Raw genomic sequence first — 72089 nt, 5'->3', positions numbered from 1 at the left:
TATAATAAACGTAGTCTTTATAAATGAATAATAATCAAAGTATGAAACAAGAGTATAGGTTCAAGAATAAGAAAACTAGCATCTAACGTTACAACTTAAACAAAGAATCACAAGTTAAAACTAGATATTCTTCGCCTTGGTTGAATTGTGCTAAAACGGTCTTCTTACGCCTTCTCCTTGTGCTCTGGTATATCTCTCTATAAAATACGAGCTTATTTATGTATATATAGCAGCCCCATACAGAGTAGAAGTCTTCTGGATCAAAATCAGAATAGAAACAGAATTTCTTTTCTCGACCTGGCGTGGGCGCGCGCTTCAACAGCGCGGGCGCGCTGGGCTTCTGGACTTTGGGCCCGGGCGCACGCTATCACAGCGCGGGCGCACTGACCTCTTGGATAAACTTCTGACTTCTTCTTTTTTCCTTGCTGATTTGAGTTGGTTTTTCACGAGCTTTTATTCCAACACCATCCTAACACCAAATTAGCACTAAAATAATGCTAATTCACCTGATTATCTGGAGAATGCCTGAAAATGTTAAAACACTAGAAAATACATTAAAACACCAACAACTTGAGTACAAATACACCAATTCAAAGCTTTACGAAGCGTAATAAAGTGTCATAAATGCCACTCAACATGTAGTTGTAAAACGGGGACAAGAACAGACTCTAGGGGTATCCTCTCAACAGGGTGTCTCTATTGAAAAGAGCACTCTCCATAGTGCACCCTGTAATGAGTTTGCACAAACACTTGAAGCAATTCAAATGTATGCAAGGAGAAATAAGGATGACACACACAAGGAGAGCACATCACTTGAAGCTCCCTATTCTACTCAGGGGGAGCTGTCAACACTCCAATCTGAGATTCAAAACTTGATTTCTAAAATTTCTTCATCTCATAGTCAAACACTTGAATCTAATCCTCAAGTGTTGTCAACTTCAAGTGACTTGGTTCAAGAAACCTTGCTCACCATCCAGACACCAAATCTAGATGGGGAGAGGCTACTAGCTGAGGTAGACCTTAATGACACCATCACAAATATGGAGGATTCATTAGTTTTTACTAAAGACCCGATGGTAGTTACAGATGCACCTTTATGTGCAAATCAGCCTTCACAGGCTGTAAGGTTTGAGGGTAGTACTCCTGAGGGGGAGCTATCTAAATCCTCTCCAATTCAATTGGAGGTTCCTGTTACAGGAACAACTCCCCTCATAACTCTAGCTGAAATTGTACTCACAATTGAAGCTAGGAGTACAATTGCCAATGATCCTGCTATAGGGGAGGCAAGTTTAGCACATTCAAGTGCAAGCTCACTGCAAAATGAGCAAGGGTTTGAGGCTAGAGTACATGATAGTAACCTAGTTAACTCCCCTCCAATACAAATGGAGGTTCCCACCATAAGTGAGGAATAACAAACTGTCAAAACCATAGAGCAATCTGTGAGTCAAACTGTGACCTTAGTCACGGGTGGTTCTAACCCTTCAGATCAACCTTCTACTTCTCAATCACAACAACCACACATCATCACCCAATGGCTACAGGCAACTGAAACTCAATCTACAACGGTAGATGATCTCCTTGTTGAGCAAATTTCTGGACTAGCCAACATCTCACAACATCTTCTTACCTCGAATATGAGCAACCAAGACTATCAAGTCATTCTGCTAACATACAATGAGGAAGTTGAAAAGCAGAAGCAGAAAATAGTTAATGAAGCTGAGCAAGATGGAAATGTAGATGCTTGGTTGTCTAAGGACTTCTCTTTGGAAATGGATCAGGTCTTGGCTAGGTTTAGAGATGAATATGTCATCATTCTGGGGAGCAATGCCAAGGTCCTGACTCCAGGAGATGTCTATGATGCAATCAATGAAGTATACAAAGCTCAGCTTAAAGCTTTTCACCTATTTGGTAAAGCTCTAGAACTAAAGTTGATTGGTCATGAAGACAAGATCAGGAAGCTGGTGAGAGAGAAGATGGATGAGATTATTCCTTCTCAAGTCAAGATCACTTCAAAATTTCAACATTTTGCTGACCAAATGGCAATATTTGATCTGAATTCTGTGGAAAAGGATGTCAAGAATCTCAGACAGTCTTTCATAGCTTTGCATGAGGTGGTTCAACAACAAATTACAAGTTCAAATGATACAAAGCTCAAATTGAACCAGCTTCATCAAAGTAGATATGAGCCTTCTGCACTACTCATGGAAGGAATAAAGGAAGCTGTGGAAGCAACTATTAGATCATCAGTATCTTCAAGCTCTCAACAACCTATCTACATCTATAAAACTACAAATTCAAGCTCTTCAAGGACAAATCTCAACTTTGCAGTCCTCCAATGACTCACTCACAGCTCAAGTGTAAGCTCTCACTACTCTAATACAGAGTCGACAGGCAGACATACCAACCTTTGTGGACTCCCACAAGCATTTACAAATACAAACTCTGTTGCTTTGGGAGCCATAATGGGAAAACTTAATATTCCATTGTCTGCACTTCCTGAGTCTGTGAGGCCAGAAATACCAACTCCCCTACTCATGCCTGTTCCCAAGACTAAGGGGAAGATAGAAGATAGGATTCAACAATCCAGGGATGCTGGTAAATCTAAGGTTCTTAGCAAATTGATATCAACTACTCAGATTGGTCAAAGCTCTTCAAAAGCTCAAATCTCCAAAGATGTTGGAAAGGAAAGACTTTTAAAAGCTGCAGAAAAACCCTGTCAAGATCAAGAATTCAATGAACTTCTAGCAGGCTTGAGGGTGTCTCTCCACAACAGCTACATCACATACAAGAGAGCTTTGGCCAACAACATCAACTTTGTTAGAGTGGTGATTGTCAAAGTTGATAACTTTCTGGAAAAGAGGATTGTAGCTAATGTCAATGATAGTGGACTAGAAAGATGTCTACAGGTGTCTCTCTCCAACATTCAGAAATTGAGAGCATCTGAGCTGGATGTAGTGATTGACAAGGTACATGTAGTCATCACAGAGGACACCCAATTGCTTCATGAACTCAAAAAGGCTCAAATAGATGCTTTTCCTGAAGCTTATCTATATCCAAGTAAGGGGGTGACCTATATCTGTTCTCAGTCCAAGAAATGCAAGATCTTCAATGTTCCTAAGAACTGTGTAAGAGGAAACATGAGGCTAATTATGATTCTTCAATCTGATTTAAAATGCAAAAAGCACATGAAAATTGAAGATGAAGAAATGATCATAATTCTTGAAAGGTACCTTGTAAATGTTGATACCATGTTTCCAAACTCACAATATAATTTAAAAGATGACAAGGATGATGATGATCAGAAGCAAAATGATCAACCACCTTCTGGCTCAAATCCAAGTCAATCCTCTAGAGCAACTGACAGCAAAGAAGAGAAGAAAGGAGATGACAAGAGGAAGGAAGTTGAGAGGAAGAAAGGGGATGAAAGAAGAAAGAAGAAGAAGAAAGATGGCTCAGAACCACAACAACAAACCCTAAAAATCCAAATCAATCAAGCTCAACCCTCTAAGATAACTAACTCAAATACCAAATCATCTCAAATCTCAAAGCCTAAATTCTTGTACAGACAAATTGCTAACACCCTTCTGAAAATACCAATCACCTCAAACCAAACATCTCTAAAGAAAAATCTCAAACCTACCTTCTGGTAAGCCACCAATCAAACTTCATTACAAATCTGTTGGGAGAAAACCAAAGAAAATGCAAGTTACTGAGAGGGCTATCTGGAACTGTTTTAATCAAAGTGATTTTCTACCTCTAAACTGGTGCATCTCAGATGAAGACTACTTTCAACAATTAGCTGAAGAAATGGTTAGAGTTTGGGATATATCATTAAAGAAGTAAGAATCTAATATCAGGATGGAACTTTCACATTTCTTGGAAAAAGCTTAATGGACATATTTTCACACACAGAGATCAAAAGAGTGATAAGCTTACTGAAGCATAAGGATTCTGTAACCAAGGCATGGAGATTTGTTTTGGTTGAATGGTTGGTAGAAAGGGAAGAAAGAAGAGCAAGAAACAAGGCTGAAAGTGAGGAGATGAAAAGAAAGTATGTTGAGGAGATAGACATGTATATACAAAAATATGAAGATCTCAAGGCAAAGGGGATGAGCAGAGTTACCAAGGATGGACAACTTCTAAACATCAAGGCTGGCAGATTCTCAAGAATTGGGGTGGGTTTCTTGGACAGTTATCCATTAGCTGATAAACTCAAACTTGTAGAAGCTCTAAGAGGGACACCTATCATAGAGGAACTGGAGATTCTTGTAAAGTTAAAGGACCTCATTAGAAAAGAAACAGGAGATGAGAAATTTGACTAATGAATGTATCTGTCAAACTCAAGAAATTCTTTATGTATAAATGTTGTACTTCTGTCAATTTGTATGTAAAGTTTAATTGTTCATTGTAGCTTGGGGTTAGTCTTGTTACCAGACATGAATTTGTGATAAGTAATCTTCTCACAAATTGGGGGAGATTATTGTACAAAGAAATGCCTGTACTATAACAAGACTAAGTCAAATTGACAGCCCTAAGTAAGTTGTATGATAATCTAAGTTTGCACTTTGTATTGTATCACTTAAGTCTGTAAAAATTTGAATAGATTAGACTGAAGTATTTTTATGTAAACAGTCTCAAGCCTAAGAATAAACTCTGGAAGAAGATCATGATGATCATGCCTCGGAGACATTGTGAAGAAGCTTGAAGTTGAATAAATCTGTTTTGAGAAAAATATTCTAAGTCAAGAAAACTACAAGTCCAGATTAAGTCTTATAGAGAAGTCATTCGAGAACTCCAGAATGACTTATCGAGAAGTCAAGAAACAGCTTATAAAGAAGTCTCAGAGATATCGACAAGTCAAAATGAAGATATAAGGGTTGAAGATATCGACAAGTCATTTATGCATTAGATAACTCAGAGATATCGATAAGCCAAAATGAAGATATGAGGATTAGAGATATCGACAATTTAATTCTACATGCAAAGACTCGGAGACCTCGACAAGCCAATTTCATATTCGAGAACTCAGAGATCTCGATAAGTCAAGTTCACATTCAAGAACTCAGAGATTTCGATAAGTCAACACACTTGTAGAGAATTAAGAGATCTCGATAAGTCATTATAATTATCGAGATATCAGTTCTCTATAGTTTAAACTGGAGATCTCGATGTAAAACTTAAGTATAAAATACAGACCAGTTAAAGATCCAAGATTATCAATCAAAAAACAAATCAATTACTGATTTGAAAAGTCTACAAAAAGCAGCTTGAAGAGTACAAGATCAAATGCCAAGATTAACTGACAAAGTAAAGTCACAGACATGCACGATTTGCAAAGATATACTAAGCAAGAAATAGAAAGTTTTAGTTAACTTAAAGTAGGGTTTATTACATGCTATTGCATGCTGTGTAAAACCAGTGTTTACTGTTCTATAAAGTAAACACTGGATACTTTGTTTTAGTCGTAACAAATAGATCTAAAATTCTTGTAACTCTCTCAAGAAAGAAGCTGATTTCTATATTAAAAAGAACCCAAAAATTTGTAGCAAGACATACTTGATTTTAATATAAAATTAAGTGAGTTTTGAAGATAGTGTGTTCATGTGCATGTTTTATATTTCTATCAAAACACTTTATCTCTACAAGTTAGATTACTTTGTTCACCACATCCATAACAATTTAAAAAGTTTAAAAATAATCTAAAACACATTCAGCCCCCCCCTCTATGTTGTATTCATTACCTAACACTATCTCTCTTCTCGAAAGAATTATTCCACAGTCTGAAATCATTCGAAAAATTCTCAGGGCTATGCCAAAGAAATTTGCTTCTAAGATCACCATATTGTAGACTCTTATTTCTACTGTGGATACTCTTACACTCTTCAGTGAATTGGAGGAATTCGAGAATCAATTATGCATGTATGATGAAGAAGATGACGTTTCTCAGAAAAAGACTCTAGCTCTTAATGCAGATGCAGATAAATCAACGGCAGATTCTGATGAGGAAATTGCTCTTCTGACCAAGAAATTTCACAAATTTCTCGCTAAACGGAATGCATCAAAACATCCTATGAAATCTCAATTTCCCAAGAAGCATTTCAAGTCTAATTATAGCAAAGAAAACAAGACCAACTCAAGTAAGGATGCATGCTTCAAATGCGGGAAAAAGGGACAGTTTAAGAAGGATTGCTTCAAGCTCAAATCTAAGAAGAAGCATTGATGACCTGGAGTGATGATGAATCTAACATGGAATTTGACTCAGATGATGAAGTTGCTCAACTGTGTCGTTCCGGACTTGAAGACAACTCCAGTGACAACAACAAGGTACATAATGTTCAATATAGTAAACATTTCAATATATCTCAAACTGTACTAACATTACAGGCTCAGAATAGAAAATTAAAAGAAAAGAGTGCTTATTTGAAACAAGCATTGAGTGAGGTTCTCAGTGAAATGGATGATCTTATAAAAGGCGAAACTTTAGCTGCTGAAAACAGATCATTAGCCGAGAAGGTTTCTAAGCTCACATAGGATTGAGAACGAGTATCTCAAAAATAAGATTAAAGTGAAAGACGTCTGTCTTGAGGCTTTGAAGAAAGAGTTAGTCTCAGTTGAACAAGAAACTATCAAAAGAGATAGTGCTTCTGACCCTTTGATTCCCGAACTAAAACAGAAAGTCGCTCAGCTAGAAAATGATCTAGCCCGGTGTTTTCATGGTCAAGGAACTCTGAATGCTCTACTTGCAAAACAAAAATCCTCTCTTGATAAGGAAGGTTTATGATGCGAATCAATCAAGAAAAGGGCTTTTCAAAGTGATTACAAGAGGACTCCAATGAAGTACAAGATGCCGTATAAAAAATATCGAGATTGTGGCAAACCTGGTCACACTACTTCAGAATCACGATTATGTGGTATCAAGGGCCACTATTCTAACACATCTACTAGACATAAATTTGTTCATACTCCTGTGAATATTGTTCAAATTTGGATTAAGAAATCCGATAGACATTTATATAAGATTCTTGATACTAACAAATAAGGACCCAAATTTATGTGGGTATCTAAGAGATAAAGAATCTTTTGCATGTGTGCTTGAAAGTTCATGTTCCTCGCAACAAAATGTATCATTTTTGTGTAATGCGTAGTGAACTTGGTATGCGCTCTTTGTCTAATTAATTCTTTTGTCCCTTTTATGATGTCGAGGGGGAGAAATAATTGTTTTTGATTCTGATTATTTCATTTGGTTTTATACTCATTGCTAAATCTGTTGCATAAAAGATATAATCTGCATATGTTATTATTTTGTCACTAACATCTTGAACAGGGCTTAAAGTATTTTTGATAGGGGAGCTTTTGTGCTCTTTGTCATCATCATAAAAGGGGGAGATTTTTGATTTACAGGTTTTTTATGATGACTTATTTCAAGATGTCCAGGTGAATGCAGATTAGTTAGATAGTTGCCTTAAGTGATAGGGATTGTTTATATTTCTATTTGACTGGGTAAACAAGTTTATCTCAAAAATAAACTCTATCTTGATATATTCAAAACTTATCTTTTCTAAAGGTTATCTTTTTTTTAACCAATTAACGGGTTATTTTACAAAGACTTATTCAAATATTTTCAAACAAACAGACTATCCAATCTTATCTCTTATTTGTTTTGAAAATCAAACCTGTTAGACTTGTGTGTATAAATACACATCTTGTTTTTTCAGATTGAAACTAATGCTTATTTCACGTTCTATCTTTATTCTTTGAAAAACCCTTCTTATTTCATTCTCTTGAATATTCATGTTTTCAGATTAGAACTAATGCTCTCATGTTCTAATTTCTATCATTATATTCTGAAAACCATTCTTATTTTTATATCTTGAATATCCAGTCAAACAAGAAGATAATTTGAGTTGTAAATCTTTATTGTTATTCATTGTGTGTATTTATCAACTTGTATCGTGTTGTAGTAAGGATTTGATTCCAAAGGACTAGCCAAAGGCCGCTAGTAGGCTAGGTCGTAGCAGTAGTGCTAGGTATCAAGTGTGCTAGAGGAAAAGGTTCTTGCGGTGGCTATCTGTTTGTAATCAAGAAAGATTGTAAGTTTTTTATTGAAATTGATATAATACATTCTCTATACTATCTGGTACGATGACTTGGATGTAGGCTATAGATTAGGAGTATGGGTCGAACCAAGTGAAAACTCATGGTGTTCTACATTATTTTTCATTTCTAATTATTATTGCTTTATATTCTAGTAATTTACTGCAGAATTAATTAAGTCTGTTTCATGATATGTCTCATTCGTTAATGAATCTGTCACATTTACAAAAGAGATTGTCTCATTCGTCTTAACAGTTTAATTATCAAATATATAGATTTCACCGTAAATTTCATCGCCCTCGTGCAATTTCAAAGCCCAAAAATATTTAAAACATTCATTTCTATTTAAACTCGTACTCTAACATTTGTCATTATCATTAAGCAGAAAAAAACTCACTGAGCTCCATTAATTTCCGTCCAGGGCTTCGGTATTCGGTAACTCTGGAACATAATATCAACTTAATAAAATAAAATTTATAATTGGTTACCAATAAAATTAAAAACTTATGCAAATTTTCGGATATTTAAAGGATTAATTTATAGGATATTTTTGAAAAATACTCAAATTCAAACAGATTTTTGCAAAAATACTACCATTTTAAAAAAAATCAACAATACGTTTATTTTAATATTTATTTAAAAAATATATGTGTTTCAATTTTTTTTGCAAATGTATGATTTTTTGTAACTCGATGCAACTAGAATCACTCTCGACCGGTTTCCGCAACTCTATACAATAAAAAATAACCTCGAATGTAATAAAAAAACTCAATACAACTAGTTTTTAATCTAATTAATTTTGGCTGCATGGTAATTATATATATATTTTTATAAAATAATAAAATCAGGAAAAGAAACTTTTGACAAATTATATTTTGATAATTTCTCTAATTTATATATGCCCGCCATACATTAGAGAAGCATTTTATTTAAAAAATTCCGGGCTAAAAAATGAGGAACTCATGCCCCATTTCAGCAGCTAACTATACACATTCTTATAATTAATATGAAGTCAATTTTCACACATAAAGTGTGACTTGTGCCGGGGTAAAAAACCAAAATATCCACCATTTGGGGAGATTTGCCCAAAATACCCACCGGCGAAAAAATAATCCAAAATACCCACTGAATACGTATTACCATCATGTGTATTCTATTTTTTTAAAAAAATAGAGTACACATCTGGCACATGCGTATTCGGTGGGTATTTTGGGTGGTTTTCGCGCCGGTGGGTATTTTGGGCACTTGAAGCTGAAAAGTGGTTTATTTTGGGTATTCTTTCATATATATCCACAGTTTTGATTAAACAGTATGAAAATTTATAGTTTAAGGTATTTGAGAAAACTAATATATAAGTGAATCAAATTTATTTACCAGATTTTTGCAAATTATTCCCGGATTTTGCCCACTACTCCATAAATTTATAAGTAAGTGTTTAACATTCTTTCAAGCTAAAACAGTGCAAAGTGTATCCTAATTTTTGTACAAGAATATTATAGCATAATATTATTGTCATAGATGATCTTAACTCACTGCAATTAGCTCACCCGAAATTAAGGAAATTTATAACCCATCATATCATATATATATATGTACGTTACAATCTAATTTTGCAAAGTATATATTTAAAAACCCAAACAAAATCCATAAATTTAAAGTATAGCACAAGTTTTATTGTTTATTTGAGTTGATTAGAGATGATGTGACTAACTTTTGTTTAATTAATTTATTATTATTGATTTAATTATTCTCTTATTATGTGCTTGCTTTAGATTTATCTAACACATATTATCTTTCTCATGTATATTAGACATGTAATATAATTTACTGGTTTAGACTTCACAATTTTTATATAATTTTCATATATCTCTATACATATATGTGTTTTAAATTTTTAACCTAAATGTATTGGATATAAATTCAAAACTTTTGGGATGAGTCTTGTAACATAACATTCAAGATTTCAAATTCATTAAAAATAATATTTTCTAAGAAAGTTTAGTTACATATTTTATATAGCCCCCCCAAAAAAAATTCTGCACTTGGCCCAGAAAAGTACAGGACCGGCTGTCTTGAGGCTAAAACCATGCTTTCTATTGAACATTCATTGATTATTGCAAAATTTATATTTCATTTTCACCACTTTTTTAGCTTTTGCAAATCGACGCGTATGTGATTGGAAAAATGATAAATTAGCAAGATGTACACAACTATAGAAAACATTATCTTGCGAAATTTTTTTGTAATCAATTTTGTGGTAAGCATTTCAGATCTATGCACCGCGTATACAGAAGCTGCCATACAAGACTGGTAATGAATTCATTGGCATTCCAAGTTTTGGATTCAACTCTCGTTCCAAAAATTACATTTGATCATTTAATGTATAATTCTAATAATGAATATAATATTTTTTATCTATTATGAATAATTGTTTTTGGGTAAGACCATTGTTGTAAAATTCGGTTTACTAATCGGTTTAGGTACCGATTAGGGATTAATCGGCAAATCGAGGATTAATCGGAGGGATTAATCGGAACAAAAATCGGATATATTTAAATATTTTAATAATATTTAATATATTTACCTTATTTATAATGAAATATATAATTCAGAAATAATTTATAAATATTAATAGGATTTAAAAAAATAGATCGGCCGGATATTTTTTAAGAATTAATCGGGGATTAATCGAGGATTTTTTTAAAAATCGGAAATTTTTAGAACAACGGTTAAGACACGAAAATCTAAAGTTAAACGTGTATGACCTCTCTTTGTAACAAATCAGGAGATCCTGATTCGTGAGAGGTTACAGATAGTCAGATAGAAGCCCACTATACAAGTCCAGAGGATTGATAGATAAATTTTCCTGTGTGATGGGCTAGACAAATAAATTTGAAAGCCCAAAGAGGCTAATATGAACCATATAGCCAAGAGAAAGGGCCACCGGTTTATCTCTCCAACGAATCAAGGTTGATAAAGTTTGTGTTTGTATTTGTCAATGAAATTAAGGTTGAATAAATATTACTACTTTATTCTGTAGTTATAAATAATCGGATCCGGTGAAATTATAGATATTAAATTATTAAATAAATTTTGTATAATTTTGTAGAAATAGAACCGAACGAGTTTGAAAATTTAGTTACATTAGATAATGATAATTAAAATTCGGTGTTTTTATTATTTGGTATTCTTGTATTTTGTGTGTTTCATACAAACCCCAGTAAAATTTTGATGTATAATTAGAAATTTTTAATGGTCAGCGGAAGCATTACATATTCAGAAATCTCATGAAATAGGGAGAGAACATATTTCCTACGTGAAAAATGCTAGGCAGGCCAAATGTATTATGAAATGGTCTCAAAATACTTACGTATCACATGGTTTTTTTTTTTTGCCAAAAAAAGGAGAAACTTTTATTACTTCAAATCATTACACAAAATGGAAAGTAATTCCGGGTGGACATTTTCCTTATCTGACTTACGATCAGCTAAAGAAAAGCTATAACTCGCTAGATAATGAGCTACGCTATTCGCAGATCGTTTAACAAATCTTAACATCACGTTTTTTGTCTGTAAATCCGATAAAAGCTGCCTGCAATCGTCTACTAGTCTACCCACATAAGAGAATGTGGCATATGAGCTTCGAATCCACTGAACTAGCACCAGACAATCCGTCTCAACTATCACGTATTGCTTCTGCTTCTGCTTTACCCAACTTAAAGCTTCGCGTATCCCCATTGCTTCAGCTACTTCTGGACTGACCGTGCCTTGATAACATCTTGACATTGCCTCGACCAACTCTCCATTATGGTCCCGAACGACTTGAGCATGACTGTATCTGTTTATGTTACTAAAGAGTGCATCGTCAGTATTGATCTTAACCCTGTTACACGTTGGAGCTTGCCAGGTCACTCGACCGTCTTCAGGAAAGATATATCCCATAGAGTTATCAAAAGTTTTATCCTGGACGAATTGCCATTGGTTAAGTACGGACAATGCTGACTGAACTAACTCTGAAGCTGCTAAACATTTTTGAGACCAAACCAGGTCATTACGGTTTTTCCACAACATCCAACAAAGCATTACCGAGGCTGTGATTGATTTAGGATTGCTCTGATCAAATAGTAACTGGAGCCAGTCCCCAAATGAATGAAAGTCATCTGTTATCGCGGGAAGAGCTGCTATGGACCTGCAGTTAGCTGCGAAAAGACAAACTACTAAAACATGCAGGATAGACTCCATATCTTCGTTACAAACCGGGCACATACCATCAACACGAACTTGCTTGATACGTAATAGGTCCTTGGTGGGTAAACAATTATTTACTGAACGCCAAAGGAAATTCTTTACTTTTGGTGGAATTTTGAGGTTCCATAACTTCCTCCAAAAACCCGAGTTGTCATCTGAAGTTCGCCTCCTTTCAGAGTGAAGGGTGATGTAGGCACTTTTTACTGAATATCTCCCCAATTTATCATGTCTCCAGAACCAGTTATCTTCACTATCATCTCCCAGGGGAATAGACAGAATGAGATTTGCATCTCTGTCGTCGAAAATATCATGAATGAGATCCGTGTCCCATTGCTTAGTGCCAGTGATCATAAGAGTGAAGACTGTTTGACTAACCAAAAATTCAGAATTAGTGTGTACTTATGGGTCACGAGCATCTGGTAACCAGGGGGTATCCTTTACGAAGATTGAGTGACCATCTCCAACACGGCATGAAACTCCTTGTTTAACCAAATTTTGAGCTGCTAACACACTTCTCCAAATGTAGCTGGGATTATTCCCAATCTTTGTTGTTAAGATGGATTCTGAGGGATAATACCTGGCCTTGAAAACTCTTGACATAAGTTTTTCAGGATGAACCAATAATCTCCAAACTTGCTTTCCCAGCAGTGCAACATTGAAATCTCGAACACTCCGAAAACCCATCCCACCTTCATTCTTTCTTGTACTCATTCGTTCCCATGACATCCAATGGATAAGTTTTGCTTTTAACGGGTTCGTGTTCCACCAAAACTTGTACATAGAACGTTCTACCTCCTTACAAATGTCAAGAGGGAGGAGAAAAACACTCATAGTGTAATTAGGGAGACTTTGAGCAGTAGACTTGATCAGGATCTCTTTGCCTCCACGAGATAATTTCTTCTTGTCCCAACCTTGCAGCTTCTGTTGCATCTTCTCCTTTATATAGCCAAAAGCTGCAGTTTTTTTCCTGTGAAGAAAACTTGGGAGTCCCAAGTACAAGCTATTCGCATCCGCTTCCATAAAACCTAGATGCTGGCACAAGCTTTCTTTGAGGGCGTTGCTAACATTTCTACTGAATATAACTGAGGATTTATCAACATTGATTTGTTGTCCCGAGGCGTGTTCAAACAGCCGGAGCATTTCCTGAACATGACTTGCACAATCAACATCTGCCTTACAAAAAATGTAACAGTCATCCGCAAAAAACATGTGCGAGATGGGTGGGACTGAGCGAGCAACTTTAATACCCTGCAGCAAGCCTCTCCTCTCATAATTATGAATAAGAGATGCAAGGCCTTCGATACAAATCAGGAATAAATATGAAGAGAGGGGGTCACCTTGCCTGATACCACGAGAAGGTGTAATGGAACCAAAAGTTTTACCAGCATGAGCAACTTGATATGTTATCGAAGAGATGCAAGCCATATACATGTTCACCAATTTATGATTGAAGCCCAATTTTGTTAGAACTGCTGCCAAAAAGCCCCATTCAACACGATCGTAAGCTTTGCTCATATTAATCTTAAGCGCCATCCATCCCTGTTTTCCTGTTGTCTTTCTTTTCATAAAATGCATTAGCTCATGTGCAATCATGACATTATCAGAGATTAGCCTACCCGGAATGAAAGCACTTTGAGTGTCAGAGATAATTGCATCAATGATTTCTTTAAGGCGATTTGCTAATACCTTAAAGATGACTTTGTAGATTACATTGCAAAGAGAGATTGTACGAAGCTCCGTCATAGACTGTGGATTTCTCTTCTTAGGGATTAAGGCAATATTAGTCGCTATAAGATTCTTGTCAATAGTACCAGTGTCAAAAAACTGCTTGACTACTTTAACCACGTCTACACTGAGGATGTTCCAGAATTTTTGATAAAATCCTGGGGTCATACCATCTGGCCCTGGACTTTTGTCTGGGTGCATGTGGAATAAGGCTTGTTTAACCTCAATCTCTTCTATAGGACGCAATAACATGTCGTTCTGAGCAGCAGTGATTTTACTATCGATGCATTGAATCACTTATGTCCATTCCGTGCTAGAAGCTTGAAACAAATTTGAGAAATACCCAGTTATGACTTCCTCCAAACCATTATTCCATTGAACTTCATTACCATCGTTGTTTTTCAAACTTCGAATGTGATTGAGAGCTCTCATGTTCTTCGTAGAGGCATAAAAAAATTTGCTGTTTCGATCACCTTCCCTGAGCCACAACTGTTTTGACCTCTGACGCCAAAAAACTTCTTGTTGTGCATAGATCTCTGAAAGCTGTTTCTGTTCCTTCTTAAGAGTTGCCAATGAAAGATCATCTCGCCTTCCTTTTAAAAATTTAATTGCTCGCTTACATTGGTGGATTCTGTTCTTGAAGCTTCCTGTTATATCTTTGCCCCAACTCGAGAGAATTTTTGAGCATTCCTCAAGCTTTTCGTAGAAAGATCTGCTCATGCCACTACTCCAAACTTCCTCCACTATTTTCTGGCACATGGGCTCCCTCAACCAGGCATTTTCAAACCTGAAACGCTTTACCTGAAGTCAACTTTGGCATTATGTAGTTGAAGAAGAATATGACAATGATCCGAAGTTGATATTTCTAGGTTGATCAACTTGGCTTCTGGAAACTTATGCATGAAATCGATAGATACCAATGCACGGTCAAGTCTTACTTCAACATGATCTGCTGTTCCCGATGCCCTTTCCCAAGTAAAGGGGTAACTAATCAAATCCATGTCTGTCAAATTACAGTCTTCAACAACGTCTCTAAAGCCCTGGATCAAATGTTGTGGGTACGGTCTACCCCCTTGCTTATCAGCCTGGGACAATACATTGTTCATATCGCCTATTAGACACCAAGGCAATGTATTATAACTTGATAACATACGGATTAGGCTCCAAGTCTCATCTCTCTTTCTTCTATCCGGCTCTCCGTAGAGTCCTGTAACTCTGAACTCAACATCATCTTTATTCCTGACTTTCACATCTATGTGATTTTTGTTATACGTTTGCAAAGTTACCTCATTCCGATTCCTCCAAATTAAAGCAATTCCTCCGTTGTGCCCCTGAGATTCTACAACTATACTTCCTTCAAAATCGACTGATTGAATGAACTTCTCTACTGTTACTTGCTTGCATAATATTTCACTTATAAAGACAAGATCGGGTTTCTTTTGGAGAACAATCTCCTTTAGGAATTGGAAAGCCCACGGGGTCCCAAGCCCATGGCAATTCCATCCCAGAATACTCATAATGATAGGCGAGCACTCCCATGAGTACCCGCCATAAATCCGTTTTTTGAACTATTGTTATTATCAGTTGTTTTCTCATTTATTACAGAGAGAATATCATCCTCAGATTCCATGATAATGTCTTTATTTCGGTCCAAATCATTGCCAACATCCAGCTCATTATCCGTCCTTCTTTTCTTCGTTTCAATAACAGAAATATCCCTTTTTTTTAGTTGCTCCCTAATTACTTGAGAGTCTGTTACGATTTTGTTTCCAATCTCATTCCCCGCTCTTGAGATAACATTTTGAAGACTTGATATCCCACCAATCTCTCCCTGTCTACCTGTCTCCGCAATTATAGGAGATTTTTGTGGATCGTGATTGGCTTCGTCTTTCCCACTAGTAACTCCATGCAAATCCATCCCAGAGCTCGAACCTCCAACATCCATGCCATTTCGAAGCCATTTGGCACCTATGGGCTTGACTTAATTCCGAAATGGGGCTCTCATTCAAGGACCGTAAGGCTTGACAATGTCGTTCTCCGGCATTTCAAACAGCTTGCTACAGAATTTTTCAAAGTGGCCAATAATGCCGCAAATGAAGCAGAATGTTGGGATGTTTTCATATTTGAAATTTACCCAAAACCACTCATCCCCTGCCATTTTAAGTTTCATTCGACGTTTCAGCGGCACACGAAGATCAATGGATACTCGTATTCTCATGTAGTCCCGCCATACTCCATTAAAATTATTGGAACAAACTTCAACGAACTTGCCAACATAGTTCCCAATACCACTTAAAATTTTCTCTGACATGAAGCCTAATTTCAAATCATGAACTTGTACCCATAATTCCATCCTATTTAGAGCAACGTTTCTTGGGTTCTCGCCTTCCTTTAGACGAGCCATAACCAAAGCACATCTGTTGAAAGACCACGGACAACCCTCCATTACCCTCTTAACGTCTATCTCGTGATAGAACTGAAACAAATATAGATTCAAATCCAACTCCTTCATATAAACACCCCTTCCAGGTTTCCATAAGGCAGCCATGGTATGTTGCATTGCCATGAAATCCACCTTCCCTTCTGATATGAATCTGCCGACCACACACAGTTTTGGATCAAAACCTTGAACATGCAAACCAATCACATCTCCTGTTGGTTCCTCTATCTGAAGCCCCCCTTCTTCCTCATCCTCCAAAGAAATAACGTTCATACTTTGTACCAGATCCATGATAATGATTGATGAAAAAAACGAAAGAAGAAGACTAAAATGACAAAAGACTAAGACGAATCAGACCATGTCAGATGACAAGACTTATATGACATGGAATTTTGAGAAACGAACAAAACGGTGATTTGAGCTTCTTAATTGGGAAATTTCAGGTGAAAGAAATAACTACGGTTATGTATCACATGGTTAATTGCTAGGTTTTTAATAATAAATAGGATCTTATATATATATATAGTCCTACTCAGCTACAAACCAAATTAAAATTAAAAACTAAAAACCCCAGCCCAACCCAAACTTGGCCCAAAAATAAGACCATCCAGACCAGCCCAAAATAAAAGTAGTTACCCATTATTCAAAATTATATTTGGCGCATATACACACACGATACATACAAAACAGTTACAGACTTAAAAGTCATTTATTATCAATTCAACCGCTACAAACAGTATAAAATCAAACAAAAAATTCATATTCATCACTTTATACAGAGATTAGCAGTACGAATTTGAAGGAAGCTGTTCAAATATCAAACAAATCGCTCGAAATTTGTAGATCTGAAGCTTATTCTTCAAAAAATCAGTAAAAACTAATCAACGGTAAACATCAATCGATTATCACTTGCATTAGTAGATTATTAGTTGATATATGTTGTATTGGTTGATATAAAGTTGTATTCATAGATGCATGTTTTTTTTGTGATTTCCGTAGGTTTTAATTAATTTTTGTCATGAAAATATTGATTGATGATGTTTTGTGTTGTTGAAAAGATGTTAATCAGTATTTAATCACTGATCTAACTACAAATAGAGTACGTTTTACTGATTAATACTCTTCCTAATTTGTGTTTCTAAAATTTTATGCACTTGCTGATTAATACTCTTCCTAATTGATGTTGTGTTTTGTTGAAATAGATATTAATCAGTATTTAATCACTGATCTAACTAATAATAGAGTATGTTTTGAAACTCTGTGTTTCTAATTTGTGTCTAAAATCAGTATTTATGTGAACAGAAAGTGTTCTGTATTTTACAGTTTAGGTTTATAATGTTTCTTAGATTAATCTGTTTGCATGTTTGAGTTTTATTGATTTTACCTATTTTTAAGATATAGTTTGAAAATATCAGATGTTTCTATGTGCAAAATTTATCGACAGTAAACATCAATCGATTATCACATTTATTAGTTGATTATTACTCAATATGTGTTTTTTTTATTGTTGTGGTTTTTTAATTAATTTTTGTCATTAAACTATAAAGTGATGTTGTTATTGTATAGTTGAAACAGATGTTAATTAGTATTTAATCACTGATCTAAGACTAATTTAACTGCTAATAGAGTACGTATTCAAAATTTGTGATTCAAATTTTTATGCTCTTACTGATTTGATTATGTGAACAAAAAGTGTTGTGTATTTTACTGATTTGGTTCATATTGTTTCTTAGATTAATGTGTTTGAATGTTTGTATTATACTGATTATACTGATTTTCAAGATATACTTTGAAACGGTGAATGCATTACTTGTTGAGATATTTATTAGAAATTAGGGTTGTTTAAGGAATGGAATAGACTCAGATTGATAATTTGAGCTTGGATTGACTGAATTTTGCTTGGACGCCCGGATTAAAAGTTGAGTTGAGCTTTTTAGTTAGAATAGAATTCGAGTTTATACTAATTCTTTTGTGAGTTTGTGTATGGATGCCTGGGAGATATCTATGAACAATGAACAGAATTAGTTGGATAGTGTTATTTGAACTTTACTTTACATTCAATTAATTTCGGTTTTTATGACTAAATGTTTTAGTGGAATGCGTTTATAGTGCATTTTTATATTTTTCTAAGAGCTGTATTAGATGTTTCTATTAAAAAACTATGTGTCTTAGATCTGAAGCTTGTTTATTTAAAAAATCAATAAAATGAAATATGATTCCAGTTACCAATGTTTTGAGATATGTTTAATTCCTGTATGATAATATGTAACGACATTTTTTGCAGGAAAAAGATGGAAGCACGCAGAAGTCCACACATTCAAAAATTAAGATCGCCATTAAAAGGAAAAGTTGTTGAGTTGGTTGCTTATACAGACTCTGAAAGCACAGATGAAGATATAAAGAAAGAAGTACCCAAAGGTATATAGAATTTTAAATTAATAACTTGAATCTAGTGTTTTTTTAATAAAAGGATTTAATCATTAATTTAATATGTGCAGAGAATCAACATAACAATAAAAGGAGAGACAAGGATTCTTCTATGGAAGAAAATATTACAATGCCACCAGTTAAATGGAAGAAAGCAAGAGCTAAAAGACCTCAACTAAGTCTTTTCGTGAGGTATTTTTCTGTAAACGCGTGAAAATAATCAATTTTTTAGTGATTTTCTGAGTTCTTTTTAAATACTAGTTATATGAAAACTGCAGCTTGTATATTACTTAGGGTCTCGTAAACTGATTTTGACTTGAATGATGTAAACTTCAAGGCCAACCCTATTTAGAACTAGAAACAGGGGAATGATTTTTGGGTAACTCGCATGATTTTAACATAATTTTTTCGCACCATCTTCTGAACTCATTCAAAAGAAACTCAAATTCTACCCGTGTGTGTGTGGTATAGAAATATATGCCATATTTGTGATTTAACACAATTCTAGTCTTCAAAGTTAAGATGGTGGTGATCAGAAAAGCTAATTAGAACTTTCAATAATGAATTCAAAAACAGAATGGAAGTATACTTCCTACAAACACATATAGGCCAAGAATATCCTACCTTTTTTTCAATGGTTGTGAGTGTAGTACAGGGGATTTAACTTGTGAGTAGTGATGACAGATTATTAGCTGAGCATGAAAGATTGTATATGTCTCGAATTAGACAGATACAAAATTTTTGTATGATTTGGTGAACTTGTTTAGCCTAGTTTGTATATAGAGAACACATGTACCTACATTCCAGACTTGCCTCATCTGAATGAAGAATGTTATATATTCTTCCTAACACTCATTCATAAGATTCCAGCAAGGTTCATATATATAGCTAAAGTCTAATTGACCATTTTATGCATGCCTTGTTCCCAAACAATATTTTAAACCAAAAAAATGTTTTGTGCCATTAATATAACAGGTTGAAGACAAATCTGTGGATAAAAATAGAGATGAAGATACTACTGAACAAACAACAGGTGATGAAGAAGGAGCACAGGAGAAGATAAAAAAAATAAAATTATGTCGAAAGGTATTTATAATAATAAATAATTACTAATTAGTGTTAACTATACAATCAGTATATTTACTGATTCATTTTTATTTTTGGTTGGTTCATATATTGTACTAATCAATAACTGAATAACTGACAATCTTTTTATATATATGTATATTTTCCTGTTTTTCAGAGATTAATGATGAATAAAGATCAAGAACCAAAAAAAAAGAGAAAAACCTACAAAAGAAAATCAAATATGGATGATCAGGTATTAAATTGTATTATATGTATTTTAGTTGTCGTAGATCAGTATTTAATAACAAAAAATCACAAAAAGAACACTGTATAATTATCATATTTATAGTTAAGAGACTAGACATTACTTTTTAGCTAGCAATATTAATGTTGTGATTATTGAATTCTATTAGGAAAATGACAATCAGAAAAAAGCTGTAATTAGAAACTCTCCAAGACTTTTTAGCGAAGTAGTGTTTCATCTGTCCGATGATCAGAAAAAAATGGGTGGAAAAGTCTGGATTTGGTGCATTGCTTGATTTTGATTTGGAGATGATACCATCAAAATTAAGTTCAAAAGTAGTTCAAGCATTTGACCATAAGAGTGTGATGATAGAAATTGAGAAAGGAAATATTGAGATAACTGAAGAGGATATATTCTATGTACTTGGACTACCTCATGGAGGTAAAAAAGTTGAACCAGTAACAAATGAAGAAACTTCCAGAAGAATGAAAGAATGGCTATCTCAGTTTCCAAATGAGCAAATAACAGCAGCTCGAGTTGTTGAGAAGATTAGAGAAGAAAGGAATGTGACAGAGATGTTTAAAATCAATTTTTTAGTTGTTCTATCAAACGTTCTCATAGGAACAACTACTCATTCGTACGTTGATAAACAATTAGTAAAATTTGATGGCTTGGATAGTTGTGTTTCATACAACTGGGCTGCTTTTCTGATTCAATATCTAGTACTGGCAAAAGACAGTTGGAATAATACATCTTCAACATTTTCAGAGGCTCACAAATATTTCTTACTGTAAGATAATTCTTTTGTTCCGTTAAAATAATTACTTACTGATAAATATTACTATTAATCTTCACTAATAAAATTTATTTTATTTATGATTAATAGTTGTTCTATGTTGACCGAGTGAAGCACAGGGTTGTTCAGCTAGTTGAGAGAAAATTTCCCACTTTTAAAGGATGGACAGAGGAAAAACTGAAAGAAAGGCAAGCAATGGAGGTTTATAATGGAGAGTTTGGGAAAGGAAGAATTCTATCTACGCTAAAGTAGTACTTTTCACAATCACAATCACAAAAAAGTCCAACTCCGGAGAGGGTAAAACATAATTTATAAGTTCATTTGTTGCATATCGTACAATATTAATATATATAGTGCAGTTAGTCGTTATATTTACAATGTATTCTGTTTATCTATATAGAAGAAATTATTGAATGGCAATATGAGTGAAGGAGAGACAGATGATAAAGAGTTGAATGATGATGGGAAATCGGCACAACAGAAAGTAACAAATGATATCGACAATAATGACAGATCATGGCCAAATGAAGAGAATATTACTGAAATGTCAAAAAAGGTAACATAGTTCATGGATAATTTAAAGATTTTTCTCACAGTTTTGTAAAATAAATTTTTAGACTTACTTATTTTGTTTACAGAAGACTTGGGATCAATATACTTCTCTTGATGATGATAATTTCCCTAATCAAGAACATGTTGATGACGGATGGAATGATTGGCCACAAGCTAAGTTAAAATCAGAAGTATGATATTAAAAACAATTAACTAGTGTGAAATATGCAAAAATTTAAAGTAAGAAAACATCAAAAACTATATCTCTATCTGATTAAATTATTACATATCAATGAACTAATTGTATTTTATATTTTTATGCAACAGAATTGCAATACTGATGAAATGGGTGAACACAGAAAAGATGGTCAGGAGTGCATTGAGTCTATATCGATTGTAAATGAAGAAGATGACAAATCAGAAGACAATATTAGTGACATGGCAGAGCAGGTAATATTGTAGATTATTCACATACACTTCTTGATTAGTAATTTAACTTGACTATCTGTAATTTGTGCTCTAGAACCCTGGTCTGTAATCTGGTGCTTTTCTGCTTCAGTTGTGTTCTTGAACGCCACGTCTTTTGCCATGAATTCTTTTTCAACGACAGCTACACACGTATAAATCAGAATAGATTAATAACCTTACTATAGATTAATACACGATAGAATATTGAAATTGTAATCAAGTGTTTCAAGATGACTTTATCTTCATTAACTGTGTATGATTTATAATACTAAATCATGTTCATTCAACCAATATTTTAACTAAGTTAAAAACCGTGTAAAATTCAACCAATAAGCTAACTACAAGTAGTAGCTGGTCACAGAAGTACATTTCACTAATCATTAAACTGTAATTTATTAATTTATTGATTATGTTAGTAATGTTTATTGATATTTGTAACATATATAAGAAAACTTATTGAATGTCCATTTTTAATACAATGTTCATTGTCAGGATTATGTGGATTTGTTGCGTGACAGAGCAACAAATATTATTAATTGAAAAATTCAATTTGAGAAGGATATTTTGAGTGCTATGGAAAAATATCCAGATAATATGGAACTCAGAGTTGTTAAAGATGTGTTCAATGAAATTTTTGATAAAACAAATGTTGAAGTTGCTAGAAAAAGTGGATCTGCAAGTGTAAATGTGGAGGATAAATAGGAAGAAGCAAAAAATGGTGAAGAACCTTGCAATCCAAATGTAGAAGTTGCTACAAAGAATGTAACTACAAGTTTTAGTGATGAAAGAACACAAGGGGTAGAAGTAACAACTGATAAAGAGGTGTGCACTCCAAACATCGAGTTTTCTGAGAGTGATGGTGTAGTTAATTTGGATCGAGATCCTCTAAGTCGAATGGATATTATAGATATATTATATTTGGAACAGGGGATCATACCAAACATCGAGTTATCTGAGAGTGAGAAGAAAGATCTTACATTCGTTCCATCATTTGCACTTGGAGTGGATTATGTTAGGTCACACTTTCACTGTAGAGGGGGTGAATACAGTGTTTATTACAATCAAATCAAAATTCAAGAACTTATGTAACAAAAAACAAACTTTATTGAAACAATAAACTCTGTTACAATCTGGAACTGTTATCTCTCAGTGATGAACAAAATATCACGAGAGCTGCTAGGGTTACAGTAAATAATATTCTCGATAATGATAACACTTATAGTGTAAACCCTATGTCTGTGTTTATATATTACACAGTTACAAGATAATCGCTAATTGATATGGAATATAATTCTGCTTCCTAATATATATCAATCAGATATCTTTTCTTCCAAGTATTCCATTCTTTATGGAATTCCTTCTTCATGCATATCTCTTCTTATGTTTATCTTGATCTTCTTAACTTTAATCAGCTACTATCCTTATCTGATCGTCCTTCAGCACTTAAGTTCTGATATCTATCTCCTGATGCTTATCTCCTGATAACATAAGTACTGATATCCCTTAAGTCCTGACGTCCAGTATAAGTACTGATCAGTTAAGTACTGATTTGTCCTGTTCAAATAAGATCTGAAATCTAAACATAAAACATATTAGCCATGACATTATCAAATATATCTAACAATCTCCCCCAACTTGTAAATTAGCAAAATATACAAGTTTAACAGATATTTGATGATGTCAAAAACATTAAGTACAAATGCATGAGAATTAGACAAGATAACTACAACTTACAGTCCTTAAAGCTTTTACCAATTCAACTTCTGATAACAACTTTAGTCTGTATACACATCAGAATTTAAGCAGTTGTAGATCTTCGACTTGGCTTCATCATTTTCTGATCTCTCTGATGTCAGGAGTTGTTCTGAGATAATTCTTCAACAAACATTTCTCAGCATATCTGAGTTCATCAATCATTCTCCGTTTGACATCTTTAAGCTCTGCAGTATCTTCACCAGTTTGAAATATTGCGGCTCTGAGATCATTAATCTTTGCTTTTCTCAACTCCTAATCTAGTCTTATGACATAGGCTTTGTCAGACTCTAGATTGAATTCAAGCCCCTTAATACCAAGATATGTTCTGATCTGTGCAGTATTAGGCTTCATATCAATAATATCACCATTGTGATTTCTGTACTTTGGAACATATATGCTGTCAGACTTAACAGAATAAAGTCTTTTCTGTCTCTGAATCTGTTCTTTCAAATAGTTTACAGCAGTCCCTGTCAATCTGTCATCCACTTGAAGTAAGGATAATACATGCTCCAATTCTTCAAAATACTTCAATGGAATGGCATTTTGTCTTATATGATAAACCCTACCATCTGTCATGAAATACAACAAGATGTGTTCCTTCAAGTAGGTATGGTAAACCATTTGTACAGATTCCAATTGATTCAATCTTTCAGGAGTTGCTCCAATTCCTGGTTCACTCAAGGAAGTTGGATCATTGGTAGTGTTGTGTACTCTTCTTTCATCAGCACTTCCCAATCCAGTTTTATCTCTTGCTTCCTTTCCAGTAACTACTCTAGCTTCAAAATGACTTGCAGTAGTCTTCAAAGGTTGAGTTTGTTTTGCTTTAGTGAATCCTGGTAGGAGTGTTTTTGATCTTCCTTCTGATATCAAGTTAACTTGAGCTGTGTCAGAGGTTACTTGCTTCTTTTGAATATCAGAACTTTTAATTTCTTGACTCTGAACAACTTGAGCTGTGTCAGAGGTTGTTTTAAGAACTTTTCTTGAAGTCAGAGCAAGATTATCTTCTTTATCAGTAATTTCTTCATCAACAGGAGGTACATAAACTTTAACAGGTTCACCAACCTTTTCTTTACCCTGGGATCTTGGATCTATCTTTGGTTGTGATTTAGCAAATGTTGCTTCAGTTTGTGCCTTTTCTTTAATCACAATACCTTTCAGTTTTGGAAGTGACTTTTTACCAGAAGCTTCAGATTTAGATGTGGCTTTCTTTGATTTAAGTCTAGCTTCTTCTTCCTTTAAACTTTCCAAGTCCATTCCTGGATTTTCTTGAAGAAATAACTGTCTTGACATTTCTTCATCAAGATCTAGAAGTTCATCAGAATTTATTCTTTTACCAGTATCAGAACTTATTCTCTTCCCAGTATCAGAACTTATCCTGTGACTTGCAATTTCAGCATTTCTTGATGAGAATCTTTTACCTTGACTATGACCTCCACCCATTCCAGAGTTTCCTTGGTCATCTTTTTCATCATCCTTTCCTTGCAGTGTCTTGTCATCCTTGCATTTGGACTTAATCACTTTCTCCCCCTTTTTGGCATCAGCAGGAAGTAGAAGAGAGATAAGCAATTCCACTGAAGATTGGATTTCAGTCAGTTGTGATTGCTGAGAAGATTGATTTTGCAGAATTTTATCAATCTGTGCTTGTTGACGATCTTGAGTCTTCTCAATATAAGCAATCCTGTCCATAGATGATTGAAAGAACTTTTTCTTATCAAGTTTCCAAACTTGTTCTTGTTTGATAAAGTTCTCCTGAATCTTGTGTATTTCTGCATGAGTAGTTGAATGAAGACCTTGTAGATGTTTAGTACTCAATGCAGTGACACGAAGCTGAGTTTTGAAATCATCAGAATTTAACATTTCATCAGCTTTAGTCAAGTGCTCAGTAAGATGTAACGCAGATGGAATACATGAGACTGAGTTCCATTCCTTAGTCCACTCCTGTCCTGCAGGAGTTTCACTCCAAGGCACTGGTGGTTCCTCTGTAGCAAACTTCTTTACTAGTTCAGACTTAGAAAGATGAATGTGTCCTGAAGGACCTGCTGCATCAGTATTTGCAGTTGGAGCAGCATCACCAGTATCTCCAGCATGTGCAGCATCAGAACTTATAGAAGCAATATCATCTGATATAATAGCAGTGTGAGTAGCAATGGAGGCGTCAGCATCCTCTAATTGCTGATCTGATGCTAAGTTCTGATCAACAGCCATATCCTGATGCTCACCTAAAGTCTGATCATCAGTGTCTAGATGCAGAGAAGGTGACTTAGATAATTCCGGAGTTTGAATAGCATCAGTAACAGGTGTTGGCAAAAGATTTGTTGCTGTTGGAGCTTCTAAGAAAATTACTCCAGGCACAACTAAGTGTTGATCAGCATTATCAGCACTTGTGCCTTGATTACCAAGAGACACAAATGGGAAATTAGCCTTGTCAGATACAGTTTCCTGAGATGGAGTGGATGGAGAAGAAGTAACTGGATCAAATTCTTTTTCTTGTGAGATCAGAGATTCCTGATCCCCTTCCTTAGCTGCTTCCTCCTCATCATCTGAAACTGGCCTTTTTGCCCTCTGTTTCCTGTAGTTCCTTGGTAATTTAGAGTCCTTGGAAGTTTCAGGAATTGTCATTTTTCTAAGCCTCTTGAGAAGCTTAGATCCTCCAAGTTCAGAATCCTTCTGAGAAATCTTTTTCTCAGCTGCAGTTACCACAGGTTCTGAAGAAAGAATCTGTTCCTCAGAATCTGATTCATCTCTCAAAGTAATCCTCCTCTTCTTCTGAGGTGTTTGAGAAACAGTCTTTGTTCTCTTTGACTTAGAAGATGTAGGCTTCACATAGGACTTGAGATATGTTCTGAGAGATGGTTGAGAGGTTTGAGGTGGCTGAGTAGAGGTGGTAGGTGCTGATGAACCAGGTTCTGATGTTTGAACATCAGGATAAAGTGCAGTGTACTTAACAGGATCATAGGTGATTAAGGCTTGTTTGACAGATAAAGGTATTAAGAGGGGTCTTAACACAGCCTTTTTATTATCAGAAGATAATAAATCAGTAAAAGCTCTCTTAGCTATTCTGAAAGATGGAATTAGATCACCAAAATTTTGGGGCTGATTACAACAAAAACTATAAATAAGCTGACAAAATCTTGCAAAATATACAGTATTGCGATCTTCTGTCATCCTATCCCCAATAAAACCTAAGACTGCTCGTGCATAATCAAAATCAGTGTGATTTAGAAGTGCATACCCGATTTGTTGGCTGAATATGGGAATTGCATCAAAATTTGAACATTTGTTGGCGAAAGCTTTGGTAATGCAATCAAAGAAGAAACTCCATTCCCTCCTTATGAAAGATCTCTTCAACTTTCCAAGCTTGGTCAATGTTCCTTCATATCCCAGACTAACCATCATGTGTTGAAGAACTGAGTCATCAACAGTAGAATAAACACAGTCCTCAGGTAGCTGTAATGCCTGTCTAACCGTAGACAGAGTCACAACATACTCATTTTCCCCTGATGAAAATATTAAACTTGGGGACCCTTGAGCACCACCATTGTCATATACTCCACTCCTCCAAAACTCCAGTACTTGAACTCCAGAAATGGATGTAGGCTCAGTTAGAGCAAACCCAATATCAGAACTAGTGAGAAAGTCCTGAATGAAATGAAGTTCAGAGGGTGCCTCTGTAGTGTTTAGTATCGCAGAGAAGTTATTAGGAACAAACTTTGCTCCATCAAAGAGAATGTCCTTGGGTGCCATTATGTTTGGAAAGAAATCGGTAACCTGTAATGTGTTTGAGAAAATGCCTCTTAAAAGAAAATCGTCAGTAGATGAGAGAGTTGAAAAGTAAAGAGAGAGATAAAATATAAAGGTAAATAAAAAATTTGACAATCTTTGCTCTCTTTTACTTATACACAAAAAGTAACCGTTGAGGACACATGGCAGACATGCATTTAAAAGTAGTGGTAAATACCTTGACACCTGTTATACATAGAGAAGGCAAAAAGTAATGGGCACGGTAAATAAGGAATAATTACCACCCACTTGCAGTTTTTCAAGGAAAAACCGTTCCACTTACCTAGATTCCATTAATCAAGGTGAATCAGTTTTAATTTAAAATTGAAATTGTTCCCACTAATTCAAATATTTTACTCTGCAATATCAATATTCTGAAAAAAAAACTGTGTGTGAGAATGAGTAAAATCAATCAGTTAAGTAAGTACTGATAAAAACATTATCAGAACTTAAAGTCAGACACAATTTATACGATCATCAGAATATTTATCAGGATTTATCAATGCGTATCAAAATTTCTCAGAGACAAGATCATAAGACAAAAACAAATTCCATTAATATATCAAAATAATACATTGATGAAATTGAAATTACATCAGAACTTTTACAATCTTGTCCTAAGCTTCTAAATCTAACATCAACAGCCTTAGTCCTAGCTAAGAAGCCTGACAAAGCTGAGGATGAAGAAGAACAGGAAGAAGACGAGATTAAGTCATCTTCCTCTTCCTATCTTCGACAAACAAGATAGCGAGTCGAATGATTCGCTCTTGCTGACGGATAGCTTCCCGCCTTTCCTCCTCCAATCGATCAAGATGAAGCTGGTAGTCCATCTCGAAGAACAGAAGTCGGTTCAGCACCGCCTGTGGGACAGAGCCCCATATCTCTTCAGGAATGGCAGTTACATGCCACTCCTGCTGCCAGTCGGCGCAGCTTAGCTCCATATGAAAATTTTGGTAATTCAAAAACATGTTGAATCGGACCATGATGTTTTTGAAAAAGAATATGAAGTTAAGATTGTGAGAAAAATTGATGGAAAGGCTAATGTGAAGTGGCTGTTTATATAGGCAAGAGAATGCCAGGAGACGCGAAGATATTTAATGCTGACAGATAGAGTTAAGTCTACCTCGTCTCCCTAGACTTGAAAAAGAATAACAGTCATTTGAAAAGGAATGTGCACATGTAACAAGAGTGAACTGTTCAAGGACGAGTGCCATTAGTCCTAACCATAGACTATTAATCTTCCACTTCAACATATTCTAAATTAATCTGAGACTGTTACCAAATTTTACTCACAGATAAGTCAAGTAAAGGGTTAGACTGAAAAATCAGAACTTAGACCTATACCAGAACTTAACAGTCATCAGAACATAATATCTTAACTCGAACAAGGAATATCTATCTTAGTAAATTTTCATACAAGTTCTGAGTTATAGTCTTCAGAACTTAATCATCAGAACATATAACTAGAACGTGTCCTCAGAATTTGTGCAAGGTGACACAGTGACTGTTTGTCTAAAAGAACATAGACCACCACAAAAATTTCATCATTCATATGGAGTGATTTGTGTGTGCATTAAGCTAAATAAATAATAAAGAGTAAAGTCTGATTTACTTCAGTACATCTTAGAAATAAGTCATAATTAAAATTTTGCTAAAGAGCTGTCATTATCCTGAAACCTACTGATAAATGAGTTCATGCATGAGTCCACCTCAACTGTTTTTGTGCTAATTTTATGCATCTTTTTAAATTCTATTTTACAGTGGCTTCTCAGTGTAAGTGAGTTACGACTGCTTATCAGAATTTATGCTATTATCAGAGTATTTCTCCAGTAATCATAGAGTGTGAAAAGTCACCAAGAAAATATTTTGCTTTTCTAATGCATATTTACTTAATACCAGCTATGCACTTGGGTCGTCCCATTCACATTTTTACTCTAGATCTCAAAGGAGTACCTGATATTATTCTTTGATTCTTTTTCTTCTTCTTTTGATAAGTGAGGTTTATCAGCACTTAGTACATTCAGCAGTTTTACTAGAATCAGAACTTAAACAGATGAGTAGCATTATTCTAATTTGGGACTTAGTAATAAGATGAATAAAGTAAACTAAACTAAGCTCAAGTATCAGAATTTGCTTGTGTCATAAGATTTCCACAGAAATAATTACTTCTTTCATGGGATCATTTGTTTATTGAAGACTAGTAGGTCAGTATCTAGCACAATTATCCTCATAGGATTGAATGATTACTTAAACAGATATATCACTTATTAGAGTTAAGAGATATATATCAGACAACAGTCAGTACTTAAAAACATTTATCAATTAAGCACAGAATACACAAAGAGATTAATTCTGTAAATACTGATCATAAAGTCTGATAACATAGAACAAGTTTAAGCAGATTTAGAGAAAGAACCTGAAATCATTCCAAGTTCATTTACCAATCTTGTAAAGGTAGCTTCACACAGTGGTTTTGTGAAGATATCTGCTACTTGTTGATCTGTGGGAACAAAATGCAATTCCACTGTACCTTCATCCACATGTTCCCTGATGAAATGGTACCTGATGCTGATGTACTTTGTCATAGAGTGTTGAACTGGATTACCTGTCATAGCAATAGCACTTTGATTATCACAGTAAATAGGGATTTTGAAATATGTTAACTCATAATCCAGTAACTGATTCTTCATCCAAAGAATCTGTGCACAGCAGCTTCCTGCAGCAATATACTCTGCTTCTACAGTTGATGTGGAAATTGACTTTTGTTTCTTGCTATACCAAGAAACCAATCTGCCTCCAAGAAATTGGCAGCTTCCACTTGTGCTTTTCCTGTCAATTTTGCAACCTGCAAAATCTGCATCTGAGTAACCTATTAATTTAAAATCTGATTCTCTAGGATACCATAATCCTAGATCAGCTGTTCCTTTAAGATACTTAAAGATTCTTTTTACAGCTGTTAAGTGAGGTTCTCTTGGATCTGCTTGAAATCTTGCACAAAGACAGGTAGCAAACATGATATCTGGTCTACTAGCAGTTAGATAGAGAAGTGAGCCAATCATACCTCTGTAATCAGTAATATCTACTGAATTACCAGTATCCTTATCCAGTTTTGTTGCAGTGGCCATGGGAGTGGATGCACTTGAACAGTCTTGCATTCCAAATTTCTTCAGCAAGTTTCTGGTGTACTTAGATTGACAAATAAAAGTGCCTTCTTCACTCTGCTTGACTTGAAGGCCCAGAAAATAACTAAGTTCTCCCATCATACTCATCTGATATCTTGACTGCATTAGTTTGGCAAACTTTTTGCAAAGTTTGTCATTTGGAGACCCAAAGATGATATCATCAACATAAATCTGGACCAAAAGTAAGTCCTTGCCATGGTTGAGATAGAATAGTGTTTTGTCAATAGTTCCTCTGTTGAATCCATTTTCCAGAAGAAACTGAGCTAAAGTCTCATACCATGCTCTAGGAGCTTGCTTAAGTCCATAAAGTGCTTTATCAAGCCTGTAGACATAAGCTGGATGTTTGGAATCTACAAAGCCTGGAGGTTGTTCAACATATACTTCCTCCTCCAATTCTCCATTGAGAAAAGCACTTTTCACATCCATTTGAAAGACAGTAAACTTTTTGTGAGCAGCATAAGCCATGAATATCCTTATGGCTTCTAACCTAGCAACTGGCGCGAATGTTTCATCATAGTCAATTCCCTCCTGTTGAGAATATCCTTTTGCAACCAGCCTTGCCTTGTTCCTTACAATTATGCCATCACTGTCAGTTTTGTTTCTGAATACCCATTTTGTACCAACAACAGATCTATTCTTAGGTCTTGGCACTAAGGTCCAGACTTTGTTTCTTTCAAATTCATTCAACGCTTCCTGCATTGCTTGCACCCAATCAGCATCTTGAAGAGCTTCTTCCACTTTCTTTGGCTCAGACTGAGAGAGAAAAGAATTGTAAAGACATTCATTCGAAGTACCTGTTCTAGTTCTGACACCTGCATCAGGATTTCCAATTATCAAATCAGGTGTATGTGATTTTGTCCACTTCCTTGAAGATGGAAGGTTTTCTCTAGAACTGGATGCTCCCCCATGATTCATGCTGTCTTCGTTTTCATTTTCTGATGCTCCCCCTGAAACTATGCTCTCTGAGTTGGATCCTCCAGCATTTAGATTTTCAGCACTGTCAGTACTTGGCTTATCAGAACTTGACGAATCAGAACTTGAAGAGCCAGATGTATGTTCTGATGCTTCTTGAGATGTGATAATATCTTGAGTATGCCCCCCCTGCATTGGTGCATCTTCCTTTGATGTAGTCACCACAGTTTCAATAACATCAGAGTTTAATCCATCAGAGTTTAAAGTATCAGGACTTAGACTGTCAGGACTTAAGGTATCAGAATATGAATCTTCATTTTCAAATCTCAGCTGATCATGATCAATGTAATCTTCAAGTCCAGTGATCTTCTTGTCATCAAAAGAGACATTGATAGATTCCATGACCACTTTTGTTCTCAAATTATAGACTCTAAAGGCTTTTGTGGAAAATGGATATCCAACAAAGATTCCCTCATCAGCTTTTAGATCAAACTTGGATAGCTGTTCAGGATGAGTCTTGAGAACAAAACACTTACATCCAAATACATGAAAGTATTTCAGATTTGGCTTCTTGTTCTTCACCATCTCATATGGTGTTTTTCCATGCTTGTTAATGAGTGTTGCATTTTGAGTAAAACAAGCAGTCTGCACAGCTTCAGCCCAGAAATAGGTTGGAAGCTTTGCTTCTTCAAGCATTGTTCGTGCAGCTTCAATGAGAGTTCTATTCTTCCTTTCAACAACTCCATTTTGCTGTGGAGTTCCAGGAGCAGAAAATTCCTGCTTTATTCCATGATTTTTGCAGAACTCTTCCATTATCAGATTCTTGAATTCAGTGCCATTATCACTCCTCAAAATTTTCACAGAATCTTTGATCAATTTATCCAGATGTTTGACATGATCAATCAGGATAGATGCAGTTTCACTTTTTGTGTGCAAGAAATACACCCATGTGTATCTGGTGAACTCATCTACTATGACCAACGCATATTTCTTCTTTGCAATAGACATGACATTCACTGGACCAAATAGATCAACATGAAGTAGATAATAAGGCTCAAGAATTGATGATTCAGTCTTGCTCTTGAATGAAGATTTTCTTTGTTTGGCCTTCTGACATGAGTCACAAAGACCATCAGGAGCAAACACTGATTTTGGCAGTTCTCTCACAAGATTTTTCTTGATCAGTTCATTTATCTTGTTGAAGTTTAAATGAGAGAGTTTCTTGTGCCAATTCCAGCTTTCTTCAATTGAGGCTCTACTCACTAAACAGATTGCAGAACCATCAGAACTTGTTGAAAGCTTAGCTTCATAAATGTTACCACGCCTGAATCCCTTCAGAACAACTTTTCCTTTAGATTTACTTACTATTTCACAATGTTCTGCAAAGAAATCAACATGATAACCTCTGTCACAGATTTGACTTATACTCAGTAAGTTGTGTTTAAGTCCTGAGACCAGAGCTACATCTTTAATGATGACATTCCCAAGATTGATATTGCCATATCCCAAAGTTTTTCCAATGTTGCCATCTCCATAAGAAACACTTGGGCCAGCTTTCTCCACAAAGTCTGATAGCAGGGCCTTATTTCCAGTCATATGTCCTGAACATCCACTGTCCAGAACTAAAATATTTTTCCTGTTGCCCTGCAATCAAAAAGACCACTAATTATTAGTTTTAAGGACCCAGACTTGCTTGGATCCTTTGGCCTTTTTAGGTTTGTTAACATTTGCAGCGGATTTAGCATCAGATTTTATGTTAACAGTTTTCTTATCAGAACTTATACTACCAGACTTTGAATCAGAACTTACACTAGAAGGAACAACAGAAACTTTCTTTAAAGAAGGTTTTATTTGATAATAATCATAGTACAAACTATGATATTCCTTACAAGTATAAATGGAATGCCATAAACTACCACAATGAAAACAAGGATTTTGTGGTTTATATCTAACAGACTGACTCTTAACTCCTGATTTTGAAGATAAGGAGTTAATATTCTTATTCTTCCTGCAAAAAGAAGCCAGATGGTTAGAACTTCCACAGTTATGACATGCTTTCCTAGGAGCATCAGGAACAGATTTATAGTTATTGCTTTTATTCACACCTTCCTTTCCATTCCTGTTTTTCCTAGGTGATTTTACCTTGTTTGCATTCTTAACATCTTTCAGCTTATGCTTAAGCTGCTTCTTTGTCATTAAGCCTATGTTAACTTCAGCTGTCTTTTCCTGTTTTAGTTTGTCAGAAGCTAATTCCTTTTTAACTTCTGATTTCTCATTTTCAGATTTTTCAGTTACAAACTTAACAGGTTTTAACTTCGGCTTTTGCTTATCAACAGGCTTAATTTCTACAGTTCCTTTTTCATTTTTATTTTCTCCATAACCTAAGCCCTCTTTCCAGTTTCCACTGCTTAGCAAATTTTGAGTTGTTTTGCCAGAGTTAGTCCAAGTCCTAATAATCTCTCTCTCCTTTTCTAACTCAGTTTTTAGAGATTCATTCATTTTTAGCACTTCATCCCTAACATAAAAAGCATCATCTCTATCCTTCTGAGTTTGATGGAACATGACTAACTCTTTTTCTAAGAAATCATTTCTTTTCCTAAAAGCAAGATTTTCAGAAGTTAATCTTTCACATGTTAAAGTTTGATCTCTATAACTAACAAACATGGTTTTAAGATATCTTCTCAACTCATTAATATCATCAGTATGAAAAGCATAAGTAGTCTGAGGTACCTTTGTTTCAGCAGCTTCAGAACTGCTCTCAGAACTTGATTTATCAGCATTTGCCATCAATGCATAGTTCTCCTCACTTTCAGAGTCTGAGGTGTCTGTCCAGCTTTTCTGCTTTGTGACAAGAGCTTTGCCTTTGTCACTCTTGGTCTTCTTGCAATCAGGAGATATGTGGCCTTTCTCACCACAATTATAACATTTAACATTGGCGTAATCTCCTCTGTCAGACTTTACTCCTCTTCCTTCAGATCTTCTGAAATTCTTCTTATCAGAACTTATGCCTTTCCTGGAAAACTTCTTTCCCTTCCTGAACTACCTGTATGCAATCTTTGTGATTCCTTTCACCATAAGAGCACACAGCTTCATCATCTCCTCGTCAGCATCAGTTTCAGGCAAGCTTTCAGAATCTGAGTCATCATCACTCTCAGAACTTGATGACTCAGTATCAGACTTTATGAAAAGAGCTTTACCCTTGTCTTTCTTTGAGGAAGGTGCTTTGGGGGATTCCTCTTCAGCCTTGAGAGCAACTGTCCTTGACTTTCCTCCTTTCCTCTTGCTTCTTTGTTCCATCTCAAGTTCATGAGTCTTGAGCATTCCATAGATTTCATCAAGAGTTGTTTCATCAAGATTGTAGTTGTCTCTTATTGTTGTTGCCTTCAAATCCCAGCATTCAGGAAGAGCTAACAGGAATTTTAGGTTGGTATCTTCAAGATCATACTCTTTATCAACCAATGACAAATCATTCAAAAGTTTGACAAATCTATCATATAAATCATTCAATGACTCATTAGATTTTGAGTCAAAATGTTCATACTCTTGAGTGAGTATTGTCTTCCTGTTCTTCTTAACTGTTTCAGTTCCTTGACACCTTGTCTCCAGTGCATCCCATATCTCCTTGGCAGTCTTGCAGTTGATTACCCTGTTTGACATTACATTATCAATGGCACTATGCAGTAAGTGTCGTACCTTGGCATCCTTAGCAATAGATGCTATATCTTCAGCAGTGTAATCACTCTTTTCCTTTGGTACAGTCTTTGCTGCTTCACCTGCAACTACAACAGCGAGCTTGGTAGGTTTGTGAGGCCCTTCCTTGATTCTATCAAGGTATTCTGGATCTGTTGCTTCCAGAAACATGGTCATCCTTACCTTCCATATGGGATATTCAGATGGTCTCAATATGGGAACTCTGATAGTCTCATATCGACTCTGAATTGATGTCTTTGATGATTCCTCAGTTTTGGTAGGCTTAGTTGGAGTTTCTGTGTCAGACATGATTGTGTTTGGATCTTTAACTGTATGTGTGTTAACAGAAGGCTCTGATACCACTTGTTAGGTCACACTTTCACTGTAGAGGGGGTGAATACAGTGTTTATTACAATCAAATCAAACTTCAAGAACTTATGTAACAAAAAACAAACTTTATTGAAACAATAAACTCTGTTACAATCTGGAACTGTTATCTCTCAGTGATGAACAAAATATCACGAGAGCTGCTAGGGTTACAGTAAATAATATTCTCAATAATGATAACACTTATAGTGTAAACCCTATGTCTGTGTTTATATATTACACAGTTACAAGATAATCGCTAATTGATATGGAATATAATTCTGCTTCCTAATATATATCAATCAGATATCTTTTCTTCCAAGTATTCCATTCTTTATGGAATTCCTTCTTCATGCATATCTCTTCTTATATTTATCTTGATCTTCTTAACTTTAATTAGCTACTGTCCTTATCTGATCGTCCTTCAGCACTTAAGTTCTGATATCTATCTCCTGATGCTTATCTCCTGATAACATAAGTACTGATATCCCTTAAGTCCTGACGTCCAGTATAAGTACTGATCAGTTAAGTACTAATTTGTCCTGTTCAAATAAGATCTGAAATCTAAACATAAAATATATTAGCCATGACATTATCAAATATATCTAACAGATTATGATATCGTGAACCAAGTCTGTGACGATATTAATAAAGAACATGAACATGATGTTGGAAATGAAGATTTTGTGACCCAAAAACAGATGCTTAGAGAGAAAAGTACAAGAGTGATAAAGTTGGGTCCATATGCAAAGTCTCCATATATCAATAGAATTATTGATATTAATACAAAATATACTTCTGAAGATATTACAATGTGGAGATACATGTCAATGACAAATAGAGATGGACTGTAAGTAATTCATTTATTTTTAACCATAAAATTAGGAGAATAATAAATATGTGGAATACAATGTGCTTTATTTATTATTTCCTTAAGTTTTGATCTATTCTTCTTTTATGTTCTGTTTTACAGGGAAGAGGTATTTGATTGGAATGGAATAAAATGCATAAGAGAGCATTTGTATACATTGAAATCTGATGCGAAAGTGTACTACTCTGTAGTCGACACATGGTCTACAATACTGAATGATACTGAGAACTATAAGGCAGAAGAATTGTCACTACGTTTCTTTTGTTCTATTGGTGGTTTGGTAATTTACTATATTTCAATTAATAAATAAATATTTGCAATATTTTTCATTATATTAACAATATTCTTACATACATAATTGGAGCCTTGATCCAAATTGGAAAGTTGCTCAAACATATCCTATCTTCTTGAATAATATGGATGCTATTCTAGAGAAATACCCCACAAGGAAACTTCAGGATGTAGACATGGTATATTACTGATTAAATCTTTTTAATTAGTTACTGATTTTGTACACATCATTGACAAGTTTTTTTTGTATCTTTACGGGTGTTCTTCCCTTTATATGCATATGAACACTACTATTTGATATGTTATAATTTGAAAAACCCATCTTATGTTCTCATTGACAACATAAAGCGTGATGAAGAACCAAAGAAGTACTATGGAAAAATACCAAATATTCTGGTAATCTAATTATCTTAATCATTTTAATCAATAATGTAGCACTAAATTAATAATGTAGTACGAGATTCCTTATGTCTATATTCAGCTGTCGGGTCGCCTTCATTATTGATAATAATCATGTGCATGTATGATTACTACACCCATACAACACAGATATATGATAAATTGTAATTAGTCCTTGGTGATATAATTAGCGTTAGAAGTAGGAACTCATACTGAATGTAATAAACTTACCTATTGTTTAAATTGCAGCACTCTCACTTCATCAAATATTTGCAAGGAAAAGGTCTTGAAGCTATGTCTCAGACGCTTCGCAAGTTAAAGATTTCTTGCTTGAGGATGCCGTGGCAAACACAAGAACATAAATGGTCTCCAAGGTCTCCAAAAAAGTGGTCTCCAAAGAACTTAACCCTATATATAGATATATATGTATATTTTTTTATTTATATTATATTATTATAAGTAGAACACCATTTAATTGGTAGTTGATCAGTTGTTCGACACAGTTATTTGGTACGGTAAATAACAAATATCGCATCTAGATACAAATAGATGGAAATAATTGGATGTAATAATAAAATAATATTATATTAGTATTTAAACTACTCTCATAGGTTTAGGGTTCGAAACCCGTCAACAGCGTATTTTATTTAAACTTTTATATTCTTTATTTTAATTTAGATAAATGAACCGTTAAATGTAATAATAAATTATTATTTATTATATAAATATTTAAACTTCTTTCATGGGGTTCACGATTCAAATCCCGCTCAACATCATATTATATTTAAGCTTTAATGTTCTTGATTTGTATATTCCCTATCTTTTTTTTATCGTAGGTAACCCGCAGCCGCTAAACTCTAAAAAATTTCTACAGGTTTCGAGTCCGTTAACAATATTTTATATTATATTATTTACTTTCAGCCACGATATATTATATTATATTCAGAGATATATTATTATAAATAATTATATTCTTCAATTTTTTCCAACTATTGAAAAAATATATTACAATATAAATAATTTCAAAATAAAATATATTATTAAAAATCATTCAATCTGTACATCGCATGGGTTATAGGCTAGTATATATATGTCCACAATTAAAATATGAAAGGAATATGTCCTAAGTCCAATCATGTATTAGGATTTAGGAATAACTTTTTATATAATCTGTTTTTGATTTCATTGATTTTAATAAAAGACTTGTTTTGTTTTTATTACGGGCTCTATCTATTTAAGTGTTTAAATAAGATATACCATAGTTTAGAGTAAAGCTTTTTATGGATTATGATGAGATCATAATAGTGAGACCTAAAAAGATGATAACTCTAAACTTAAATAGTTCCTGGTCATAGGATTACTAACTGGTAATTAATAATCCGCAAAAGATCGGTACATACTATGCTTGCTTCATTATGAAGGATGTCTGTTCTCATAGACATTTGTGTGGTGACACTATAGCTAGTATGTAGGTGCTTATTATAGAATAAGTTCACTGAACATGACTCGCACAGCTGAACAACTGATGGAGTTCACTCACGTGTCAGCAGTTGTTTACATAGTGATAGTTGTACAAGTATCCTTAGACTTGAGGTCATTATAGTCATCTTGTGTACACTGAACTATACTTTGGTTTAGTTCTTAGTCTCCAGGGACAATTATTAGGGCTCTTCTGGGTATAGGAATTTGTACACGAAGATAGTGTATGATCAATAAAGGATCTACCCCTTCCAGTGAAGGAAGCGAATGTTCAAGGCTGATCCACTGATGCTAGTTCAGGAATCTCTGGCCAGAGTGAATGAAATTAGAAAGGAGTTTCTAATTTGCATAGAACTAAACATAGTAAATGGTAAGCAAGTGATTGAATTAGATAGGCTTGACACGAGATCCAAGCCTTGTATTTAATCGGGACATTGTAGGGTAGAAGGAGGTTATTGTACGGTAACTATTCACTGAATAGGTTCTTGGTATTCTAAGCAGTGAATTCATATTATCCGGATAGTCGCGATATGCTGAGAAGTATCCCTCACGATGTAGAATAAATGTGATTAATTAATTAATCATATTTAATAAATTAGAGAATTTATATAAATAATGATAAAATAGTTTTATTATTATTTATTTCTACTACCGGTTTAATATTGAACCTACAGGGTCACACCATAAAAAGAGAATGATTTAATGGTGGAGGAATTAATTAATAATGGCTGATAATTATTTATTTATGAAATAAATAATTAATTGGCAAATTTAATAATTGATTAAATGAGATTTAATTGATTATAAATTAATTAAGAAAAGTTCTTAATATTGTTAATTAAAGAATTTAATTTTTGGAAATTAAATCAAGAGAGAGAATTATTTCTAAAGTGTTTAGAAAAAAGGATTAATAATTAAAAGGTGTTTTAATTATTAATAAGAATAATAAATGGGATAATAATAATATTATTTATGGGAAAATTTCAGCTGAAAATTTTGCCTATAAATACACTATTATAGACCCTAATTTTTTTTTAACCCGAAAACCCAAAAAGTTTGGAAAACCCAATTCTCTCCACCTCCTTCCTCCTCCTTAACATCGTTTTCTTGGTGGATACCGGTGGAGTGTTTCACACTTGAGGAGCAACTGCTAAGGATCTCTGATCGTTGTCTCCGAATTATTTTAAAAGGTTAGATTCGATCCCTCGAATTTTTATTCACGATTTATATGCTTTTATTTGGATTTTGTATGTGTAAAAGTGTTTTGCCATGACCCCACTGCGTTTAAAATCCAACAATGGTATCAGAGCATAGGTTGTATGCATATAGATCTGGGGTAAAAATTTCAGAATTTTATATGCTTGTATGAATTAATTATGATTTTTACAAGTTATATTATGGATTAATTTTGTCTGATGAGAAATCGTTTCTCAGAATAATTTTGAATGTTGATCTGGGTTCTACAAGTGTTGTAGATCGTCTGGGTATTTTTTTCATAATTTTATGATGTATAGATTTTTTATTATGAATTTTTGAAGTTATTGTAATTAAATTCGTAATTAAATAAGTATAAATATATGTATATAAAGTATATATATGTTTGTATATACCTGTACTATTGTATGTGAGGCACGGGAGTAAAGAGAAGCAGGTACGGCTGTCTACAGCTGTCTGGCACGGAGTTCGAGGAGGACAGCAACGGCGGCGGCAGCAAAAAGAAAAAAAAAAGGGGTGTCACGCATTCCGGGAATGCGTTACACACCTGTGGCGCATTCACGGAATGCGTTACACCTTTTAATGGATTAAAAGGGCTGTAACGCATCACCGGAATGCGTTACAGGGCTTGTAACGCGCTCTTGTAATGCGTTACAGCCCGTCTGTTGATTTTAAAAGTTATTTTCTGGGAGTTTCGTAACTCCGTTTTAGGCGTGCAATATACCGTTGGATTCGTTTTTCTGAGACGGATCTAATGGAGTGATCAATTTTAGTTTATATAAAAGTTTTGAACTGTTTATATTTCCATGAACTGTTTTAAAGATGTTTTTGACTGTTTTAATTGCTTTTAAATGCTTCATGTGATATATAGAGATGTATAATGCTTAGACTAATGTGCTAGATGATATAACATGCCTACCTTGATGTTTATTCATGTTGATATATGTGATATATGCTTAGTTTATCATGCGATGATAGATTTAGGAGAACTTAAATGAACATAAGGCGTTTGTTAGAAAACCTAGTATAGTGAAATTGTTTCATAACCTTAAGAATAATATTATGAATACAATCATGAGATTCTTGTGTTTATGAAACACGTAATTGAATATGAATTTTCGATATGAGAGAAAGGATGATTCTGTCAACAACAGATTTCTATCTGTAAGAAAGGGTTATTAAGAGACGTCTCTTGACAATGTTCCACCCGGTCTGGGAATCATCTGATTATTGATTATTGATTTGAAATATTTAATTTAAAAGGAAAAATCTCTTTATAATATGATTATGATTGTAACGTAATATAATCCCTCTAAAATTAAATAATATCAAGTAGTAATTGGCCAATGATACAACGGGCTTGTGTCGGTCATAGCCTTCATGGTAGAAAGTAGTTCTTATTTTTGAATCATTGTCGTTTCGTGCCACAGCCGAGGGCTTTGATTTCGAAATAAGAAATACTTGTCTATTACATAGAGATGTGTACATTGAATAAGAATCTAAAGGTCGTTACATGCCACAACCGTGGGCCTTTGGGGACTGATTCAATTGTACGGAATGTTGGGTTAGACTTGACTTAGAATATTGAGTTTGTCGTGCCACAGCCGTGACTCAATTATTCAAGAGGCTAAAGTTTGATTAGGGAATAACATAAGATGTAATTGACAAGAGTTGTCTGCCTATTGAACATTACATGGCGTTTCGTGCCACAACCGGGGTTGTGTAATGGAATGTAGGATCCCTATTCCCACTAGCATTATGAATGCTTAATTTTTCACGTAGGGGGTTGAATAAATTAGGAAAACTAGTGGGAGCCACTTATGAATAAAGACCCGATTCATATAGTGTTTTGAAATGAAATCGAATATTTGCTAAGTGTTGTTATGTGTTTATCATTTACAGATTTACTTTGTACGTTATGTCTTCTGCACTATCACTCAGGAGCATACTAGATGCTCATAAATTGACTGACTGGCTTCGAAACTTGAGAATTGTTCTCAGGATTGAGAAGCTGGAATACGTGATTGACTCACCTAAGCCTACTGAACCTGCTAGTGATGCACATAATGATGAACATGTTGTGTATCGTAAGTGGATAGATGATGCAAATGTTGCTCAATAAATCATGCTAGCTTCCATGAACATTGAGCTACAGAAGCAACATGAGCATATGGATGCTCACACTATCCTCATGCATCTACAAGAGTTGTATGATGTGGCGGGGAGGACAGCTCGATATGAGATATCGAAGGAGCTGTTCTGGTGTAGGATATCTGAGGGATCATCTGTGAATGACCATGTACTTAAGATGATCAATTTGATTGAACATCTTGGACAACTTGGTTTTGCCATGGATGGGGAGCTGAGCCAAGACTTGGTCTTGCAATCGCTTCCGAGTTCGTTATCGCAGTTTGTTGTGAACTTTCACATGAATAAGTTGGATGTCAGCCTGCCTGAACTCCACAACATGTTGAAGACTGCGGAATCGAATTTTCCCCCTAAGAAGAGTTATGTTCTTCTAATTGGTGAAGGTTCCAATCCTAAGAAAAGGAAGAGGAACTCTTCCAAGAAGAAGAAAGTAGGTTAGAAAATGCCGGTTCCACCAAAAGCTGAAGACCCCAAGAGCAAAGTTGTTCGCTTTCACTGTAACAAGGTGGGGCACTGGAAGAGTAACTGCAAGGTTTACCTTACAGAATTGAAGAAGAAGAAGGGTAGTGAGACTACCGCTTCTGATTTAGGTATGTTCATGATAGAAGTGAATATGTCATTAAATCAAATTTCTACTTGGGTATTAGATACCGCCCGTGGTTCTCAAATCTGCAATTTGTTGCAGGGACCAAGGAGAAGTAGGACTCTTGAGGAAGAGGAGGTGATTCTACTGATGGGAAATGGAGCAAGAGTTGCTGCTGAAGATGTAGAATCATTTCATTTACATATGCCTACGGGCAAGATTATTGTTTTAAATAATTGTTATTTTGTTCCCTCGATTATGAGGAATATTATTCCCATGTTAGACTTGGCTGGATTTTCATTTATTATTGAGAATAATGAATGTTCTATTCTTAGAGATAATATTCATTATGGACGTGGTACTTTAAATAATGGTCTGTATGTATGTGACATAATTTATTTCAGATTGAACAAACTAATAAAAGAAAAGGGATGATGAAAATCTCACTTTGTAGTGGCAATACAGTCTCCATTTAGTAGACATGGAGAGAGGACTGCAAATTTGCTAGGAATGGTACACACAGATGTATGTGGACCAATGTCTACGCAAGCCATGGGTGGATTTTCATACTTCATTACTTTCATAGATGATAGATCTAGATTCGGATATGTGTTTGATGAAACACAAGTCTGAAGCCTTTGAAAAGTTCAAAGAGTATAAGTATGAAGTGGAGAAACAACCAAACATAGTATTATAATTCTTCGATTAGATCGAGATGGTGAATACTTGAATGGAGAGTTTCTGGATTATCTCAAAGTAAATGGTATAGTCTCCCAGTGGACTCCTCCAGATTGGTATCTGAAAGGAGAAATCGAACTTTGTTAGACATAGTTCGGTCCATGATGAGCTATGCAAATCTTCCAGTATTCCTATGGGGTTATGCATTGGAAACCTCATCATATTAACTGAATAAGGTGCTTTCCAAAATCTGTTCCTCAAACTTCGTATGAGATATGGAAAGAAAGGAAACCGAGTCTTAAACACGTTAAGATTTGGGGATGTCCAGCTTATGTCAAGTAAGTTAACCCAGATAAGCTGGAATATCGATCCGTAAAATGTAGTTTTGTGGGATATCCTAAAGAGACTTTAGGGTATTACTTTTACACCGATCATCGGGTGTTTGTCTCCAGACATGCTACCTTCTTGGAAAAGGAGTTTATCCTTGAAGGAAACAGTGGGAGCAAAATTGAACTTGATGAAGTTCAAGAAGCACAAACTACTACAGATCGAGTGGAAACACCTGTTCTGACTGAACAACCTTTTGTGGAACAGCCCATTCATAGATCAGGGAGAGTGTCTCGCCAACCTGAGAGGTATTATGGCCTTGTCATTGAGAATGACAATGAGTTGTCGATCATTGATGATGACGACCCTGTAACCTATAATGAGGCTATGAGTAGTGTTGACTCAGAGAAATGACATAGTGCCATGAAATCCGGAATGGAATCTATGTATACGGTATACAAAAGATAGATTATAGCAGATGACCAGGTGGTGACCTATAAGGCCAGGCTTTTGGGAAAAGGATTCAAACAAAGGCAATGGATTGACTTTGATGAAACCTTTTACCTGTAGCCATGTTATAATCAGTTCGGATTTTGCTTGCGATTGCTGCTTACTACGACTATGAGATCTGGCAAATAGCCAGATGGTTTTCTTTCCAAGAGAAATGAAAACCTAGTGTGTAAGCTACTGTGAACCATATATGGTTTAAAAGCAAGCTTCTCGTAGATGGAACATACGTTTTGATGAGACAATCAAAGAGTTTGATTTTATCAAAAACGAAGATGAACCATGCGTCTACAAAAGGGTTAGTGGGAGCGTGGTAACATTTCTTGTATTGTATTGAAATAGAGTTGACACACATAACAACATAGCAGACCCACTCACAAAGCTACTTTCTGAAAGTCACTTTGATCATCATAAAGACAAGATGGGTATTAGATACCAGAGTGATTGGCTTTAGTACAAGTGGGAGATTGAAAGAATATGTCCTAAGTCCAATCATGTATTAGGATTTAGGAATAACTTTTTATATAATCTGTTTTTGATTTCATTGATTTTAATAAAAGACTTGTTTTGTTTTTATTACGGGCTCTATCTATTTAAGTGTTTAAATAAGATATACCATAGTTTAGAGTAAAGATTTTTATGGATTATGATGAGATCATAATAGTGAGACCTAAAAAGATGATAACTCTAAACTTAAATAGTCCCTGGTCATAGGATTACTAACTGGTAATTAATAATCCGCAAAGATCGGTACATACTATGCTTGCTTCATTATGAAGGATGTCTGTTCTCATAGACATTTGTGTGGTGACACTATAGCTAGTATGTAGGTGCTTATTATAGAATAAGTTCATTGAACATGACTCGCACAGCTGAACAACTGATGGAGTTCACTCACGTGTCAGCAGTTGTTCACATAGTGATAGTTGTACAAGTATCCTTAGACTTGAGGTCATCATAGTCATCTTGTGTACACTGAACTATGTTTTGGTTTAGTTCTTAGTCTCCAATGACAATTATTAGGGCTCTTCTGGGTATAGGAATTTGTACACGAAGATAGTGTATGATCAATAAAGGATCTACCCCTTCCAGTGAAGGAAGCGAATGTTCAAGGCTGATCCACTTATGCTAGTTCAGGAATCTCTGGCCAGAGTGAATGAAATTAGAAAGGAGTTTCTAATTTGCATAGAACTAAGCATAGTAAATGGTAAGCAAGTGATTGAATTAGATAGGCTTGACACGAGATCCATGCCTTGTATTTAATCGGGACATTGTAGGGTAGAAGGAGTTTATTGTACGGTAACTATTCACTGAATAGGTTCTTGGTATTCTAAGCAGTGAATTCATATTATCCGGATAGTCGCGATATGCTGAGAAGTATCCCTCACGATGTAGAATAAATGTGATTAATTAATTAATCATATTTAATAAATTAGAGAATTTATATAATAAAATAGTTTTATTATTATTTATTTCTACTACCGGCTTAATATTGAACCTACGGGGTCACACCATAAAAAGAGAATGATTTAATGGTGGAGGAATTAATTAATAATGGCTGATAATTATTTATTTATGAAATAAATAATTAATTGGCAAATTTAATAATTGATTAAATGAGATTTAATTGATTATAAATTAATTAAAAAAGTTCTTAATATTATTAATTAAAGGATTTAATTTTTGAAAATTAAATCAAGAGAGAGAATTATTTCTAAAGTGTTTAGAAAAAGGATTAATAATTAAAAGGTGTTTTAATTATTAATAAGAATAATAAATGGGATAATAATAATATTATTTATGGGAAAATTTCAGCTGAAAATTTTGCCTATAAATACACTATTATAGACCCTAATTTTTTTTTAACCCGAAAACCCAAAAAGTTTGGAAAACCCAATTCTCTCAACCTCCTTCCTCCTCCTTAACATCGTTTTCTTGGTGGATACCGGTGGAGTGCTTCACACTTGAGGAGCAACTGCTAAAGATCTCTGATCGTTGTCTCCGAATTATTTTAAAAGGTTAGATTCGATCCCTCGAATTTTTATTCACGATTTATATGCTTTTATTTGGATTTTGTATGTGTAAAAGTGTTTTGCCATGACCCCGCTGCGTTTAAAATCCAACAAAATATACTAGCTTAAAAGTCGTGCGATGCACGAGTTCCCGTTAATATTTTAATTTTTTATTCATCCCGTCATATTATAATTTTAAAATTTCTATATAAATATATAATAACAAGAAATTTATTAAAAAAATTATAAAATAACATGTGGTCATAGTTTAGTAGGATAATTATACTATATCAAGTAGTTTAATAATTTAGTAGTTTAGCAGATATATAACACTATTTATTTATTTATTTAATAATAGGATAAGTTGTGATTATAGTTTAGTAGGATAAGTAGATTATGTGTGTAGTAGTTTAATAATTTAGTAGGTTAGCGAATATATAATACTATTTATTTATTTTTTTAATAACCAAAATTAGAGAATAACCTTTGAACCAAATTATACCACATTTCGGTTATTATAATATAGTATAAATTACATATAGGGTGAAATTTTAAGGAACTTATCCGGGTAAATTATGTTGGAGCTTTAATCTAAACCTTTTTATTTACTTATTTATTTAGTTTGTTTTATTCGAATAAGTTGCTGATTGTTGATCAACAAGACTAGGTCGTTTTGTTTTCCCGTATTTGTAGGAGGTGATACAGTCGTGAAGTGAAAATAGGAGAGTCCTGCCTTATCTCATTTACTCCTGTAACTTAGTATTTATCAAGTAGTTTTACCACATCTCAATAGGCTGTAGAGTGTGGTTTTGTTTTCCTTGTAAGTGCCAGTTTATTATAATAAAATCGAGTTTGCCTCATATTAGTGTGAGTGTGTGCTTTACTTTTTGTAGTATACTGATCATAATCTCTACAATCTGGTATCAGAGCTAGCACGCGTTTGTCGAAGATAACATCAATGGATGTAAACAAATTGAAAGGAGGTTCAGTTGGGTTGAGTTACCCAACATTGACAAGAGAAAATTACACAGCCTGGTCCATGAAGATGAGAGTATTCATGCAAGCGCATGGAGTTTGGGAAGTTGTCGAGATCAGTGACCCAAAGGAGCTAGTTGATGTGAAAACAAATATGATCGCATTATCCATGATTTATCAAGGGATACTTGAAGATGTGCTGTTGTAATTGGCAGAGAAAAAGACTGCGAAGGATGCTTGGAATGCAATCAAAACTACGTGCCAAGGTGCAGAATGAGTCAATGCAGCATGAGTTCAAACCTTGAAGGCGGAGTTTGAGGCATTTAACATGAATGACACTGATTAAATGGACGAATTTGTGATGAAGATGAATGAACTAGTGTCGAATATTTGAGCACTAGGTCAAAGAGTGAGTGAGAGCTATGTTGTAAAGAAACTGCTTCGTGCAGTGCCATCGAAATTATTACAAATTGCTTCAACAATTGAGCAATTTGAAAATCTTGGGAAGATGTCAGTAGAAGAAATGATTGGGTCACTCAAGGCACATGAAGAGAGGCTAAAGGGAAAGTCGGGATCAATTATGGGTGGACCTAAAGGAGATCAACACATGCTAACGGAGGATGAATGGAAAAGGAGAGAGAAGACTGAGGGGAAACTCTTACTTACCAAAGAAGAATGGCGAAGCCGTGCTGTTAGAGGAAGCTAATATGGGTCTTCAAATCCAAGAGGACGACGGGGTCGAGATAAAAGCCGTGTAAGGTGTTATAACTTCCATAATTATGGCCATTACGCAGGCGAGTGTCGAAAGCCAAAGAAAGAAAGGGAAGAGACGACATAGGTGAACTTATCACATATTGACGTTGATACTAGTGAATGAAAAAAATATAAGTCCAGAATTGAGACAACTTGAGAATAATCGTGAAAACTCAAGCATATGGTATCTAGACAATGGGGCAAGCAACCACATGACGGGGCAACGGGAAATTTTTTACAACTTGGATGAAAGTGTAGCTGGTGAAATTCGCTTTGGTGATGGTTCCACAGTTATGATTAAAGGAAAAGGGTCTATCAAATTGAATTACAAAAATGGTGAAAATCGATACTTACGCGAGGTATATTATATTCCTTCTCTGTGTAGTAATATTATAAGTTTGGGACAATTGTTCGAAGAAGGAAATAAAGTAATCTTGCAAGGCGAATATTTGTGGATTCGTGATAGCCAGGGAAAGTTGTACAAAGGGCAGATATCTTGACTAAAGCTTTGTGCAGAGTTAGATTTGAAGCGATGCGTGAGCTGTTGGGTGTCAAGAATCTGCACACAGGTTTAGGTGAAGGGGAGCTTGTTGGAGTTTTAATCTAAACCTTTTTATTTACTTACTTATTTAATTTGTTTTATTTAAATAAGTTGCTGATTGTTGATCAACAATACTAGGTCGTTTGGTTTTCTCGTGTAGGAGGTGTCACAGTCGTGGAGTGAGAATAAGAGAATCCTACCATATCTCAATTACTCCTGTAATTTAGTATTTATCAAGTAGTTTTACCACATCTCAATAGACTGTAGTGTGTGGCTTTGTTTTCCTTGTAAGTGCCGGTTTGTTACTCTCTCTGTCCCATTAAATTCTATATATTACTTTTTGTCACGCTTTTCAATACTCATTTAAAACATAATTCTACAATATATTTTTTAATTTTTTTTCTGAATAAAAATTTTATGTTTAAACTTTTATTCAATTTTTTTTAAAATAAAACATTATGGAACTATACTTTATAAAAGTTTCGAAATACGTGCAAATAGTGAACATATATAATTGTATGGGACAGAGGTAGTATAATAAAATCGAGCTTACCTCGTGTCTAGGGTGCATGTCACAGCGGCACGGGAATGCCAAGATGGGCATGCTATGACGTCAATTAGCTCGACATGCCTTTTCATGATTCGGCATGCATTTTTACTATTTTTTTTAATAATTATTTTAATATTGGAAATATCCAAAAATAATAATATAATTTTAAAATATTTACATATATTTTAATATCTAAAAAGTTACTAATGTAAATGAGTATTATGATAGTATTTGGTTGTGAATGTCAACTAACTTTAATTTTATATTCAAGTTCACTATATTAGTTTAATAATTATTTATTAAATTTTATTATATTTAATTAATAAATGACACGCCAGTTGGGCATGCTTTTTGACAAAAATCATATATATAGGTATGTCTTCGGGGAGTCTCGTGACAAGTATCCTACTCGTATCACGTGAGTACGTGTGCTTTACTTTTTGTACTACACTGATCATCGACTCTACAAATTACACTACTCATGCCTCTTTTGATTCATTACTCTCTTGTGTCTTTTCCTCTTTATGCAAAGCAATAAATATAGCCCTGTTTTTCTTTTTATTTCTTTTTACATTAATCAAAATATTGAAAAAATATAATGCTAGCAGCTAACTCGTTCGAGGCTAATAAAAGCGTATACTCGTGCAATAAATCTTCTTTCTCGACAACCTTTCTGTTCATTCTTTTAGACTTTATTCTAATATATTTTTTTTCGCTCTGATCTGATCTAGATCTGATATTAATATAAATGATTATCTAATCATTTATCCGAGCTAAGTAAACTTAGATACTAAGCTATATTGTGATGATTCCTTTTGTGTTGCTGTTGCACCCCCATGCAAGTGTTTCAGCTTTAGTTATCAATATTCTGCTTGATCCAAATGTTAAAGATTCGTGTTGTATAAGACCTGATCATGTGTTAACTTAGGGTAATGCACAGTAACCTTAATATGTGAAAGTCAATGATTTTTTAAATCTAAATTAAAATTCGTGAAGTGTGGTATGCGTGTGTGTTTTTATGTAACACATATTCTCTGGAATTCGATGATGATCTTGATATCTGATAGACTCGCGTTAGAAGCTTTTGTGTAAAGTGTTTGGCACATGTCTTGCATATTTTCTTTGGGGTAGTGGTGATTTCGCTTGTTTTCACTTTCTCATCTCTTGGGGTAAAATTACTTGTTACACAAATATAAAGATTGTTTTCACTATTTCATGGGGTACAATTACCTGTTAGACAAAAATAATACTCCTCCGTTTCCATTCTTTTGATTTGTAATCAAAAGGATTGAACGCGGAGATCAAGAAATATGTATAAAGTAATGAAAAAGAGAAAGTAAAGTGGGTGTAGTGGTGGGATCCACTGATTTTTAATGTATAAAAGGGAGATAGTGGGGGTAAAAGTAGTGTGAAAAGGGAGGAAAAGTAGGGAAATAGGGGACACACTTACTATTTTTGGTAAGTTTTGAAATGTAAAGAAATGTATGAGATATCCCAAAAAGAAAAGTGTAAAGAAATGGAAAAGACCGTTATCGGCTCTAACTTTTATGGTTCAAACAAAGATACTTGATTTGAAAATGAGTAAAAAAATTACAGCATGGTGCTAAAATTAGAACTGGACATTAATTTGCAAACTTGAAAGTTTTACAACTGTTTTGAAATTCAGATTAAAATGCAGCCACAATTATGCAATTTTCTCTTAAAAATATATCTCTAAAAAGATGAATTTAGTGGTCGATAGAGGGATGTTTTGTAACCTGTCTTATAAGTCACTTATGATCACTTACAAGTCAGTCACAATTTAAAAACAGTCACAACTTATTGACGCCGAGAGTTTAAAAACAGTCACAACTTATTTTGGTAAGTAAAAAAATTAACATTTTAGTAATGCAAACACACTTATATATCTTATACATATTTATCGACCTATGTTTATATATTATTTCAATTCATAGGTTACTTACTTTTTAATTTTCTAAACTGACACAAAGATGGAATTTGGATCTTCATTGCTATTCTCGAACAAAATTAAATTAGCAAAGTTGAAGATGTGACCTTTTGTATGTTCAGATGCGGAGAAAAAGGCCATCATACAACCATGAAACTAAAAGAAAGTATGAAGTCTACTTTTAAACACTCTGAGTCCGGTACGTGCCAGATTATTATAATGCCTACACATGCATGTCTCTGGAGACTAGTTCCAGGATGAATAGCCTTTTTCAGATATGATCAACCCAAGTTTTGACAGCAATTTCTGGTGCCAAACTGCGAAACTATACGTGGTAAGTCCTGGACGGTCAGGACTCATCGTAGCTTGTCAGCTATTTCCAGTGCTGCTTTCAGTTTTTCTTTCCCTAATAATTTATGCGTATTGCATACTCCCTCTGTCCCATTGAATTCTATACGTTATTTTTCGGCACGCTTTTCAATGCTCATTTAAAACATAATTCCACAATATTTTTTTTTTAAAAAAAAATTCTGAAAAAAAGTTTCATGTTTAAACTTTTATTCAAAAAAAAATTTTTTGAAAAAAACATTACGGAACTATATTTTATAGAGACCTCGAAATACGTGCAAATAGTAAACGTATAGAAATCAACGGGACAGAAGGAGTATATATATAGCAGACTTCATATTAGAAACTGAGAAGCAAAACACCAGTATTGCAATATCAAAAACTTGCTTTTTTATTAATAACCTGCATGGTACATATAGCAACATAAATATTTAAAAATTAGGAAAGAAATAAGGAAAACTCCTACTAAACTTCTATCACTGATTTGTGAATCCAAAAATCACTCAACTGCGATCAAGCTGCGATCAAGCTGTATGTAATCTCGTCTAACACTTATTACTCTGGCAAATAAAATCAATTCGAAAACAATCAAATATCAGATTAAAACTCAACAATCTCCCCCTTAATCTGAGATTTGCTTGCCTAAATTCTTGACCCCCAACAATGCGCGTATCCTCTCGAATTTAACTTTTGTCAAGGCCTTTGTCAAAATATCCGTCTTCTGTCCTTCACTGTTAACATGCTTGATAACGAACTCACAATATTAAAAAATCAATATAATAGTAACGAAGACCTAACGAAACAGTAACAGATATTTAACAACGGAAAATTTTGTTGGTAAAATAAGCGGAAAAAATGATCCCGCGCAAATCTACCAACGGAACTGCCAACAGATTACTATCGAATATTTGCTAATGAAATAGTAACGAAATATAGTAAGGAAGTGCCAACGGAGAATGTTCCGTTAGTATTACGTTGCTAAGTCGTTACAAAACTAGATTGGTTAAAATTACCACGGTTATTATTCTGTTATTAAATGCAGACCTCACATTTAATATTAACAACCTACTCGTTAGTAAAGGCAGTAGTTGAGATGCATCTCTCATTTCTTAATTATCACAACATATCTCTTGTATTTTTATCTTGTTCAAGATCTGATATTCCTCACAAATTATCACAACATATCTCTTGTGTTTTTATCTTTTGCTCATCTTGTATTGCAAGATGATGGTTTGTTATCAATGAAACACAACTATCTTTTGTTGAATGTGTACTTTGTTGAATATGTACAGGTTTAAGGAAATAAAATTAGAATCATAATTTTGTTTGGATTCCGTTGGTAAAAATGTGTTATTTAAATTGTTATTAAATTTAACAACAGATATTCTATTAGCAAGTCACCAAATAGATAAGCCATTAGCAAATTGTTATTAAATTTACAATGGATAATTTGTTAGCAAATAATCATTAAATTTAACTACGCATGAAAATTTTGATGGCATTCTATTACTAAACATAGCAATGAAATTTTCTGTTACCAAAATCTACCCACGGAAATTTGGATGTCATTCTATTACTAAAGATAGCAACAAAATATTCTGTTACCAAAATTTATCTACGGAAATTTCGATGTCATTCTGTTACTAAAGATAGCAATGAAATATGATAAAAACCGAGAATTCTGTTATTAGGCTGTTGTTATTCCGTTGTGAAATTATTAAGAAAAAGTAATTTTGTTAGGACTGATTTCCCAACGACGTTAACTCCAACCGATCATTTCGGTTGTCATTCCGTTGGCAGATTATTTTGTCAACGGATTCCCCTGACGTGCTAATAGAATTTATGTTGTTAGATTTGAATTTTCTTGTAGTGCACACATTGTCTAATGAAGTGATAACGGATGTCGATATGTTTGCTACGCCCATGAAAGACCGAATTATTGACCAAGTTTATGGCTGATTGTTATCATTGTAAATGATGACCGGTCCAATAACTTCACCTGTTATTAGTTGCAACACATTTCTAAGCCAAATCTCTTGGCAGGCTGCAACTGTAGCTGCCATGAACTCGGCCTCACACGAAGACAACGCCACATAACGTTGTCTTTGAGAAATCCACGTAATCATACTTTCATTGAGATAGAATACCGTGCCCCCCGTACTTTTCCTGTCGTCTATCTGACCTGCTAGATCACTGTCCGAGTATCCCGAAAGCAGATGGTTTCCACTGTTCCTTGAATACACCAGACCATAATGTGTTGTTCCCTTTATGTATCTGAGCACTCGTTTGACAGCTTCCAAGTGCAGTACAGTTGGTTATTCCATATAACGACTAACAACTCCCACAGTAAAAGATATGTCAGGTCTTTTGTGAACCAGATATCGTAGGCAACCAACCAAGCTTTTGTAGTCTGTTGCATTCACCTTTTTCCCACCTTCATCTTTGCTAATTTGCACACTTGGGTCCATGGGATATTTCGAATGATTGCAGCTTGACATTCTAGCTTTCTCAAGTACTTTCTTCGCATACCCTGTCTGTTTCAGCTCGATAAAGTCATCTCCTTAGTGTACTTCAATTCCCAGATAATAGCTCAACTCCCCCATATCTGTCATTTCAAAAATTCTCCCCATCTGTATTTTAAAATTTTTGATCACAGAACTATTTGATCCCGTAATTAGGAGGTCGTCCACATAGACATCTACGACCAATGAGACATCACCTTCCTTCCTCATATACACAACGTGTTCATAAGGGCACCTAGTGAAACCAAGATTCTTGAGGCACTTGTTTAATTTAGCATACCATGCCCGAGGAGCCTGCCTCAAACCATACAATTCTTTGGTCAATTTGTATACATACTGCTCATTTCCCTTCACTTCAAAACCTTCTGGATGACATACATAGACCTCCTCATTGATTTCACCATTCAAGAATGCCGTCTTGACGTCCAAGTGATGCACTCTCCATCCATTTTTAGCTGACAAAGCTAATAAAAGTCTCACAGTTTCTATAAGTGTTACTGGAGCAAATATTTCGTCGAAGTCCACCCCTTTCTCTTGAACATAACCCTTAGCAACGATTCTGGCCTTGTATTTCACTATGTTCCCATCAGCATCTCTTTTAAGTTTGTAAATCCATTTCAAACCAATAGACCTGTGTCCCTCCGGGAGTTTAGTCAGATGCCAGGTGTTATTTTTCTCTATGGAATTCATTTCTCGAACCATAGCCTCCTTCCATTCCTTTGTCTTAGCTGCTTGTTTGTAACAAGTTGGTTCTTCAACACCCATCAATAATAGCTCCTCGTCTATCTCAACAGGATCTGTATGATTGTATATATCTGATAGTGCTCTAAATTTTCTTGGTGTTTCACTGCCATCATAGTTATTGATGTTTCCCTGAGAGCTTTGAGAGCTTTGTGTCTGTGCAGATGATGGACTCTGATTATTATTGGTTGTTCCTTCTTCATTATTATGCTCGTGCACATTTTCACCATCAGATTCCTCATAGTACATTTCCCCTTCTCTGACTTCATCAATAACTGAGAACCAATTATCCGATTCACTGTTACTTTCATGTTCGCCCCATATCCAATGTTTGTCCTCCTCGAACACCACATCTCTACTAATGCAAACACTTTTCTTCACGGGATCATAAAGACGATAGGCTTTTGTTCCTGGTTCTTTTCCAAGGTTCACAACATTAATACTTCTGTCATCTAGCTTCCCCGTTTTGCAGCTCTTCATATGTGCAAGACACCCAAAAATACGCACATGACCTACATCGGGTTTCTTTCCATACCAGGCCTCGTAGGGAGTCTGTCCTGTTAAAGCTCTCGTTGGCAACTTATTCAATATATAAATGGAGTGTCGAACGGCTTCACCCCAGAATTTCGAAGGCAGTTTAGTCTCTTTTAAACAGCTACGTGCCATTTCCATCACCGTTCAATTTCGTCTTTCTACTATGTCGTTCTGTTGAGGTGAGTAAGGTGCAGTGTAATGCCTCTCTACCCCTTTACTCTCACAATAAGCTTTATATTCCTGTGAGCAAAATTCCCCACCTCGATCCGTTCTGAACACCTTGACTTTCTTTCCTGGTTTATTTTCTACCAAGGTACAGAAGCTCTTAAAAGCACTCAGTGCTTCATCTTTACTTTTCAACAGAAAAACCCACATAAACCTGCTGTAATCGTCGACAAGTAAGAAAAAATACTTATTACTAGCTGTTGTGTCAGGAGTGATGGGACCACACAAGTCCCCGTTAACCAAATTCAAAATTTGATCAGCACTATAGTTACTCTGCAACGAAAATGATCTCCTTGTCTGCTTTGCCATTAAACAACCATTGCATACCCCTGTGGTTTAAGTGAAGATGGGCAGCCCCTTCGCCATTTTCTCTTTTGACATGAGCATCATGGCATTGTAGTTGACATGTCCAAGTCGTAGGTGCCACAGACGTCCCATCTCATCTAAACTTGTCATCAAATATTTTGATTTTACAGTATTTAGCATTAGCTTGTACAATCTGTTGGGTGACCTTTGCACTTTCATGAACAGTCTTTCATTATTTTCGTAGACCGACACGTATTCTCCTTTTAAGACGACTTTGAATCCATTTTCTGACATTTGTCCCAAATTTAGAATATTACTACAAAGACTTGGGATGTTGTATACCTCGTGTAAAATTCGTTCCTCCCCATTCTTGCACTTGAGTGTGACTGATCCCTTTCCTTTTATTTTCACATTTGAGCCATCTCCAAATTGCACAAAACCAGTTATACTTTCATTTAATTCTGTGAATTTTGATTTACAGCCTGTCATATGGTAGCTTGCACCATTGTCTAAATACCAAACATTAAACTCTGTTTGCTTCTCCTGTTCACTATTTTGCAGTTGTGGTACCACCTGCTTTTCATTCAACAACATCACATCTCCCCCGTTATCAACATTCTTGGCTGCCAACAAAAGAGCTGGTTCATTGTCCTCGACTTGTGACATATTCACTTCCTGTCTTGCATCTCGAGCCTTCCTTGGTTTTTTACAATCAGCTGCATAGTGTCCATAGAGAGCACAATTATAACACTGGACACGACTCTTGTCTCTACCTCCCCTTCTCCTTTGGCCTCCACCAATGTCACCATCTAGTTTTGATGTGCGTCTCTGCCATTCCTCCCTTGTCATTAATAATTTCTTTCCCTCTCCTTCCCTCTTGGACCATTCTTCCTCCGTTAAGAGTAATTGTCCACCACTCCCTCCCGTCTCAGCCTTACCTTTCATCATCTCTTCGTGTGCTTTCAATGAGCCAATAACCTCCTGCACAGTCATCCTTTCAAGGTCTCCAAATTGCTCCAAAGTGGAGGTTATTTGAAGGAACTTTGAGGGTACAGCTCGAAGTAATTTCTTCACTACATACATCTCTGTAATCTCATCTCCCAAAGCACGTATGTGAGTCACAAGCCCATTAAGTTTCAAGCAAAAATTGTCGATTTGCTTACTCTCCTTCATGTTCAGGGATTCAAACTCCGCTTTCATCGTCTTAATTCTAGCAGTCTTTACTCGATTTGCTCCTTGACACAATGTCTTGAGGGCAATCCAAGCCTCATTTGCAGTCTTTTTGGCAACAAGTGAAAGTAACCATTCTTCTGGTATGCCTTGGTAGATCATGGCCAAGGCTACCTTGTCTGTTCTCTCATCTATTGCCACCTTGGGATCACTTGGCTCTACAGCATCCCACACCCCATGCGCCTGCATGATTACTGTCATCTTCATCGCCCACGTCGTGTAGTTCTCCTTGGTCAGCGTTGGGTAATTCAAGCCAAACGAAACGTTTTTCGTCTTGCTCGTCTCCGTCATCTTTGACATCCTTCCAGGTATTAAAAAAAAATCACCGTTGCTCTGATACCAATTCTTACACTACAAGATCTATATAAGTACTGACATAAAAGTGTATATATTAGAAACTGAGAAGCAAAACACCAGTATTGCAATGTCAAAGACTTGCTTTTTTATTAATAACCTGCATGGTACATATAGCAACATAAACAACTAAAAATTAGGAAAGAAATTTGGAAAACTCCTACTAAACTTCTATCACTGATTTGTGGATTCAAAAATCACTCAACTGATTGTCCCGCTAGCTGTATATAATCTCGTCCAACACTTATTACTCTGGCAAATAAAATCAATTCGAAAACAATCAAATATCAGATTAAAACTCAACAAGTAGCAGTAGCAATAGCACCCTTCAACTGAAACGGGGCTTTTTATATATACACATCATCCATGAGGAAACATGTGTAAATAAGTTTATAACTATTTCAGCTTTCCAGGCAAATTTAACAAGCTTACACTTGCGTGGATAAACAAAACCTTGCATACAGACGACGATATGTTTCGCCGACTGGCATGGGCACGAGTTTCGATCATGAATTATTTGTTACATTTTCTATGGTCGAAGAACCAATGAAATGAAAAAATGTAGTTACAAATTCAAAAGAAACAAACGTGAAGTTGTAAATTGTTGGTTGTCTTGACTAAAGTTAGAGCATTGCTAGCCTGTTAAACTATTCAAACTCACTAATAATTATTTGAATTTAGTTCGACAATAATTGAGCCGCACCAATATTTTGTCAAGCTTTCCCTTCAGTTTTTGTTGGTAAGATTCTGCGCCTTCACTTTTTAGTATACAAAATTGAGTTCTTAAGTGATTGTAAATTGTGAGATTATCCTCTTCAAATAGTTTCTGAACTTCTTACTTTCACCTTGCCAAGTGATTAAAATGCAATATAATTACCCAGAAATTGCAGAAGATCACGCATACTAATAAAACAGATTACAAAACATAATCTCACAACTCATACTAATCAAACCTCAGCTAAGAGTACCAACATGCCTGATCATTCATAACTCGAAGGCTATGTAATCAAGCAAATGATACTCTGCTACATTATCTAATTTATCTTTAGTTCACCCAGTTACATGATTGAACATGCATTTGGATTATCGTCACTAAAAAGCGACGTATATTTCACCATAGGAGTATTCGGACTGGGGAGCGCTTGAGCAACGTTCTTTACGTATCCGGATGGCGCCTTCTTATCATAGGCTTGAGGAGCATAAGGATATGTCACCAGATTGTATGGAATGTAAGGCCAAAGTTCTGCTCTCTTTCCGGTGCTTCGCACTTTTTTTAGCACCTTGTTTGGTTCCACGTACCCGGTCACACTTACTCGGCTTTGTTTGCGAACAACTTCCACTGATTTAACACCTAATTATCAAACAAATTTCAATAATTGAAATGAACCAATGTATGAATCTTAAATTTATCCTATTTGTGTGTGTGTGTGATTATATACTATGATATGTGGGATTGCAAAAAGGAAGTTGAAATGCATATGAAGTTGCTTAATTAGATTACATATGAATATATAAACATAAATATGACTGAAATAAAAAATAATGTGTTTTTTTCTAGTTCACGTGATGTCAAATTAAAAACCCTTAAATAATCTGACATTTGAAGATTCGAAAATGTGGGGGCAAAGATTACCACAACAAATCATGGAGAGAGGAGGGCGAGAGAGAGAGAGATGAACCTTTCATAGAAGAAACCGAACTTCGTACTCTCCTTTCACAACCATCACAGTCCATTTTCACCTTAATATCAACAGTCTGGAAGGAAAAAGACAAATAACTTAATGAAATGAGGAATGCATCACATAACTACACATATAAAGAGAAGCTGGTACTGGTACTATAGAAATGAAACCTGAAATGGCTTCCTCTTGCTCTTCCTTGTGCTAGACATACTGCATAAGTCTGAAAAATGGTCCAGAACACCCATCCTTTTTTATATTTCGAGAGGAGGGGGCCGGGATGGGGCTATATATGAGACTTGCGAGGGACTTATGAAGCGTAGGAGGGGTATTTATATTGTGTAGGCAACGCAAATCTAATTAAAAGGTTTAACATGTCACCAAACCAAGGTTTTAGATGAATACGGATTTTAATTTTAAGAATTAATTAATAGCATATCATTTATAGTTTTCTTTGTTATTTTTTTTACATTTTTATTAGTAAAATCAAAAAATATATTAATTGCTCCATCTAATTTGTCCGCGTAAATACAGATCTGCGGGTATAAGTCCACAACAGCTATTTATTAGTAAGTGTTACATGTATGTACATACATACATATATTAAGTATTTATATAGTTTTTTTCTTGTATTTAATTAAAGAAAATGACTTGTTAGTCCAATAATGTACCAAAAAATGAATGACATACATACAACTGGTTGCGCGTCGTGTTTTGATATGTAGGTGGTTCTTACTTGATCCCCAATTAACTTCTGCTGTAAAATATTACATAATAATAATCATAAACAATTCATTTATAGTTTGCAATAAGTTAATCACTGTATTATTTAATTCTTATTGTCGCTGCAAATCAACGTCCTGCTACACGGTATTTTCAACGAGGATAGATGAATGAGCTTTTCGTTAGCAGCAGCTGTACTTACATATATGCTAGCTCCAGCTTGTTACACACTCGAAATCTGGACTACATGTATAACAAGTTAACAAACAACGAATACGCGTTCATAATCATTCCTACTTCGGTCCAAAAATGCTTGGTATATGTAATTGTTTACAAAATTTTGTACAGAATGATATGTGTTTTAATTGAAATGGGTCTCTGTATTCATATTAACAATCCTAATTAAAATATCTCATATCAATTATTATATCAAACTTTTTATACATATTTTGTAATATATACTTTTTGTTTATAATTTACATCTCTGTTCTATACATTTCAATAACTATCAAAAATAACAAAATTTTATAACATAAAAATTAATTAGATATATTCCTCCCCGCTTTATTACACTATACTTACTTTAGGTATTAAATATTACTAGTTGGTAACCCGTGCGAAGTACGGGTCCAAAACTAAAAATAATAATATCACATTATTATTTGCATAAAACTGAAATTCATAATCCGTGCAAAATATAGATCTAAATATAATATATAAAATGTTGTTAAAATATGTAGTTAAAAAATCGAAATTGAGTGTAACTCTAAAATTTCACTGTATAGAATTACTTATGCATGCACCTAATTATTTACTTATATAAATCTGACATGTTAACTTACTAATACGATTATTTTAAAGTAAACCGACGCTTGGATGTTCAGCAACAAGTAAAAATTGAAGGGAAATAAAATTTACAGAGATAATAGAAGTTATTTTTGTCAGTTGAGATTTTATTACATAATATTTAAAAAATAGTTGTATAATTTTCTAGTGAGTACCAAGATTTAGGACATAAACATGGTTTCCTTATTAGTATAGATAGTTGATAACATGTGCAACACACAGGCCCGAGACTAAAAATATCGAATTATTATTTGTAGAGAATTATTCATAATTCATGCAAAACACGAAATAAAATTAATATATTAATATCAATATTAAATTGGTACTTGCAAAAAATAATTATGTGTTAAAAAAAATTGAATCAGTTATGAAATTTTTCACTATAATTCTAGTTTTGCATTGTTTTACTTGATATAGAAATCTAACATATTAGTTTTATTTTTGTGAAACAAATTTTATATTTATCATATATGAACCAAATATCTGTTGTTTAGATAATTTAATATTAATTAATATAATTTTATAATTAAGTTATAATTAGACTTTTCAATATAGTTTATTTAATATTACTTAATTATCGATAAAAATTAATTTACAAATTAAAAGTAAATAAATGTTATCAGACTTAATTTAATATTACTTAATATAATCTAAATACAGCCCATAAATTTGTTACTGTTAAAATATTTTTTTTTTAATTTAAAGTAAATAAACGTTGTGATGGACAATAACAAATTTAATCGTTAAATCAATAATTTTCAGTCTAAAAGTTAATAAATGTTACTAAAGTCAATTGCAATTACTTAATTATTTTTAAAATAATATCATAGAAAATAAAGTTTAGAGAGAATAGAAGTCAATTCGTATTAATAATTTATTTTGTAGTTAGTAGTTTTTCAAAATAAAAGTAAATATATGTTATTTTACTTAATTTAACGTAACTTAATAAATTTTTAATATAATTTATAAATAAATAAAGTTTATAGAGAATATAAGTCAATTCGTGTTAGTAATTTACTTAGTAGTCTATAGTTTTTCTAAAATTAAAAATAAATATAAGTTATTTTACTTAATTTAACGTAACTTAATAAATTTTTAATATAATTTATAACAAATCGTTTAAAAAATATTTTTATTTTATAAAGTAAATAGACGATTGGATGAATACTAACTAAAAAGAAAATAAAATTTACAAAGAATAGAAGTCGATTTGTGTTAAAAATAAAGTTTATTGAGAGATAAGTTCCAAATTTGTTATTTTGATACTTTTAACACCAAATTATATATGATTTCACTTATTAATTCGTTTATTAATAAAGAGTATAGATTCATTCATTATTGTGCCTCTTTCTCTTTTTTTATCCTCAATAAATTATACTTATTTTTAGCCTTAGGTGCCCAAATCATTTATTTACACCTCACCGGGATGGGTGGAGTATCATGCTTAGTAGAACATTCTGATTAAATTTTCGAAAGAGAAAACTTGTGTATGTGGTGCAGTGTATAAAAGGAGAGAGTTAATCATTGAAGAATTCTTAAAAAGGAGGCTAGCTAGTGTTGGTGTAAATGGTATGGAACCCATCAGTTTGTGTTTGTTGAATACGATAGCTAGTGCCCCGGACTCAAAAGAGACATCTGCTATACGTAGCTCCATTAATCTTTGCAGCCGGTCCATGCATGCATTAATAACTAATATTATGATTGTAATGTTTATGGCAGAATAAATACTATTTTAGCTCCGGTAACCTATAAGATGGAGCCACACAATTAAGTGTATGAATATTGTGGTCTAAATTGTTCTTGTTTTTGCCATTAATCACGATCCATCTTTCTCGTCTTTATTAATAAATTGCAATTTATTCGTCATACTTCTTTACACTGCTTTGATATTTAATTTCGGGTCTGAAACGTCATTGTTCATTTAAACTTGTAAGAACTTGGTTCTCGTCCTAAAGACCAGTCATTTTTTAAAAAAATATGCGTATTAAAAAAAATATTAGTTACACAATTGATTGAATTTTCAAGTGACTCAAAAAACCTCTTCCCCACCTCTCACTTGTACTCTTACCCCTTGCCCCCCCCCCCAATTTTAATTAGGAAAAAAAGTAAGTGGTGGGTGAATAAAGTAGTTTCACCTGTATTCATATTTGTACTCCCGAGTTTTTAAAAGGAGCGAAAGTAAATAATAATAAATGTAAATTTGACAAACTTTCATTCCAAAACTTTCACTCCAAAAGTGAGATTAAAGTACTTTATCTCGTTACCACTTACTTCCTTCCCTTTAAAAAACTCGGGAGCGAGGCCTTAAACTTACTTACCTAGACTCTTCATTTTGCTTCGAGTACAGGTGTCGGACACTAACACTTATTTCACGCCAAAAATATGTAAATTTTGCACAACATTATCGAGTTTGACATTTGGATACGAATCCGTGTCCGATACCCATATCCGAGTCGGGGTAACATAACCCTTAACTCGCACTCGTCACTATTCTAATATTAGATAGGACACCTGATAACCGAAAGAAAATAAAAAAGAGAAATGAAGAGAAAAAACACACCAAAAATCTCAGACAAGAAACAACCACAATTACCTACGAACAACATACAAAACAGAATAAGTTCAACCCATATGAAAATACTGCCATCAATTACGATACAATCAATCATGTAGACATGTCGTATTATGTTCATATGCGTTCAATTACAACAGTTCTAATAAACTGATTACCAACTTTGACCGTTTTAAAGTCAATAGTCTTGTGCAACTAAATATCTGATTCATTCGCAGCTAGATCATTAATGCCCCCTTCAATCATTGATCAAGAAGATTGAGTAGTAACCATTACGTACGTATTGTGTGTACAAGAAATCATTAAATTGCCTGGTAAACCAAAAGATTAATTCAGTATTAATACTATCGTTGTCTTCTGCAAAAAGCTGCGCTTGTTGTACGTGGAGTTACTTGGTTCATCAGATGGCTTTTCATAGTCTTGCTATATGTATAGCTAGCTGCTCAAGCACCACACAATAATAGAGCATGGAATGGAATGTGTGTTTCTATATAATTCAGTAACCAAACAACAGAAAATGATGATATGGTTTATAGGTGTCAAAGAACTATATGGGCCGAAAAATGGATCACGAACGCTCATCTTTGAAGCATTAATTTGTCATTTGTGTCATGATAAATTGTGAGGATATTGGGGATGACAGAGATCGAACCTAAGCACTCTACCGGATATCATGTAAATGAAACAGTTACTTTAAAACAGTAAAACCAAAAGGGGTAAGAGAATGACCATTTTTAAAATTTAATATATGAACAATAGGTTCCTAGATTATTCTGTTTTTTTTTCTAATGGATTGCTAGCTACTTTGTTTGAACATTTGTAAAATGACTTCTTCTTCTTTTCTAAATGTCAATTACATATTTATTTCGAATTATTACGCCGTTTTTAGTGAGTCTTGAATACTCGAACTCTTAATACTAATCATCAGAGTTCATAAGTTGACACGATATTTAAGAACTTAACATGCATAGGTTAGTTTCTGCAGAGTAAACACTTGTGAAATCAAATTTAGAGAGTCCTGACAGCTGAAAAATAAAGTCACAATCATTTTGCAATGTATTTGGCTAATGAAGTTTTATTTTCGGAATTGAAGTATCAGCAGACATGTTTGATCGAACTTGTATGTCCTGCCGTCCTGGCCCCTCATAAATTTTGTGATCGAACAGAATAGGGACCCCAAAGGTCTACATGAATCAACTGAAATTTCTCAGTAGAATGAATCTGACTACGAAGGAAAAGGCAAACGGTGTTGTCGTGCCTTAGCACAAATTTCACAAGATGAAATTAAAGGACTATTAAGATTGTCAACATGACAAATAGAACTAAGTTTAGACAAAGGCAAGTGACCTAGCCTTCTATGCCAAACTAATGCAGAAACATATCTTGCTTTACTACGAAAACAGCTAGAAGACTCAGGAATGATTGTAGAATTGCTGGATGATTTCAACAGATATAAGACTTTCTGAGAATTACCAGGTTCCAGTGGCTTCCTCAGAGAAGGGCCCTGCAAACAACAAAAATCAGAGGTGAAATAAACAGAACAATTGAGCCAATGGAATAGTGCCAACATGAGTAATATTAATGATATCTCCATTTGGCGAAGAAATTTTTACTGGTTGTGACAACAGAATGAGTGAGGTGAACATATTTTTTTTGAACACATATGATCACTGGCTCCACTGTCCAGGATCAAATTTGTATTACTTGTCTCTAAAGAAGGTAGTTTAGAAATGTTACCAGCAAAATTTGCAGCGCTCATTGAAGACTCAGAGATATTTACAATCGCTGATTTGAGCAATTGCATAATCTGAAAGCATATGTTAGGAGAAAGACCAGTTGTTGCATTTCCTGATGAACTACCAGTTGCACCAGGATTGGGAGGAATGCTAGATTGTGTTCCAGAAGAATCTGTAATCTCCACCTGAGCAGTCAAACGCTTAGCATTTCCAGATCTTTTGTTAAACTTGAAATCAGGAGGAAATCCATGAAGCTTAAAGCACTTGTCTATCACATGACCTGGTTTCTTACAATAATTGCAATGCAATTTCTTCGCATCAAGTCCTTATTTCTTATTCATTGAATTTCCATAACTTGCAGTATAACCAGGTCTAGAGGAATTAACAGAAAAGGATGCAGAATCAGCCAATAAAATAAAATATTTGCAGGATGAATTCCCCTTTGTGTTTCCTCCTGCAGTGGGAGACTGTATACCTGATCTATAGAAGGCAAAGGTGATCTCATCGGAATCGAACCTCTCATGACATTGAAGGACTCATTTAGTCCCATCATAAACTGAATCACACGTTGATCCTATTGAAATATAGATAACTTTTGAGAAGCACCTCAAGTACATCCACAAGAACATACTGAAATCAAGCACATGGCATCAATATCATCCCACAACATTTTTAGCTTCGTAAAATACTCAGCAGCATTGCAATTTCCCTGTGAAATTTCAGCCATCTCTTTGTGCAAACCAAACAATTGTGCTCCATTAGAGACACCATACCTTTCTTCCAATTCTTTCCACATTTTATGAGCTAAAAGTAGAATATATCACACTCCTTCCAATCGATTTTGATAAAGCACCAAGCAACCACGAAATCACCATATCACTGCAACGTGACCGCCTCTTAAACAAAGCAGAATCTCTAGCAGGTTTCACAATAGATCCATCGATAAAGCCTGATTTGTTTCTAGCTGACAAAGCAATCGTTACAGAACGTTTCCCGTTAACAAAACATGTACCATCAAACTGATAACTCACTAATTTCATACCAGGATTGTCCGAATATTGAAGATAATAAGGATTATCTTGTGTAATTTGATGAGTTTCCTGATTATCATTGTGTTTATGAATTATGATTCGAAGACTCGGCCATAACTAGAGTCAAGAAACAATTGAAACAGAAACAGGAAAAATATGATTAACAAACTATGTAAACACAAACTCAGTCAATCGAACCAATCGAGAATCAACAAATCAACAATATTAACTTATATGTACGGAACTCAGCTAAAGCAGATAAAACACAGCGTAGAGATCATATTATCGCGAAAGATGAAAGTAATCGTAGATCAGGTGTGAATGATGAAATAACGATTGAATAATCAGTACAAACAACTGAAATAGATCGAAAAAGATCAGGAAAAATAGAGAGAGATCAAGAGAGATCAAGAAAGATTAAGAGAGATCGAAAAATACGTGCGAAATGTAACGCTCACGCCTTATGTAATCGCAGCAACACTTATAACGAAACAGCAAACTGAGATATATGAGATGAAAAGAAACTACGCCATGCGAACGAAGCGACCTTGCTCCGATACCATGTGAATCTAGTAGCTAAGTTGAAGAACAGAGAAAACTTGTATTTACATATCTGATATGAAAGTGTTACAATGCTTGAATCAAAATTAGGGAAATGTACAAAGTAAGCTATCCTACTTATATACATTGCTGATCAAGTATGTAGCTTCCAGAAGAAAAGTTTGTTACTCAACTAACTAGTGTTGATTTTAGTTGACTATTACTTAATGATTAAGTAATAGAAATAACTTAAGTTGTGTGATCAATCCTAACAGATCTTGGATGGGAAGAGTAGGCAAACTCATTGAGTGAACTTATTTTCCTACGGTACATGCGTTAAATAGATATTGATTACCTTCCTAATTTTAAAGAGCTTTGTATAATTTTGCTGATTGGTTCCTGATTTTATAGGTTCTTATTTTAATGACAACTCAAATCATGTCATTTGAAATCCCCCGTTTGAAATGAAATGCAAGTTTTCAAACTCTGAGATATATGGTGTGGGACAACCCCCTAAGATGGAGCCTTAGAATATCTCAGATTATAAGCTGATGGTTCAAACTGGGGCTGCTTTTGCAAGACAATTTGCAAAAGATGAGGCAGTGGTGCTTGACATGATTGACGAGAAGATCCTTAAACGGGAACGTAACAGAACTACCCCTGGGGCATGGTTCACAGGTCGTAGAAGCTGGTTCACAGATCCATGTTTGTGATGGGTGATGTCAATACTTTGAAGCCAGGGGAACACGCTGAGAAGTTTAAAGAGTCTATGAGCGACCTACTTGATGACCGGAATCCGGAATTCACAATCCACTCGGTGCAAAATATATGACAGTAACTAAACAAAAAATCTTGAGAAGTTGATGTAATTTGTTGTTAACAGTTGGAGATACATGATTAGGGTGCGTTCTTTGGTGTTCTCTCAGATTCTTTTAAGGGAGTTCTTCCTGAAACAGAGAATCTCCTTGTTCATATCCACATCTCGAACTTGCACTCTACGATGTTGTATACCTGGGTCACATCTGTGTACTCTAGAGTGTTGTAATGGGGAGGTGTCGAATCATATTTTAACCCTAGTTTATGTTATCAAATCTGGTTTCTTTTAGAAAGGTTGATTAAGCCCTTCTTAGGAAAGTCCAGTAATGAAAAATGTTATAAAAACATACTTTTGTTTTAGAGCTCTGCACTTCCGTTCTTAAATTATTGTTTGATGTTTGATGACCGAGTTTAATTTTTAGATAGTTTTGATACATCTATATTTTATATTATAATAGACCAAATATTAAAAGTTTAGTAGTCGGTCGGTACTTGCTGCAATTACTTAATTATCCTTACTTAATTGTTCTGATTTTAATTATTGTGTCGATCTATTCTAATTATAATTGATATTGAAGTCAATTTCATTTGTCAATTTACCAATTTCAATTATATTTTATATCGAACTCTATATCACTATAATTTATGTTAAATTCAACTTCTTCTACCAATTTAAATTTTAATTCATATCGAGTTTTATATCATCCTAATTTATTCCTTCAGACTAAATTAAATTTAAACAAACTAAATATAATTCTTAAGATTTGGTTGATATATAATGAGACTCGGATTAATATAAAATAATAATATTATTAATCCTCCTAAAAGATTATATTAATAAACTTGGATAAACAAAATAATATATTTTATTTATCCAGGATAAAAAAATACATTATACAATTGATTCAGACTAACACAAAACTAAAATAAATATACAATTCGACCAACAAAAAAAACATATATATTAATTATTCGTTCTAAAACAAAATTATTATATTGATCCGAAATTTTTAAAAAAACTAAAAATAATTAGTTTGATTTAATCGGTGTATTGGGCATCGAGCTAAAATAAAATAATTAAATTACTAATTCGAGATAAATAATATTAATATTAGACTAAGTATAATTCGTATGCTATTCATGTGCAATAAAAAATCAAATTTTATTGAAAACATAATTTTTTTTAAAAACACTTAGAATTATCAATAAAACTATTTCGTTCAATTAGTAATATTGCTTTTTCAAATATCTTTTATAGAGTTATAATTAATCGATTAAGTAATAATCATGCTAAAATAATTTTTTAAGGTACCAACATAATAGAGACATTATATTTTTACCCTCAATAAAATAATAATTTCATTATAATAATATTTCCCCCTTACTAATGTTATCACTTTTAATAAGTTTAAATATTCTAAAAAGTTATGAATATATACGTTTATTTATATAATTATCATGAAGCCATATCATTTAAATTTTTAAATAAACAAAATTAGCAATTGAATTCAAGTATTTTTTTTAAATTATGTAATATTAAAAAAAATTTCTGTCATTTTAAGATAGTTTTAAGAATAGAGGAAAAATAAAATTTGAATCCTAAACTTTCCGATCAAAATATTAAGTTACTTAATTAGTTAAATGTCTATACTTGTAGATATTTGAATATGATAAGAATATATAATAAATAAATTATCAAATTAAATAAATGTATGAAATCGAAACTGATACTACGGAACTTTAGATACAAAGCTAAACAAAATTTACTCAGCAGACCGGCTAAACCAAATTTTTTACTTGTAGGATCTACATAAACGTCAATAAATAATATCGATATACCATATTTTTATTAAGGAATTTTTTTATTTCAAAAAAATTTATCATCTAATTAAAATATATTAAAAAATATATCTGGAAACTTATACAATAAATCTTTAATAATCAATCTTTAATGATAGAAAAGATAATACCCCTAAATCCAAATCGCCTATCCCCCACTTTAGATTCTACTGTTTCTCCAAATTCAACCTGACAATCACGTAAAATAATTAGTTATTTTAATATATGGGAATGATCAAATATAAACCAAATTCAAAATAGAAACTTAGAATTAATCTCAAATATTAGATCAACGTAATCTAATGGCCCTTAAAAGCACATCACCCAATACTCTGCACACTTTCACACCTAATTTTAGTTTTTCTCTTCCATTTTTAATTTGATTTTTTCCGTTAAACCGTAACTTTTTTATAAAATCCGATTTCACTCTATTTTTCTACATCTCTCAACGATCGATTTGCATACCATTATATTATATTTTGAAGTAATTTAAAAAATATATATGGTTCCTAGTTTCCATTTTAAAATTGATTTTTATTAGAATAGATCTATATATATATATATATATATAATTTCCTAGTATAAAAAATCAACCACCAAACTACATCCAAATATATATGTAAAATATCTAGAATAATAATAAATAAAAAATATATATAATGCTACAACGAAAATGAAAATGGAAAGAATGTCCAATATACACTATTTTACAACTCCAACTGCCCAAAATGTCTACTGGCGACACGTTCCGCCCAAAATACCCATTGAATAAGCATTCAGGACATGTGTATTCAAGTTTTTAAAAAATAACAAAGAATACGCAGCACATACATGCGTGTTTTTAAAATAATTTTTTTTAAATGGTTCACTTAAAGACAAAAGTGAATACGCATTCCTGTAATGTGTATCCTTGTTTTTTTTTTAAAAAGTGAATATGCATATGTAGAATGCGTATTTAACGGGTATTTTGGGCGGACACTTCCATCTATTGGGATATTTGTCCTCAAAATGATGGGTATTTTGTTTCTTCACCCAATGAAAATCTAACCAATGAGGCTCCTTTGGTTAGATAGTTACAGTAATAGAGAACAATTAACAAGGCTCTTACAATTGTCTCATACTTTAAAACAAAATATGTTACAACTTACAATAATATATGGAGTTAAATCTTCCACCTTAATATTATCCATTAACTTGTTATGTAACAATATGTCCACTAACATAACAAGATATATATATATTTTTCACCATGATAAAATCATCGGTATAAATGTCTCTTTAAGATACAAAAATTCATTATTATTATGAAATATACGAAAATCGTGCAGGTATTTCTAAAAATTAAATGCTTAACTTGAACACCAATTTAATTACCAAATTATTCATGTATATTAATATATTAAACACTCAGCCTCCCATATAAATTTAAATATAAAATTCTGACCTCTTAATAATCACATACAAACATTTGTATGGTATATAAATATCATGCACAAAATAAGCCCTGGAAAATGACCTACCTCTCGTGATGGTGAAAAGCCTTAAAGCAAATCTATACAATGATGAAGGAAAACCTATCCAATGATGAAAATTTGTGCTTTGATCTAAAGAACAGGACATTCAAATATATTATTTTTGCCGTTCTTCTTTGGTTTTCTCCAAATTCTGATTATACATGTTACATATATCTATTTCAATCTTATCATTTAACTGAATCATCTTAACAATTTTGATTGTTAACTTTTTTAAGAGAATTGAAAGATGGACAAGAGTTATGCGGCAAAATCACAACATTTCACCACTCCGTTAATATGGTATCTTCATTTCAATTCTAAAGTATACAATTATCTATTTTGCATTATAATAGGGAGGGCATTTGATACGTGAAGTTTAAACAATTTTTTGTTCAACAAGCTGAAGGAGCCGCGTTGATTATGGGTGGAGAAGTTTAAACACAATTTCTTAAAGAGAAAAGGGGAGGAGAAAAACACCAAATACTCAACGCCACTTTTAAAAAATATGGTCATCAATGACACTGTAGTACGTTATTTCAATGCGTTTTGTGTTAGTTTTGAAAACGTGACCGTGTTACATTTTACTTTATATTTTTTTTTATAAATACATCTATACTATATTATAATAGGGAAAATAGATTTTTTCGTCATCCAACTTATCTTGTTTTTAGAAACTTATCATTCAACTATTTTTTTTTTCTTTTACTCACTAATGTTAGGTTCATATTTGTTTTTAGTCACTAACGTTAGGTTCAGATTTGATTATTAACATTATGCCAATTTTTGGTAGCATTATTAAAATATAATGGTAGTCTGTAATATTTTAATAATTTGATATATATCTATATCTTTAAATATAGTACTTCATATGTCCCCCAAGACGTTTACCTTGGCGATGAGAGTTTGACAAGTATTTTAAGACTCCTAAAAGATGTAGTTTCATGAATTATTTTTAATTTTTTTTTTAATAATAATTTAACGTTTAAATTTTTATATACGAAAAAATCTAAAAAATAAGGTATAAAAATATGTTTGTAAGATAAATATCTTGTGAGAGTTGTTTTATTTAATACCAAATTTACATTATTACAACATTATTATATTTTTGTGTTTATATATATACTTGTTTCATAATTCTATTAGAATGGATGGGTTTATAGTTTTAATTTTGGGTCGGTAATAATTACATGAAGGAGTTGTGATTGGTGATTTCATTGAATTTTTGAAAGTGTGGTTTGGTAAAATATTGATATATAATTTTTTAATTTTTTTATAAGTACTTTATGATCAGTTTGTTAATTTGATTATATTGATTTTTTTAATTTCCCCGTAATTTTAGTACAGATTGCGATGCCTCTCCTTAATAATTTTGGTTTTGAGTTTTGTACTCCACCTAAAAAATAACAGACGTATATGAATTGATTTTATGCGTCTGTTTAGAATGTATATACATATGTTTTGACCAGATGTTTAAAACAATATGCGTATTTCCTATAACATACGTATATAA

The 72089-nt window shown here is 33.9% G+C and overlaps 4 protein-coding genes and 1 long non-coding RNA gene across 5 annotated transcripts; all 5 read right to left on the bottom strand.

Moving 5' to 3' along the window:
• Positions 1-14363: 14363 nt before the first annotated feature.
• Positions 14364-15583, bottom strand: LOC141680570 (uncharacterized). Its single transcript, XM_074486760.1, has 2 exons — positions 14984-15583; positions 14364-14867 (listed from the first exon to the last, which is right to left on the bottom strand). The coding sequence occupies exons 1-2, from the start codon at positions 15581-15583 to the stop codon at positions 14364-14366; spliced, it is 1104 nt and encodes a 367-aa protein (XP_074342861.1).
• Positions 15584-16071: 488 nt separating this feature from the next.
• On the bottom strand, positions 16072-16797 carry LOC141680569 (uncharacterized). The gene has a single exon (XM_074486759.1). It carries the CDS (start codon positions 16795-16797, stop codon positions 16072-16074), a length of 726 nt encoding a protein of 241 aa, XP_074342860.1.
• Positions 16798-53320: 36523 nt separating this feature from the next.
• On the bottom strand, positions 53321-53839 carry LOC141680567 (secreted RxLR effector protein 161-like). Its single transcript, XM_074486758.1, has 2 exons — positions 53764-53839; positions 53321-53664 (listed from the first exon to the last, which is right to left on the bottom strand). Exons 1-2 carry the CDS (start codon positions 53837-53839, stop codon positions 53321-53323), a joined length of 420 nt encoding a protein of 139 aa, XP_074342859.1.
• Positions 53840-58167: 4328 nt separating this feature from the next.
• On the bottom strand, positions 58168-59292 carry LOC141676878 (heavy metal-associated isoprenylated plant protein 21-like). Its single transcript, XM_074482595.1, has 3 exons — positions 59136-59292; positions 58963-59038; positions 58168-58634 (listed from the first exon to the last, which is right to left on the bottom strand). Exons 1-3 carry the CDS (start codon positions 59208-59210, stop codon positions 58342-58344), a joined length of 444 nt encoding a protein of 147 aa, XP_074338696.1. The 5' UTR covers positions 59211-59292; the 3' UTR covers positions 58168-58341.
• Positions 59293-64136: 4844 nt separating this feature from the next.
• LOC141678766 (uncharacterized) lies at positions 64137-67182 on the bottom strand. The gene is made up of 2 exons (XR_012557906.1): positions 64841-67182; positions 64137-64607 (listed from the first exon to the last, which is right to left on the bottom strand). It is a non-coding gene; the product is annotated as an uncharacterized LOC141678766 (long non-coding RNA).
• Between the last annotated feature and the right edge of the window lie 4907 nt (positions 67183-72089).

Source organism: Apium graveolens, chromosome 8 (assembly GCF_009905375.1).
Source record: "Apium graveolens cultivar Ventura chromosome 8, ASM990537v1, whole genome shotgun sequence".
NCBI classification, from domain to species: domain Eukaryota; kingdom Viridiplantae; phylum Streptophyta; class Magnoliopsida; order Apiales; family Apiaceae; genus Apium; species Apium graveolens.
This window is presented reverse-complemented; position numbering and strand designations above follow the sequence as displayed.

What these genes read in the sequence shown, in the direction of transcription:
- LOC141680567 (XM_074486758.1), bottom strand. Translation starts at nt 53,839, where the DNA reads ATGGACCCAAGTGTGCAAATTAGCAAAGATGAAGGTGGGAAAAAGGTG. An exon ending in AGACTACAAAAGCTTGGTTG is followed by an intron (nt 53,665 to 53,763) that starts GTTGCCTACGAT and finishes TGCACTTGGAAG; the next exon opens with CTGTCAAACGAGTGCTCAGA.
- LOC141680569 (XM_074486759.1), bottom strand. Translation starts at nt 16,797, where the DNA reads ATGGATCTGGTACAAAGTATGAACGTTATTTCTTTGGAGGATGAGGAA.
- LOC141676878 (XM_074482595.1), bottom strand. Translation starts at nt 59,210, where the DNA reads ATGGGTGTTCTGGACCATTTTTCAGACTTATGCAGTATGTCTAGCACA. An exon ending in GCAAGAGGAAGCCATTTCAG is followed by an intron (nt 59,039 to 59,135) that starts GTTTCATTTCTA and finishes TTTTCCTTCCAG; the next exon opens with ACTGTTGATATTAAGGTGAA. An exon ending in TTCGGTTTCTTCTATGAAAG is followed by an intron (nt 58,635 to 58,962) that starts GTTCATCTCTCT and finishes TTTGATAATTAG; the next exon opens with GTGTTAAATCAGTGGAAGTT.
- LOC141680570 (XM_074486760.1), bottom strand. Translation starts at nt 15,583, where the DNA reads ATGAGTATTCTGGGATGGAATTGCCATGGGCTTGGGACCCCGTGGGCT. An exon ending in TAAGACTTGACCGTGCATTG is followed by an intron (nt 14,868 to 14,983) that starts GTATCTATCGAT and finishes AGTTGACTTCAG; the next exon opens with GTAAAGCGTTTCAGGTTTGA.